At 38.1% G+C, this 72,089-nt stretch overlaps 1 protein-coding gene across 4 annotated transcripts; it reads left to right on the plus strand.

Moving 5' to 3' along the window:
* Positions 1–10,206: 10,206 nt before the first annotated feature.
* On the plus strand, positions 10,207–51,102 carry LOC124115026 (protocadherin beta-17-like). Of its 4 annotated transcripts, XM_046475823.2 has the most exons (5): positions 10,208–10,528; positions 39,024–39,166; positions 46,813–49,586; positions 49,746–49,944; positions 50,085–51,102. In XM_046475823.2, the coding sequence occupies exons 3-5, from the start codon at positions 46,887–46,889 to the stop codon at positions 50,678–50,680; spliced, it is 3,495 nt and encodes a 1,164-aa protein (XP_046331779.1). In that variant the 5' UTR covers positions 10,208–10,528; positions 39,024–39,166; positions 46,813–46,886; the 3' UTR covers positions 50,681–51,102. The 4 variants fall into 4 exon arrangements, with proteins under 4 accessions (XP_046331781.1, XP_046331779.1, XP_046331782.1 ...); XM_046475825.2 differs by lacking the exon at positions 39,024–39,166 and having other exon boundaries at positions 10,207–10,528; XM_046475826.2 differs by lacking the exons at positions 10,208–10,528; positions 39,024–39,166 and adding an exon at positions 39,172–39,289.
* Positions 51,103–72,089: the final 20,987 nt, after the last annotated feature.

The raw sequence follows: 72,089 nt of genomic DNA on the forward strand, positions 1-72,089 counted from the left end.
CTACCAATTTCATCGCATTTACACTACAATGATAATGCCTCACCCCAACCGGTTATTAGTAACACTTATAGACTCCCCTCCCAACTCCACTCCTGCCTTCATTCCATCCACTTACCTTCACACCATCCCGACCCATCCAAATCAGCTTGATCCTTGTTAAATCCAGCCCCACACAAACAGGCCCGCCCATACTGTATCCATACTATCTCCATCTCCAGTCCCGACAAATGTAAAGCCCACATTCCATGAACGGTTATGCAAGCCTGGCGGAAGAACGGGTGGTAACAAATTACGTACGTATAGAATGTTTAAAGATGGGTATGGATGTGAAAGTTATGTAAGTATGTATATGCCTCGTTCTTACCGCTCTGCCTTCTCCAAATTTAGATCAGGTACTGCTCCTCTGAAGTTGGAAACAGGCAGTTATACGAATATGAATGTGAATGAAAGAGTGTGTTTTCAATGTAAGGAAAGTATTGAAGATGAATGTCATGTATTACTTGATTGCCCTGTGTACGATGATTTGCGTGAAAGTTTATACGAAAAGGTGAGTTTTAGCTTTCTTAACTTTCTAGAGTTATGCAATACGGATAAACTTATTGTACTTTTTAAATATTATGTATATTTTACAGCCAAAACCTGCTTTTTAATTCTCCAACGAAGAAAAAATATTTTATATGGCTAGTTACGGGTAGTATATTTTCATACCCCTTTTACACCAATATATTTATGCTGTACATACTGTGATACATTTTAAGTCTCTCGTAACCCTTAACGGGTGGCTCACTTTTATGTCCTTTTATATGTATTTATGTAATTATTTCTGAGGTGAGACTCAAATAAACAATCTGTCTGTCTGTCTTCCATCACCACCGAATATTGCCCCCTCCCCCATCCCTCCCCCATCATTACTTCACCACCCCCCACACATCATCACCCCCCCCCCACACACACACACACACACACACAATACACACCCCTCCACAATCTCGGTCTGTGGTTCCGACTACACACAGTTCAAACAATCCCCAACCACGGTGCCAATCCCTCTACAACTCCTAACCAAGTCCACCATCATCAACTCAAACCCTAACTCCAGTCACTATCTTCCATCCTCCACACCAAACCACCCCAAACACTCTCACAAGACAACTAGTTAATGCTTAATTTAACTTGTCATGTTCGTTTCCAGCGCATTTAATATGCACAAACCCAGTGCTAATCTATTGGTAAACCTTACCATGCTAAACAATCATTTGCCATTAGTATGCATGTGTCTGTCCGCCAACATCCATCGCTTGCGTTAACATGAATTGATGCTTCTTGTGCTCTCATCCGCACCAGTGTGTTTCTCAGATCAAGAAGCTTCTAGCGAAACACTGAGGGATGTTTCTTGTGTTTTCCTAAAGTTGTTTTCATTATTTAATCATATCTGTCTGGCCGTACGGAGGGTTTTATTAATTAAGCTGTCGGTATCGATAATGTCAAGGTATGTGCAATCGACGCAGATGACACTGTGTAAACAATGTCTTGTTAGGTCGATAAACATGCTGGATGGGAGTCCCGTACCTTTTACCTTCTTAAATGCTCGCATTCATTATTAAAGACGTTACTAGAGTCTCGGTAATGTTGACTCGAGATCATGGTGTGCACCAGTGCTGAAACTTGTTTTTGTATGAACGAGTTTCTTCCATTTGTCGAAGCATTCGTGCATATTCGCCAACTCCGATCTAAACTCTGCACATCTGCACATGATTGCCTCAAAGTTTTATCGAGGGGTTATAGCTTTTGTTACGTATGTGTGGGTGTGATGTTTGTCGCTGCAAAACAAGATGCAACGATTGCATAGTTTACATAAAGAGCTCGTGCAGTGAATGCAAGATTTTAATATGCAATATGGAAAAGGGGAGTATATTGTTTGTTTGTGTGTTTATTGATTAACCCCGAAAACAGCTACATGACGTCAGTCTGTAAATAATCGAATCCAGACGAGACAAATCTTCGATTGACATCATGAGCACCGATCTACGCAATTGGGAAACGATGACATGCATCAGAGACCATATATACCGGTATATGGCCTCTGGAAGCATCAACCACGTCAGCGAGCCTGACCACAGGATCCCGTCATTCGCCTATAAAGACAGGTATGGGTTGATGAAAACAGATTCTAACCTACATCTTCACGGGTACAATATATTCTTTACTTCGACGAAGCACAAATGTTGAGATTTGTTTTAAGATTATCGATACTAATCACCAAATATTTACATACAAATGATATGTGATTTGTGTATATATTCAAATAAATAGATGAGATCTTTTGTCGGAATACATTCATATTGCTGGATCCTTTAAAAAATTGAGTCTAAAGACAACCTTTTTCCCATCGATATTTTCTTCTTTTAACATACAAACTTGAGAGTAATAGTTTCATTTCTGATGATTTCTTCATTCTTCAGATAATAAAATATAGCCACAATTTCTTGCACATATTAGGGACTGTGGGGTTGCCTTGTGGTTAAAGCGTTCGCTCCTCACGCCGAAATCCCGGGTTCGATTTCCTACATGGGCACAATGTGTCAAGCCCATTTTTAGTGATCCTCGTCGTGATATTGCTGGAATATTGCTAAAGGCGACGTAAAAAGCATACTCTCGCTGACACATGCGACTCCAGATATGGTCTTTAAATGTCACTGCGATTTATAACCGTCTGGCAGCTGTTGTGATTTGAGGATGAGAACAAGCCCTATTCCTTATCTCAAATTACCTTAAAACGAACGCGTTACCAATTAACCAAGGAATCGCTATTATTATTCCCCATCAAAGATTAAATTAGTCACATCTGTAAGATATTGCATAGTACAGTCAAATATCCTCAACAATGTTCAGTCTTTGTTCTTGTAATGTTACCACAAAATTGTTTAACTCTTCAATCATTTAAACCATTTCTCATAGAAGAACAACTTCTATTACTTCACCAAGGGATGTCACGATGCCCATCTGTGTCTTCACTCATCCGGTCATGCGCATCTAACCGGAAGTCAGGTGACGATCGATGGCAATTTGGGCAGGTTTGTTACGACATCCTCCAGTAACGCTGAACAGACGAATTAAAACTGATATCTCTGATAAAGCTATTTGTATCACTTTAAGCACAAAACAGGTGGTCACGACCGAGAGAGCCCGCGGAAACCAACATGCTAGAATAATTTACAATAGAAGTTTGGGAATCTTTAGACGAGTCTGGTACATAACGATGCAGCGATCATTAAGTGAATTTACTGGTATGACTATTGACGGTAAAGTGGGTTGCATTCACGGGTCGATACTAAACAAAGAGTTGTTATGTGTGAAAAATTGTGAAAAATAAAGTTATATTGATTAAACCAGTGAAACCGATGTTTTAACGAGCAGTTTTGTCATCTCTTTTTAAATATTTATTTTTTATTGGAGGTGTGAAAAGATTTCTTTAAATTTTTTGTTAACCTATGCACAAAATAGGTGTACAGTTATTTTGTTTGCGTGCGATAGCAATTAAGATCGAAGATTGCAGGCAAACATGATTTGGTATTGATGTTGTTCTATGGTGATCTTGAATTTCCATAATTGATTCGTTCCAGTACAGTGGAAACTTTTGATATCAAATAGCCAGCACATCAAATAAACACGTACGGCGCCTTATAATGTCTGTCAGGCAAACAAAAGCAGCGACCAAGCACTATATGCGCTTTTATATCTGCCTGTATTTTTGTTCTTGTGATAAATGCATAATCCATGTGCTTACTTCTACAACTGGCAGAAAAGACCAATTAAAACTTTTTGGTTCTGGCAACGACATTGCATTGGTACATGTATAAGCATTTTTCACTCATATCGACTCCATTTTCATCAAAACGTCTCCGTTAAAAAAACACCATAATACCAGGTCTGCGACATATCGTGTTTCATATATGTGTATGGTATATATATTGTGTTGTTGTTTAACGCCGCAGTAAACAATATTGCCGCTATATGATGGCGGCCTGTAAATAATCGAGTATGGACCAGACAATCCAGTGAGAGCAACGTCTCAGCCGTCGGAGTATCATGACACGCGGTCAACAGACGTGACTAACACTTAGTCAGTGCAAACATTTCTTTAGAATAAGTATGTTTTTTATCTTCGAAGAAACCTTTCCTCTTCTGCTGTGGAATCAATCAAGCTAGAATTGGTTTAGTTTGAACTACACTGGCCTAGGCTTATAGCACACAAAAAAATACCTAAAAAATATAAACTCCACAGTCATGGCGCAGGACTATCAACTGACCAATGAATCAATGTAGTCGCCTCTTACGACGTGCAATGACAATTAGAATCACCACGGGGGTGGGGTAGGGGCTGGGAGTTGCATATCATACTAGGCATTACAATGATAGGAAAGTCGTAGAGTTGGGTTTACTTGTGGACCGCAATCACGTCCCCCATCAGTCTCAAGATGCTGGGTAGGGTGGCCTGTGTTTCTCCCATTTTCATCTTCGTCTCCATCTCTATCAAATCATGATGCGCAGTTCCATTTCGTACCATCTTCTGTCAGATCGAGGCTCACTGGCCCAGCGTATGAAGGGCGCCGCTGTTCGCTATGCAGCTTCTCAAAGATCTGCTGATTGCCAGTTCGAAGCCCAGATTTGCCCTGATTACGACCTTGGTAGTTTGTTTTCCCCGTACTCGTGGAAGTCAACATTGATTAATGTTGACCTGTGTCATCCCTGGACTTTCGTCCCATATTACGCTGACAGTCGTGGTGCATATTCTGTTCAAAGTTGACCTTATGCAAACGCATCATGTAACGTTTTCAGAACCAATATTACAGCTGTCACCACATATGTGTTTCGAAGATCTGTGCCATCATGAGAATGAGATCAACAGCTTCAGTCATACCAGGAAGACAATACGATATATAAGAATCTCTGATCATACTTATACAACGTGTGCGTGACTGTCGGGGACAGCCAAGAGTCTTCGTCGCTTCGTATATACAATTCATATATATGGCAATTCTTGGATACATATTCGTCATATGTTTGCTCTTTGTCCATTAAGAGACGCTGACAGCCAGATTCAGTTGATTTTAGTACGAATGAATATCGTGCGATATTCCAAGTAGCGTTATAATGTAAACTTTAAATTTATATAGTTACCATTACTGGGCATAAACTGTCAGATATTTCTTATTTTTATGTAACTTGTTTGGTGCCAGAAAATTTCATTATTTTAGAATTAAGCCTGGCTTAAATCCCTGGCTATGTCAATTACGTGGTTTGAAGTACGTAAATTAGTACACCCGTATATGTGTCACTAAGTCCTTCTTCAATAGAAGTGTATTGCAGCTAGAACTGTACCGCTTTGGACATCTGAAGATCATCCACGTTTCTTTCAGATGAACAATTTACTTGCCTTTGCATGTGTTCTGACGGATGCCAATGGTTGGGGCAGGATACGCTCACCTTTTCGTGAACACCTGGTACCATCACTGATTGATAATGATTCGGTGGTACTTTGTAAGTCCCGCTGAATCCTGGTCATGTGACCTTGCCTAAGATGTTGTTGGCCTATAGCCCGCGCCTAACTAGTATAAAGTGTAACTGTTGATTCAGTGATAAATTAACGTTTTAGAAATTGAACAGATCAGTTTTAAATCTGATACATATCTGTGATGGAGTTCTATTTTGTACAGTCCTTCGTTGAAGTTTTTTTTAAAAGTATATCACTGTTCTCGTCACTAAATGGTTACACTACTGTCAACGTGACGTAAAACCCACGCGCGCACGCGCGCACCCACGCAGTCTCTCACTTTGATATTCCTATTACAATACATGTACATTAAAAGCCGTTAATGACCCCGGAATGAACCGATCACATAAAATTCAGCCGGATTTACCGATTATCGAGTCAGTAGTAAAGAGTAATGTCCCTATGTGTGTATGTATACACGTCACAAACGGTGCTATAGGCAGGACGGGCGTTGTGTCCAGTATAGAGGGGTCTGGATTCGAGATTCGAAATTCGATGTTCAAATGAAACAAACTTTAAAAACTTGCCTTTATAAACCTTAAGGGAAATGCCAAAATAACAAAATAGTTAAAATGACGTCCTGCATATCTGCCGGAAGGTGCAATTGAACATAAATATCATTTAATTTTGTATTTCGAGTACAAAGGACAAACCGCGTTTAACTTTATTTCAAATAACTGTGTGAGTGCATTATATGCCACTAGCACTGAATTGATGTATCGCATCTATTTCTAGGTGGGGGCGTTTGGGTAGACTGGTGTTTAAAGCGTTAACTCTTTGCGCCAACTAAATCAAAATATATTTTTTTTTAAAACACAAAAAAACCTCTTCGCGCAAAATTCCTCATAGGGGTACAATGCCTGGTGTGCTCTGTCGTGTGTGGCTTGAATATTGCTAAAAGCGGCGTAAAACCACACTCACTTAATATATCTATTGTTTGGTTTCACCAGCGTAAACTCATCGAAATGTTACAGTATACCTCAAGGTTAGTGTAGATTCTAATTGTTCGAAACGTGTATAATAGCCTAACATACAACGTATAAGTATTCGTGTCAGTGAGCACATATATATTTCTACACTCATCACCCGATACAGTAGCCGACCTGTGGGGTTCCTGAAGGTCAAGTACTATTAATTCAAGATTACATTTCCGAGTAAGATTTCGGGCGTGGCTTTAGCCTAGTTATCCCATTTCTGTTGAGAAAAACTGTTCACCTGGATTACGATTATAAGTACAGAAACTTGTCGCGCTAACTTTTCAATACAAACTTTTTATTCGCTGCGATTAAGGGTTCGTATTACGTGATGCTCCCGAGCTTGAATCCGATTCCTCGTGGTAATCCTTTCACGTTTTAGTGCCACTCTGTAGCAGTGCGCCGTAACGGATTATAAAACTTGATAGCTCCTAACATAAACAACATCTGTTTGATTTGAGCTTGGCTAGCTCCAGGTATTGTTAATTACATTTTTTTAAAATTTGATTTATCTCTAGTTTGAATTGAGACATGTATAATGTCAGTTATTGATATTTAATTTTACTAAAACATAGTTTTAATCAGTAACATAAATAAGATACTTTTTAAAGTTAAAATAGCCCCTTAAGAAGCGTGAATATATGGTTACGAAAAGCTTTATCAGTCAGTTGTTTTTATTATTACTTTGATGTACACTTGTTCTACTTTTCTAAGGTAAGTGAGCGGTCTAATAATCTAAAAAATCGAGATTCAGCATTGTGTAATCTGGCCTACAATGTGTGGCATGCGTGGGGTCCGTTCAAGAGCGATCTTTGTGCTGAGGTGATCGTAGCTCCAATGCTGTAACACAGGCCGTAGTAGTCAGTTGGCCAGGGGTGAAAAACAAGATTTTCGTTCCCACATTTTCCTGTATAACTTAAACCTTTTCTTTTGCAAAAGGAGGTACATGTACACAAATTTCAATTTGTAGTAAGTTTGCAAGTGTGTGCGTGAAGTTTCAGGGGGTCAAAATTGCATAAATTGAAGGAAAAATGCATAATTTGACAAAATTGGCTGTAACATTCTTATTAAGTCATTTAACTATCCAAATTATGTCTTTGATTACAGGTAATATATTTGGTTATCTGAAATTGGCAAAAGTAAACCCATAAAGAAAAATGATGTTTCAAGTTTTTCTATGAACATCTATGGTGGCCATGTTGAATTTCAAGATGGTCGCCTTTTTTACCTGTTTCAAAATCAAGATCTAATATAGTGCTTCAACATGGTCATGTAATATATCATATGAAAGCTTTTTACATTGTGTTTTCAGTGATTACGTTATCCACTGACTCCTGTGGTAAAGCGATCCCCAACAATAAAAAAAAAGAAATATTAAAAGCTGATTTCTCTAGCGACACAAACCCACCCCCAAAGCAAGATTTCAATTAAAATGGACATTGTTTCACTCAAAATTGTAGATATACTGCACTTTTGTCTGAGCATTTCTCTTGTTTCTCATTTGAGTGAAGAAAACAACGTGTGAATACTTGTAGTATTATGAAGCATTAAAAATTATATCACAGAGCCAAGGGCTGTGAAATAATGTCACCTCTAGTCACCGTCAGAGGCCATCTTATCTGGAGAGGTAGGTAAGTTGTTTCTGTTTAGGCATGACATACCACAATTGCATCCAAGGGAACACCCCATGATGTTCTTGGCGCAGCTACACCTGGATGAGGAGCATCTGTCTGTTGTGCTTTTACTGGTGACACAGTGCTGGCATTCGTTCTTGGGTCATTGGGATGGGTTCCATGACATCCTCAGTAGACGTCCACCTATACCCTTCTGGTGGGGGAATGTCAGCCTTTCCTTTGTGGGCAGAACACCACGTGATGCAATGGTGCTGACATCTGAGTAGAGGTTGTGTGGTGGGAGTTTCTCGCGGTCTCCAACTCTATGGAACATGTCAGCTGTTAGTGTATTAATGCTAGCTGCAGTCGATGCTGGATTTTACGCTTTGATGACAAATGCTTCTGTCTTTTTCTGTTGGTTGCAACAAATATGGTTGTGCGATAAATATGTTCCAGGTCCACAACCTGTGACTGCATGGAATGATGGTAGAGCTGCTACAACATCTGAGAGAATGAGAGATTGATGTACATCATCAAATGATATGCACCCATCCATATTTGAGCAGAAAACCGATGTTTATGATGTATCAACTGTGCTAACACATCAGTGCCTCTGCTGTGAATGACAATGTGGTCGTATCCATTGCAGGAGACATCTATGACTTTCATCATTGACATTCATCTGACTTTGGAGGTTGGTTGGTTTCGATGGAGAAATTAGCTTTCAATGTATCATTTGTTTTATTGTTAGGGATCAGTTTGTATTGGGTTGGTGTCGCTAGAGAAATTAGCTTTTAATATTTTTATTGTTAGGGATCACTTTACCACAGAAGTCAGTGAATAATGTACATCATTGAAAAAACAATGTAATAAGCTTTTATATGATATATTACATGACCATGCTGAAGAACCATATTAGATCTTGATTTTAAAAACAGGTCAAAATGGCGGCCATCTTGAAATTCAAGATGGCCACCATTGATGTTCATAGAAAAACCTGAAACATCATTATTCTTTTTGAGTTTACTTTTATAGTGTTTTAAAGCATTGTTGCAATTACCCCACTCATCCACTGCATCAACATAATCTATGAATCTGAAAATTCACGCACGCACTTGCAAGCTTACTACCAATTGGAAATCGTGTGCAGATACGTCCTTCATGCAATAGAAATAGTTTTAGACATACAGAAAAAAGTTGGAACGAAAATCTTAACTAAGCCTCTTTCCCTCTGGTGGCCAACTGACTATAGCACTAAGATCGCGTTGTCAATCAGGGCACTGGCTGCTACCGCGTCAACTATGTCGGCCTGGCAACGCGAGAGTGAGTGAGTGAGTGAGTGAGCGAACGAGCGAGCGCGGGCGGGCGTGCGGGCGGGCGGATGGATGATGGATGGATGGATGGAAGGATGGGTGGTTTTTAGTCAATATATGCGTTTCTGTCGAATGACATGAATTTATAAAATCTGACTGTCTCTCCAATTAAGACAACAAAATGCATAACAACTTCCCCCAAGTGTTGGATATGTTGCACAGCAGTTTCCATATAAATGTGCACGAAGTCACGGGACTGTCATTGCGCGGTTGTAATTAACATCATTATTTTTATAAGTATGAAAGCTGATTGTAAATGACTTAACAATCTAAACGGGAAATGATGACGCGACGTTCTATTGTTGTCACTATCATAAGACCAGGAATTTCCACGTGATTGACATAAATCTCCCCAACAGAGCAGAATATTAACAAATAACATTGTTACAATCGACTTCAAAATGAGAACAAGTTTCCGCTTTGCTGCGCAATATACACACGAGTTACAAGGAAATATTTATTAGGAAAATCATCATGACAAAACTGAACCTATATTTGTTAATTAAATCACAATCCCTCAACTGGTAAGAGTGGGATACAAACGTAACATATAACTGACAAATCGATATCATTTTTAGTCCACGGAATCTATTTCTGTGCAGTACTGTACATCGGGCACAGCGCTCTACCGCAAACTCATAAAGCTTGTATCGGAAAGCTGGAAGGTGGTTGGCTGAGGGGCGGAGCTACGATGGTTGATTGACGTCTCGATGAGATAGGCGTGTGGTGGTATTATCCCCAAACAGTCGGAAGCCGCGAGGACTGACTCTGCGTCAAATCCGATCAGCGTGGTAAGGATACAGAATCAAACGTAGTTTAGTAAGATATTGTGCTGTCTCTCGTATAGGATTAGACAACATCGAGGCTGGACGCTACGGAGTGACAATATCAGTGGAATACATTGCATAGTGTCAGTGACAGTTGCACGTGTGGACGGTGTCGTCAACTTGTACATTTCAGCACGTGGAGTACCTGCATGATACGCCCGTGACAGTTTGGGCGAGAGTGTGAACGGTAAGTTGATATTGGCGACAAATTAGGATTAAATCCTTGCGCGCTAATTGATGTGCGGTGGTAGCTTTTTGACACTTGATCGCTAATCAGGTTTTTGTTTTTATACTTAATTAACTAGATGAGCGGATTAATTAACTGATATTGTTATCATACAGCAAACTATACTCAGTTCTGATATGAGACCGTATCCGTAGTTATTTGTCCAACCACTTATCAAGACACCATCAACAAACATCATTTTATTCATCGTCAATGAATATAATAAGGGTTAGAAATAAAACAAACTGGTTTGATAAAATGGTTTCACATATAATATAAAATGTACAATTTGTTGCGAGGACTGAATGACCAACCATTAAACCGTCACTGCAGGGTGAGAGCTATGATATAATGTACTTGTTGTTTTATCCTGTGCAACACAACCGCTATATGTAACAACGGTTAATTGTTGATTCCAATCAAAAATCGTGGTTGTCGTTTTTCCCACTAGTTTACTTTATAAGATATGATCTGAACTCCGTGCTAAAGAAAGCTCTATTCCTGCTTCGGTAACCAAACTCTGAATGGATCCTTTGACGGACGTCTTATCAGCGGTAACTTTCTGCACAGGACCGCAATTTACGCAAAAACACGCTGTATATGAAATATGACACTTTGATATGTCAGGTCTGATACCCATGAAAAATATTTAGAAATATAAACAGTGATGTTACTGTACGATTACTGGTAAAACAAATAACCCTAAATGCTAGGCCTGTGTTGGGGGCAAATGCTAGTCTCTCCAAATAGGCTTGTGTGAAAGAGTTGATAAGTGGATGTGAAAGGTATTCAATGAGAGTATTATATAGTTTATTCTTGAGTTTAAGAATAAAAACATCTGATGTAAATTGAGAGTTTGACTTTTGGACTTTTGGATTGGATTTTTGTTCATGTAGAGGTCAGGGTTTGGGCGTGGGGTGGGGGTCTTTAGATTTTGACATTTTGAAGGGGAAAAGACAATTGTAAGGGGAATAGGGGTTGGGGGGGTGGGGGGAGAAGAGAAGGGGCTGGGTGAAGTTTTGTCACATGAAAGAAGGAAGTGGGGGGTTGGGGGGGGGGGGGGGGGTGGCAGTATCAAAGCTCAACCTACAGAGAATATGGTGGGGAAAGATTTCAGAAGGGTTGTATGGGGAAATGAACTGTTGAGAGAAAGTGCTGAGCAAGGATTATCTTTGTAAAGTATTATTTGTGTGGGAGGGACAGTTGTGGAGAAAGTCTTTGGGAAATAAAATACAGACAATAGTTAACAAGTGTTTAGAAGGGATTTGGAAACTGGATTAGGAAAAGTGAATTGAGAAAGAATACATAGTGTATCACTGTATATATTGGCAGTGAAAGTGCACAGGGAGGGAGGGTGTGACAAAGGTTGTATAGTAGGGAAGTGTTACAGAAAGACTTCAGACTTTGATGGTCAAGGCATTGGGTAAGGAGTGGGAAAATGGTTGTGTGGGGGAGTGATAGAGAAAGACTCTCAAATATGATGCAAGTATTGTGAAGGCATTTTGAAAATGATTGTGGAAAAGTGGTAGAAAAGTATTGGGAAAGTGTTAATAGCTTAGGGAATAGGAAAGGAATACTGGTATTTGAAAGTAGTGGTTGGGACAGGGATGGTTGAGGGGGACAGGGGATGGTTATGGGGAGGGAAGGGGATGGTAGAGAGGGGGAGGGGAAATAATAGAGTGAGTGAGTGAATATGGTTTTACGCCGCTTTTAGCAATATTCCAGCAATATCACGGCGGGGGACACCAGAAATGGGCTTCACACATTGTACCCAGAAATAATAGAGGAGGACAGGGAATTGTAGAGGGGGGGGGAGGGAATTGTACAGGGGGTCATGGAACTGTACAGGGGGAGGGGGGCAGGGAATTGTAGAGGGGGGGGGGGGGAATTGAAGAGGGGGGCAGGGGATGGTAGATGGGGGGAATTGTGGAGGGAGGCAGGGAATTGTAGAGGGGGGGCATGGAATTGTAGAGGGGGTAGGGGATGGTAGAGGGGACGGGGGATGGTAGAGGGGAGCAAGCACAAACTGAGGCAGTAGGGAGTACTGCAAGTAGGGTGGTAAACTAGCAAAGGGAAAGAATGTACCAGTGCAAGAAGTGGTGGTCAAAACAGGCGGTTGAAGGGGATGTGGAAATTTTATGAAGAAGGCCTTGGGGAAAGAAGAAACAAAAGTGTTTTACTGAGTACTAAATAAGGAAGTAAATCAGAAAGTGGTGTAGGGAAAGCAAATGAACATTTATTTACCTCACAGTCAGCAATGTTCTGGTTGTGTCACAGCTGTATGGGTAAGGTGAGTGAATGAATATTGTTTTACTCTAAGTACAGCAATATTTTATAATGGTATAGGAAGAGATTAAGGTGACAAAGGATTTTGAATAATTGCTTCTAAGCTTGTTACGAGTTCGTCTGGGGTTTGGTTTAATAATGTCCTCTGGGTAATGAGCTGATACTGAAGCAAATCATGAATGTACAGCAATAGATATAACTCAGTATAACTCGATCTCACTTTAATCCATATCATATGCTTACCGGGTATCTACAGTGAGTTAACATTAATCATGTTACAGGAATATGGTATTGTGTCATCAAGTTGTGTTACTTAACATGTATTTGATCCGACATGGGCACAGTATGGAAGATATTTTTGAATGTTTAGTTTTTTTCTACACATGTTAGACACAACTATATATACAAACAATCTATTAAATAATGGACATATCATTGATGTATCATCATAGCACATGCTTGCCTGGGGTAGTGGGGCAGCCTCGTGGTTGAAACGTTCGCTTGTCACGCCGAAGGCTCCGGGTCGATTCCCGATATGGGTACAATGTGTGAAGCCAATTTCTGGTGCTCCCCACCATGATATTGCTGAAATATTGCTAAAAGCGGCATAAAACCGTACTCACTCACTCACTCATGATTGCATGAGCTAACAACCTATATCATTAAACATTTTATTTGCTGATCAACAGCATGACACAAACTTGCACAATTTGTTAAATGCAATTACAATATGCAAACTAGTGTCACTAAAATGTTTAGTTCAGAACTTTTGAAAGTATGCCATGACACACCATCAGACTATCTAAAATGTATATTAGACCCTTTTGTTAACCATATCAGTATTGTGGGAAACTTTCCCATTTCCAACACTTCAAACCTCATCCATGAATTATTCCCATGTTTGTTCCTTTCTTTCAAATCTTCCAAGTCATTCTGTGACAATAAACACTTCAGAGCAAACACATTTCAAGGCCATTCGTTGCCTCAGCAAAGTCACATATTGATTTCCAATCCTCACAGAACAATGAATTTTACTTTAATGTCTTCATATACGTATATTTCACAAGAAAGTCAATGTTCCTATTGCATGAACGAGACAAGCCAGAGGAAGGAAAGTATACTTAGTCATGCCATGTCGCAGTGTCGTGCATCACTGACAGTATGTGTGGGAAGTGAAATGTACACTCGGACACGTGGTGTTAACGTGGTGTTATTGGTTTCGCTGCTCTTCTGACTGATATGTTTTGAATCACTGAAATAACTTCCATGTTTGTTTTTCTAGAAAAAGAGTGTAGCGTTTGAAATATGTTTCAGCAGATATGCTACATCTATTTTTTTTCAGAAAAGTAAAGATTCTGTAAATCTGGACTTAATTCCTTGACATTTTCTTTGCATGAGTGAAATGAACATCAATTCGGGAGACTGGAAACGTGAAATAACTTGCATAAAAAAATTGTTTTCAAACCATCAAGATAATGCAACACATGAGCTTACATTTGAATAACAAAAATGTCAAATAATTTGAAATTTTAAGTTTATATGTTCTATAAAAGACTCAAGTTCCTGCAGATAAATCAGAAGAATGAATGAATGTGTAATACATGCCAAAGTGTATGTAGTTTAATTACAAATGTCAGAACTGTGAAAGCTATGTACAAATATATAGCATGTATACATTACACACGGTGGCAGCACAGGAACATAGTTTGTAGTACTGGGAAAAGCCATTTCAGGTGTTTGTATGGAGGATCAACATATGTTTCAGCTTACCCTGAACTGTTTTGATGAAGCCTAACATCAATAACAGATGTTTTTTTCCTTCATCGCAAGTTTTCTTATTTTCAAAAGCCATTAAGAAATGTCTTTACCTTTATTTAAATTGAACATGTCAAGTAAACATGATTTAGTGTAATATTAATATGTGTAATGCATGTATGATTGAAAAAGATTTTTTTAAATGTTTTTTTACAGTAATTCATACATTCTGTGAGTTTAAGTTAATTAAAAAAAATACTTTGTATCTAATTCGAACTTTCATTCAGAAGTTCTTTCATAGCATAAATAACTCTTTCATTAATCAGTGGTAATGATGAAAATAACAATAAATCATTGACCTATAAAAATATCCAAGGCTTAAAAAAATTGATGATTTAAGTCTCCGTGTATGAAGCCTTAAACCAGTTTGAAAATCAGCTTTAATTTCATTTGCTGCAATCCTCAAAAACTAATTTTTAAACTGATTCAATTTGATGTGTAATTCTTCCATGTGGCTTGCAGCAAATTCTAACAAATTTGTCTGTAATATCCCATGTGGAACAATTATCTCTTAATAAGCCTAAAAAATTCAGATCTCCATTTGAACATAACAATCCACTTTTTGCATCTCTGCTCAAAGATCCCATTAAGAACACCAAGAAAATGGATTCGAGCCCAACCAGGAGGAAGGTATTAATTATTGATAATTATGTGTAATGTTACTTTGAGGATCAGTGAGGCAAACATTTTTGTTCTGGCAGAAACCCAGGAAATTCCAAAGCACACAAGATTCAAGGATACCGGACAAGTCAGGATAAAACTTTGGCGAATTGATTTGGTAGACTTAGGGCATTTCACTCACAGACAAAGGAATTTAGGAATATTTGTTCAGGAATTTATTGAGGAGTTCTGGCAACAGGTGAAGGAAATTGTTACAATATTGTTGCTATAACATGTATTCTGTCATTTGTATTTTTGCTTAATATTACAAAACTGAGCTAAATGATTATTCATTATCAGAATAAGTTTTCTGGTAGAGATAACCTTAGTTCATTTTAACTTCAATTGGATTGGAGGCAGGCAATTACATCTTTTTACTAGATCAAGATTGTGTTCGCTTAAATGTAGTTTTATGTAATTAAATTTAGTTTCTATTTATTTTTTAAAGTGAATCGGACAGCTAATGTACAGTTATGATGGAATAATGATTAATTCTATTCCCATATGGTGGAGGGTTTCTGGTTTAAATTATATCACAAAGACTCCAAGAGCACTACCATTAACAACCAAGCAAATGTCTTCGTTTACAGCAAATGTGAGTTTGATGGATATTTGATGGGTAGAGCTGTCTTGCAACATGGCGTTGCTCCAAATACCATCAGTTTGTTAGGAATTACACATAGTTACTAGTCAGTTATTGGTCAGTAAAAATCTTCACATTCGGAAAGTCATAAACTTCAGAGGTCAACCAGTTCTATCACCTCTCCCCTAGCCATCAGCCCTGTTTGTGACTACTGGTCATTCATTCATTGTAAACCTGTAATTGACAAGCACCTGTGTGGCGGAAATCAACGAACATGTCAAATTGTAACAAAACTTATTATAATGGTGTTTTGTGTTGGGCACGTGAGAGGCAGCCATGTGTAAAAATGTCTTCAGGTCAAGATCAGTCTCCTGGAAAACGTTGTCTCTTTCAAGAATCAAAACATCGAAATTGTTTCTTTTCTTGCTTTGACATGTCATAATTTGATATGCACACAATTGTCGTCTGAACTGCTGATGAAATATATTGCAGTTCTGTAAATGACAGCTAGAGACATATGTATATCCACAGGTGACAGGTGACCTTTTCACCTGTCATTTTCTTGTCACTGTTTGAAATGGACAAGATGGTTGTAGCAGTGTTTAATCAGCTTTTGTACCCCCAAGGACATCGGTCATTAGTCTTGAAATTCTTTCAATTAAATTAAACAAAGAATTTTATGTCAGTGAGGCTGGACCAATTTACTATGACTTGAGGGAAATCTTGCAACTTTGATGATTATTAGTCTGTTTTAAATTTTAATCATGGAATATTGAAAGATATGCAACTAATTTGGAATAAAAGCGACAAAACCATTTCCATAATCATAAGAAACAGGTAGCCTGCTAAAAGCAGAGTTGATTGTAATTCTGACTATGTCACAAGTATGTGCTTTTGAATCGCTATCAAATAGTGATGATATCAGGTGTTTGCGAAAAGGCAAGCATATCCTGCCCCACCATTGGCACCCATCACAAACACATGCAAAGGCAAGTCAATTGTTTACCTGGAAAAAAAAACATGCAAAAATATCAAAATAGAGAATTGCATCAGAAGCCATTTTGTTACCAACAGGTCAAATCTGAAAATGTCCCCCACAAACCCACCACAAAACCCCCTGAAAGCTTCTAAAAGCCCCATCCAGGCCCCCTAATGCTGCAACCTCAACAAAACAATATTTCCTGTGCAGAAATGGATAAGTATTTCCTCCAGCAGATCCTGATTTGACTAAGGGAAGCAACTCTGCACTGTAAGTTAATTTTAGTAGTAACAAGTTACAAATATGTTTTTTTCAATACAGAAAATACAAACAATCAACATACAGTCTCATAATATAAGCTAGATTGAGTAAAAAATAACTTTCCCCAGCAAAATAGTACGAAACACTATTAATCATGCAATTTACAGCACCAGGCTACGCAAACTGCTTTAGTCATGGCTGCTTCTAAATATGCAGAACTGAGGACATAGGTAAGACTAACACAAACTCTGTGAAATCTTGTATTACAGTCATTAATTTCTCTTGTGTTAGAACATGTAATAAGAAACCTTATGCTGATTTCCTAATTGTTGAATATTGCTAGCCAGACATGCCGGACTGGCTGACCGATTTAGTTTGTTTCAGATTTCCCCCAGTCCTGGTAGGGGACTTGCTGCTAACAGACAGAGAGAACACTAAAATAAGCTCTTAAGATTCCTTCTGGTCAGCTGAAATATGATCCCCAAGGAAGCCATAGCTCCATCTCAAATCTCCTTTCACTCCCTCAAACAAGTCTTCAGGCTCTTTATGCCCTCGACATCCAAGCATCTTACAAATTGGTCAAGTTACAAGTCTACATCCTACTTGAATCCACTTGGAAAAACTTAAAACAGCAAATGCTTCCTCAGAATATTATTCTAGAGTGGCAGCAACAAAACAATCATTATCTTAAACCTGCTTATACACTAATGTTAATTAACCGTGCAATACAATCAAAGTCCAACACAACTTAGCAGGAATGGTTGGGAAAGGCAGACTTTGGCGCCAAGACAGGAATGTTTGTTTTGCAATATGTATTTTGGGAAGGCTATATCCTCTAAGAACATCTTGGGATAAATGGATAGAGTGTTGGCTTTGAAGTCTTTTCAAATACGCCATGTGCCTGAGTTCACCATGTTCTTATAGCTCTGTAACGCCTACAATCATAATAAGCATGTTTTGGCACAAATGTAAACAGAAAATTCTGAAATGCCATTTGGAATATATTTTGGATGTAATCAAAGAATTGGTATCTAAATATTTTTGTTGGATTTTGAAATGAATACATGTCTGTATTGAGCATATTTCAAAGGGATATATAGTTTTGTGTTTTTGTCGATCTTTGTGTTTGTTTATCATTGTTGAAGTGGGGAGACCGCCCCAAGTAGACTCATCTGTTCAATGTTTAGGGTCTCATGCCATGTTGTTCACAACACAGTTTGTGATTCACAGATTCTGTTGGGGCTCTCAACACAGGACTGAGTGAGTGAGTGAGTTTGTTGATTAACACCGCACTCCAATATTCCAGCTTTAAGACACCGGTCTGTAAATAATCGAGTCTGGCCCAGACAACCCAGTGATTTACATCATGAGTTATGATTTACGCAATTGGGATACGATGACATGCATCAATCAAGTCAGCGAGATGGTTATTTTCTCACTTGGCAGCAAGGACTGTTATGGATAATTCTGAAAAGAAATATCTCTTTCCCTGCCATGGGACACATTACATTTTTTTTGTTCATAAAGTTGTGAATATAAACTATAAAAAAAGAGTCCTATAAAGCCTTAAGAGACAGGCACTAGAGACGCTTTAAATTATGTCATCAGAAAATGCAGAAAATGCATAAAATGCGAAATTAATAAAAAATAAAAGGGCCCTTCTCTGGAAAAAATAATTTATGGCACCAATTCTCGAACTAATTCTTGATAAGTATCTCTTTGATAAACTAACGACAGTAGTTTCTGATAAAACAGATAAAAACTCGTCCCCCATTTCATGCAGTGTGCTCTCAGTTGAAAAGCACAGAACAAGAACCATAACTCTGTAAAATGAATTTAAGACACCAAGTTTCATACTCAATAAAGATCATGATCATTAATGTCAATGTGTAAAATTTAATTTCTCTAACTTAAATAGTTCTTGAGAAACTGTCCCCTTTGAGAAGCGGACGGATGGAGGAAGACGGAAGGACGGACGAACTCTGTTCTAATATCCCCCACCCCACTGGTGGTGAAAATAATCCTCTTGTAAGGTCGTTAGATTACCTATGTCAAGTGATTGTTGTGGGTTGGTTTGTTTTCACGCAGCTTTGATAGATTTCTGTTAACGAAGTTAACCACAAACTCAAGACACTTTAAAATTTAATAAAAACATTGCAAGTAAGAAAATTCAGTTTTAGTCCTCATTTACGATCTTTTCATCCTCATCTTGATGGGGATGCGATGAACATGACTCATTATACACATGGGAATCTAGATCTTCAACACAGCACGTGAACACTTCCAGAACTTTGCTACTTCGGGGTGATATGATACAGCAAGATGATGATATGATATGTATCATGATACACATGTTTACACCATATCGTGTAGAAACATCTTGACTATAAATATTTCAGAGCAGGTTCAAAGGAACCGCTAGCTGTAAACACATGTTCGTAGCGGAGGGTTTTTAGTAGTGTACCTGAAACACTAATCACAACACATTTTGCAATATTATACGACAAGGAGGTAATGAAATGGTTTTGGTTTGGTTTGGTTTGTTGTTTAACGTCACACGCAGTAATATTCCAGCTATATGACGGTGGTCTGTAAATAATCAAGTCTGGACCAGACAATCCAGTGATTTATATCATGAGCATAGATCCACGCAATTGGGATCAATGACATGCATCAACCAAGTCAGCCAGTCTGACCACCCGATCCCGTTCGTCGCCTTTTACGTCAAGCATAGTCGCCTCTTACGTCAAGCATAGTCACCTTTTATGGCAAGCATGGGCTGCTGAAGATCTATTCTACCCCGGATCTTCACAGATCGGTAATTAAATGAGTAGTAAGTACTTTGTTTCAGCAAGTGTATCGTCTTGTATCGATACAGAAAAATCGATCGTGTACCGTATCATCACATGAAAACTCATGATGCACCGACGCGCCGATGTATCGTTTCACTGCTGATCCATATCCCCCAAACACCCCTAAAACTCATCTCAGGTGAGCTATTACCTTAAGGAGCAGTATCATGTTGTAATTAAGTAGCTGTTCCAGTTAAAGCGTCCAAAAGGATGGGAAAGTGTATAAAATGTTTTTGACTCAGATCAATAATGTCTGCCTTGTAAAAGCCCAAATTCAAATCTTTTCCATTGTCTCTGGTGTCAAGTTACAGTATCACCAGTAAATTTCTTGCCAGCAATCTGCCAATTCAAAGCAAGGAAGAATAAACAAGGAGGAAACTGGAATAATATTTCCATGTTTTGTGATTATAATAATAAATAGCTGAAACCCCAACTGGTGTGGTGCAAAGTTAATCACACTGGAGAAAAACAGAATTTGATATGAGAATTTAATTTAATTATTTTTTTTAAAGTTTATCTCCAGTAAAACAGCTTGTATATGAAATCGGATCCTCTTCACCTCGGTACCTTCCTTCATGTTCAACATGGTCCGTTATATCCTTTAAGTACAAAAATCTTGAAATTGATCCTGTTAAGTCATGTCTGAAATAGACACCACATGGTTAGGATATTTTTAAGTGTAACTGCTTTTTTGATGAGAAATTTATCATACCTGATGTTCATACCCACTTTGAGTACATTAAGAACCCTAGGGGCAGTTCTGCCAATGATTTCTCCCAAATTACCTCTTGTCCATTTCAAGTCAGTTTTTCATGGCCACCATTGATCAATCATAACAGTGGAAGACATTTCATAGCTGTCGGTCAAATCAAAACCTCCTTTTCAGTTTTATATATAGCAGACTTTCTGAACCATAAACTTTGCCTAGTGTGAGGCAGTACTTATCATAAAAAACCTGCTGTGAATATTCTCAGCATAATAGCTCATTTTCATTCCATCAATTCACGGTTCAATCTCTCTATAGGTGAAATTGACGATGGTTCATATCACGTCTATAGCATGTGTCACGGAGTAAGGGTGACAGGGTCTGATTTCACCTGTTGTAAAGCTTTTTGAATTTGATGTAGACATCACAAGATGTAGGCTCATCATTGGGCTTATCCACAGGGCTGGATAATGTGATACATGATGATAGAAGATGTTTACAATATACATCAATACTTTTTTGCTTAAAGTAATGTGAGGTATGGATTATCATATGATCGACATATTATTGTTATCTTTAACCATGCTTTGAATATCTTTTGAAATTGAAATCATGTCATCATATTCTGTAAAGAATATTCATGACACCAGCATTTCAGAAAAGGAACCTAATATTTTTTCAGGTCACAGCAATTGGGTACCAAACCAAGTCATACACTGTCTCATACACAGCTGAGAATAATTGTTGAGTGCACACTGATCCATTGACTGTGGTAATAATGTTTATTATTATTATTATTATTATTATTATTTTTATTATTATTATTATTGTTGTTGTTGTTGTTGTTGTTATTCAACTGTAAAGTTAAATCGATCACACCAGGTGGTCGGAGTAAGTGGAACTATACATGAAACCCAGTTAAAAAACTGTCACCTTTGACCTTCTGAGAGAGGAGTGAGAGGTCTGGAATCTTTTATCATTTATCATTCTGTCAGGTCCTCATTTTGCCCATATTGGGATACCAGAAAAAATAATAATTAGATTGTATTTCTATATACCGTTATAGATGTGATAAAACATTTCAGGTGCATGTAAGATGATTGGGTACCAGAAACACAAATAAATCTGTTGGTTCTCCTAGAGCAGAACTCAAGACTAAACTTCCATGTGCAGCCAACATCCGGTTGCTGGGTAGAAGTGGTATTGACAGGTTTAATTCAAGTTCAGTTAGAGTGATGTAGTTCAGTTCAATAATCCATCATGTGGTATACTGATACCGGTATGTGAAAAGTGCTTGACCCCTTTGCTTGAATAGCCAGACCCTAGGTACATAAAAGCCATCATCCATGTTATTTTGACTCTGCTTGCCATAAACAGACCGTTATGAGACTGTAATACATGGCTTCAAAAGCTTCAATGAACCCGTTTCAGCATGCTCAGCCATTATAAGCCACACTGAAACTGTGCCAATGACAACACGGTTGATGCTTTAAGTTATACCTACATTGCTGCCTACAATGGTGCTACAAGACAAATATTTTGGAACTGTGTCATGACATTATTATTCATACCCTCCACAACACCTGGCTGTTTTAATTTAACCAGTTTTATGACTGGAATAATATTTGTTGAAGTTTATGGCCATCCTAAATTACTCACAAACTTCCAGAAAGGGGACAAACCGGTGAGACCACCATGCAGGCCTATCCTTGTCCAAACCATCAGCCCCCCTCTTGAAGGTGTGGAAATTCACTGTGCATAGTTGCATCCCTTAGTCATGCCAGGATCCACTGTTCATCAGAATTTGAATCCTATATTTGAACTTAGTCAGCACCGAATGCTTGCTTGCCAATTAAAATAGAAACCCTAGAGAACAAACTCAATTGTTCAAAAAAAGTTATCTCGAGCTCTGATATGGAAAAGGTTTTGTCCCATTTATTTGAATTGTGCATTAGTGGGAATCAAATGCAATCTTTCTGCATGATGATAAATCCATTAACTAAGCCACTGTAGGTGTAGGTTGAAAGCTCATGATGAATGTAACATGCACCGAACCTACAAAATATATCTTCTTATAATCACACTTTGCATTAAGTTCATAGGTGCTGGGTTAAAACAAAATTGGGAATCTAAATTCCATTTTATCTGAAAATACAATCCAAAAGTTTGAGTCATTATTGCTATGAGTTAACATAAAACTATTTTTAGACTTTTCATCAGAGCATCATGTTAAGGAGAACAAGGTTCTTTCAAAACATTTTGTGAGATATTTTTTGTGAGATATACCTGTGAGGGGACACAGTGCGAGTTCCGCTTCTGTTAACAGTTATGATGGGAGGAGAATGTGACACATAGTGCACCAACTGGGTTTGCGCCATATGTGAACAAGTCTACTCAACCATATACCCTCACCCTTTCACATGAGCAGTTCAACAGGGGGATATGACCATTATTACCTCAGAAATGAGGTCTTCCTGTTTAAGATTAATAGTTAGTATATATCTTCATGTGAGCTTATTCAAACAGTGCTTGACCTCCACCCTGGACATCCAATATTTAGCCATATTGCATATGGGAATAGGAGGTCAACAAGGAAGACGTCTAGGTTCTATTCTATTCCTTATGATGCTCCTTTTATTCTGTGTTGAGCATCAGTGGACTGTATCTCTTAATGTTTGGTCTGTTGTATTGTGAAGTATTTAATGGACATGAGTAGTGCTTGTATTAAGCATCTGTTTGGCTCACAGTGTGTCGTCAATTTCGACAAAGGAGGTTTTTTGACAGTTTCCGTGTGTCATTGTTACACTGACACACCACATGTTGTGCAACATTTCCTTCAAACTGTGGAGGTATTTAGTAAAAATCTTCTCGCACGGGGTACCTGCACTAGAAGCGTGCTTTTCATGTTCTTGAAGTGTGACGCTCACGCTTTACACCTGTCGTGGCAGTACTTATCTACCTGTCATAGTGTACGTATATTTCAATGTAAAGTCGAATCTGCTCTTTTATGTTCCTCAAACATCTTGAATATTCAGTGTTGATTGAACTACAGTAAATGTGAAAATACTGATTCATGATTTATAATATTTAACAAAGTGGGCTGAAAAACTTGACTATGAGTTTTGAGTTTTGATATGATTATAACTGAATTAAAGAAATAATATTTTAACACAATCTCTAACCTCTGTAGATCTATATAGCTTTCTTAAAGATTGATATTAACATTCTCATCAATACCCACCTGTATAATATTCCATGAAGGTTCTCTCAACAAAGCTGTTTTTTATCAACATGCATAAAATTCACTCATTTGTTTCTTCAAATTTTAAAATTTTAACCCAGTAATTCACCCATGTCAGGGCGTGAAAGTTATTACAATCATTGTTCATTGGTCAATATTTACAATGCTCTGTAAACAAGTGTTTTATATGATGGAGCATGCATGTATAAGGGCAACGGATACTCTGACTCAACAATGTGGACAAATCTACACCTCACTGTTTTTACTTATTGTACGGATCCACTGACTGTAAATTTTGTTGAAATGGAAACAAAAATTCTGAATATGGTCCTTTTTTATCCTGCCAATAAGATGATAGCATGTTGCACCAAAAAACATTTCTCAACAAGAACTCACTATAAAAAATTTGTTTCGTGTAGCAATGTAAAAAACACTCTATTTGTCTGCCAGCCTACTTGTAGTGGTTGAGGGAACTATAAAAGATATCTGAATTGGTTTATTTTTTTTATTACATTTTCACCTAGTGACAGGTGTATTCCTGTAAAAAAAAAATTGGTAAAGGAAGGAAAAACAGGTGTGGCCTCAGGTTAACAATATATGAATTGATTTATTTTCATCTCATTGGTATAACATTTACTGGAGCCATTCCTGATATTATAAGTAACATTCATCTATATCATTTTCAACCAGCCATCACTCAGTCGTGACAAATAAGAACTTACATACGCAACACTGCCCTGATATGTTAGCTCCTTATGTACCCTTGTTGCTCTCAGATTTAAATAGACATTATACCAAGAATGTACAGAATAATTCTGAAAGTCAGTAATCCTGAACAAATTAGGATAAGGGAAGCTGAGGTGTACATTGAAATATGTTGAAGGTTACCAAGTCATAACAGATTGGAAATGAACACGATATCAACCCCTTACAAACAACATGTGTTTATGTTTCATCCCTGCCACCGCCTTGACTGACAGCTATGAACATCGACAAAGATGGGAACATGGTATTATTGTTGGCTCTCAACTCTCCTTTATTGGTTGATGGCATTCCGGTTTGCTCTGTTGGTCAGAGCCTTTGAATACCGATATCTTTCATCTCTGGACCCGCAATATAAAAATTATATCAAGGAGGAATTGATATTTCGATATCATCCACTTAGTATTTTTCACATCCTTGTCATAACATGTGTTGTATGTCCATGAAGTGGAGAGTTATTATCATAGAAGTCAGCCACCTTTTTATGATGATTATTAAGATGCTATTATTTTACTTTGCCACCTTTAGTTTTGGCTTTATAGCAAGTTGCAATTGTAAAACTGAAATACCTTTAAGCATACAAACATGCATTGGTTGCTGTGTATCAGGGGTGGTAGGGTAGCCTTGTGCTACAAGTGTTTGTCCTCAGTCTGAAGACCCGTGTTCAATTCCCCACATGGGTACAATGTGTGAAGCCCATTTCTGGTGTCCCCCGCCATGATATTGCTGGAATATTGCTAAAAGTGGTGTAAAAGCATACTCACTCACTCACTCACTCACTCACTCACTCACTCACTCACTCACTCACTCACTCACTCCTGAGTATTGCCTTATTCCTTGGTTCCCAAGAGTTCTTGACATTCTTTAATGGCATGACCAAAATTCTTTAACATTCATTTATCTTTTGATTTAAAATTCCTAGTTAGCAAAAGATATTTCTGAAATTTTCTCCTTTATGTTTCTCTGAACAATCATTCACACAGGTTAAACAAAGTTTTCTTGTTGGGGAATCCAAGTTTCATTTTGTCCAGAAACCTATGATTGTCACAAACATCCACCAAAGTGGATTGGGTGGTATGGCTCTGTTACATTACTAGATGTGGGGATTGTTGCTCATGTTTTCAGTCACTGGTTTGACTGGTAAGGATTTGGTTATTTACAAACTCTATGATGTACCTAGAATATAGTTGACTGGTGCCAAAGGGCAATGCAATTTTTCAGGGCCTTATTCCACGGCGGCTGTGGTCTATTTGTAATGGTTCTGTAAGAAGACTGTGGACACATGGAGTTTATGGTAATTGTATCGGAAATTCATGCGTTTCTAATTTTGTCTATAATTGTCTGTGACAGTTCAGTTTTGGTATATGAGTTTAAAATTCCTGTTATGTTGTTAGTTGTTCTGTTTTATCTTTAACTAAAAAACCTAAATTCATATAATGTGTTGGAATATTTGTCAGAAGAAAGGCAGACCCTGAATAGTCTACCGCTCGTATTCTGTGGGTTCAACAGTGTTTATGAACTTGGTATGGGAGATAACTGCATATGAGGCAAAACAAAACATATAAAAGTTGAACTAGTGAACGAATATTGATTTTGAACAAGCATTATTTTCCTTCTAAATTTGTCTGTTGAAATAACATTTTTTTCTATTTGTAATAGTTTTCTGAAAAGTCTTTAGGACTTATGAGTCATTGAAATATGGCCCTATGGGTTAATTGAGTAGAAAGTACATGCGTTTGTATTTTTTAAACAATTGTTTATGACGCCACATTTCATCGTAAAATTCTTGATTTTTTGTTTGTTGTTCAGTTTTAATTTTATTTAAACCCCGAAATAATGATGGGGAGACAATGACAAGCGGAATGAGGCTACTGCGTATTTACTGTGTTAATAAATTGTTTTTGAAATTCAGTATCTAAGGGAGGTGATCGCATCGTCATCAAAAAACATGTTCAAGATGTAAAACAGGGAATGAATTGAAACCAATATGGTTTGCATTGTTTTAAACATGCCTGTGTTAATTAAATATTTGGGGGAAATTATTATATTGTAAATATTATTTGATGAACATAGAGTTTGCTGGTGTGTTGATGCATCACATCAAAAGTTTCTTGTCATATTTACAGAAGTGTGAGGTCTGCCATTAACTGACGGACAAAGGAGTGCAGTTGAACAGACGGAGCTCACCTTAAAATGCAACATGTTAACTCCCACATACTGTTTGTTTGTTTGTTTGTTTGTTTAACGCTGCACTCAGCAATATTCCAGCTATATGACATACTGAATGAAACTGTCAGGTATCCTCCATTTTCAAAGGATCATGGCTACATTGCAATGATTCATTAATCCAAAAACTTGTGTATTTCAAGAATTTCACTTGAAATGGTACAGGGTATTCCACTTTTAATGACACAGAACCTGGAACAACATCTTGAACAACATAGAATCTCTCTTTGTTTTAAAATAACATCACTATTCCTGAAATTTACCTGTAAATTGTTTTTTTGAATGGCTTATCTGATACCCAGGGCGTTTTCCTTTGGGAGAAACAAGCAAGCTTTCACTCCCGATTTAATTGGGAAAACCTATCCTGCTAATCATTCCACAGACTAAGTGCAATGTACAAGCTGTAGATATCAGTGTTTATACAACAGGCAGGTTAGGAACATATTTCATGATGGGAACCGTGACAGGGTTATGATTGGCAATTACAAGAATGACAGGTCAGAGACATTGATTGATGATGTTATTTATGAGGTATCCCGCTACCAGTGATATAGGTAGGGTGGGGATGAAACATACGTGGGGTGAAATTGACAATGGTTGATATAGAGTGATATACACTGATGGCTGGTGTCTTGTTGATTTCACTTGGGTGGTGTAGGGTATAGACAAATATTTTCTTTTGAGAACAAGCATCCATCTTTTTATATTCTCAGGCATGAAACAATATTATTTTTTGCAGAATGATTTATGAGTGCTACCTTTTGAACTCTTAATGACTAAAACTTATTCGAAATGGAAAATAGAATTATCAGCTGAGAATTGAAAAAATATCTCAATTTGTTTTACACTTCTCTTTTCAAAACATTGCAATGGCCTGTTTGAACTATTTTCACCACATGTTTTGTTAATAGACATACACTATTGCAATTAATGTGATATTGACATCATCTGCATCATTAAAACAGCAGAGGAGTTTAAAGTTTAATCAAACAGACTTTCAAAGGGGAAATGTGTGCTTTAAAAACATTCACATGGGTGCCAAATGTATTAAGTTACAAGCCAAACCTAATCCAATTTGCAAGGAAAACTGAACCTTGCAAAGATACATTAACTAAATATTATCCTTTCTAAAACACACAAGTCTTGCAAAGAAATTTAAAACATTTTTTCAATTTGTGTAAATAACTAAAACTTTTCCCTTCTTGTGTAATAAAATGACATACCTCTTTCGCTTATCATTAACATCTTTTCCAGGGAAGCTGAAAAAACAATCCATCTTTTTAAATTACATTTCACCATTCGAAATTGAAAATTTGCTCAAGCAAAGCAAGATGTTTAGCTAAGAAAGTGAGTTAAGCATCGCCACTTGAACTCAGCCGGCTCCATTACCAGTCTAAAAAGCATATTTAGTTAATACAAGCTGAACATATGTTATGGGTGCTATTTTGACCCCTCGGCTGGTATGATATTTAGTGCTTGTGAAAGTCATTCAAGCGGAACTGTCTCTTCCACGTCACTTTCAACTGTAAGAGATAAATTACTGCGTACAAACAAGAGTGGATGGATGTTGGAAGTTCACAAACGTGAAATGAGGATAAGTTCTGCAGGGATTTTGTAAAGGGATCGGATTGCAAAGAAAATGGCAAGTGCACACGAGATGTTGGAGATTGTAGTTTGTTCGTTACTGTTGTGTTGTCCGTCTGTTTGAATTTCGTTTAAGTCAACCGGGAGTGTTTTTTGCCATTAAAATAATCCTTCAAGTGTCGAGGGAGATGTGAAAAAAAGTTCTCGGACCACCTGGTTGATGTAGCTTGACAAGAGAGAGTAATGATCCAGTTAACTTTATGGGAAAGGGGGCATATTTGAAATTGTTTTAGGTGTTGTGTTTCTGTGTAGCACTATGAGACATGCCGGTAGCTGTGGTCAGTGGCACGAAGTTGGTGGATGATTGCATTGATAGTGTTTTAAATGTGAACATTTCTTAGTTACTTCATCTGCAGCTGAAGAGAGTGATGGTGGTGGTGTGAAAGAATTGTGACTGTAAATTGATGATGATGATGATGATGACCATGATGATGATGATTGAGGACTGGATACGATAATGTGATGAGATGATGAAAAATGAATTGATTATGTTAAGATATCCTTTTTGTTTAAAGAAAATGAGAACAATCATCCAACTATACTGTTTTCAGACGGGAACAATATTTTCTTTTTTTGAAAATTGAATTATGAGTGTTACCAATGTAATTAACCGATAATACAAATATTTGCAGAAAGTTTCATGCATGGCATACTTTCTTAAGTCAATATGTGTGTGCCATTGTAAGCTAGTACATAACACATGAATACTACTGAGGTCAAGTCAGTACTAACTCAAGCACCACTGCATACTAACTCAAGCACCACTGCATACTAACTCAAGCACCACTGTATACTAACTCAAGCACCACTGCTTACTAACTCAAGCACCACTGCATACTAACTCAAGCACCACTGCATACTAACCCAAGCACTACAGTATACTAACTTAAGAACCACTGCTTACTAACTCAAGCACCACTCCATACTAAATCAAGCACCACTGCATACTAACTCAAGCACCACTGTATACAAACTCAAGCACCACTGCATACTAACTCAAGCACCACTGTATACTCACTCAAGCACCACTGCATACTAACTCAAGCAACACTGCATATTAACTCATGCTTTGTTTAACGCCGCACTCAGCAATATTCCAACTATATGACGGCAGTCTGTAAATAATCAAGTCTGGACCAGACAATCCAGTGATAGACATCATGAGCATCGATCCGTGTGATTGGGATACGATGACATGCATCAACCAAGTCAGCGAGCCTGACCACCCGATCCCATCAGTCGCCTCTTACAACAAGCATAGTCACCTTTTACGGCAAGCATAGTCGCCTTTTACGGCAAGCATGGGCTGCTGAAGACCTATTCTACCCAGGATCTTCATGGGTAACTCAAGCACGAACAGCCTAGTACTGCTGGACTATCGACCCGTCAAATGATTCAATGGATCTCTCCAAATGACAGTACTAGGTATTATACTGTATTACCTGTGAACTTGTTAACAAGACTGTGACCTCTCTGCATGATTAGATTTCACTGTTATGATCACAATTATAACTTGATATACTTACAGTTCACATGTTACCGTGGTTACAGTCAATATGAACTGAATAACATTATATAAATCTACAAGGAATAATTACTTGTCCATGAAAGTGTTTTTTCCTGTTATGTTACATTCAGAATGAAGGTTTTTACAGAATTCAGGAAGAATGGAAAAATATTATTACACTGACATTACAGACTGTCAATATTTTTGACACAGCTCATTCAGCTCTTCCTCCTTTGGGATGATTATAATTGGCAAAAAATCATTGATTGAGCGACTCATTCGAGGCGGGGAATGAAGGTAGTTTGGTTGCCAAATCGAATTAGTGTCCTTAATAATATTATCAAAAATAAGGAAAAAAATCAGAAATACTTACAGCAATATGAGCAGATTGATAAAAAACCTGCTCTGACATACTCCAACTGAAAGTGAAAAAACACTGGGGTCTGTGTTAGGGCAGGGAAGAGTCCAAATTTACTAATCGGGTACTCTCCACCCTATTACCCGACCCTACCCGGGTACCCGTTGTAGATATTTAGAGATATGTACAAACTGTCCGATTTGGAAAAGTTTGACCGTAGCCCTGGCAAAATGTATTTAAATATGTGTGTAAAACGATCTGGTCATGCATACACTGAAGTTTACTGCATGGAGTTTTATTTTTATTCAAACATATAAAAGTCAGAAGGAATGGGTGCATTATCAGAAGGAAATGGGAACATTAGTGACTTGTAGTGTAACCATAGAGTTTGAGATAATTTTTGTCATTATACAATATGTCACGTGACTAACCACGGGTCCGGGTAGTCCTGTGGGTACCCGAGGCCCGACTCTGGACCCACCGGACCCGAGTACCCGAGTTACCCGTCCCAGCCCTGTGTTGTATTTAAGGTGTGGTACTGACGGTTTGGTCATAGCTCATATACTGAGGACACACACTGGTCTGTGTGAAAACTATTTAACTTTTTATTGAGCAGGCGCTGACACAATCTTGACAGTAGCAAAGGAGGAGATGGGATTTTCAAAAGCATCCATTTGTCCATCTTCTCGTGGCAAGGAAGTTAACTGACAATAAAGTCCAGTTTCCACCCTTGCCGAACTAGGCTGGTATTATGGAGTTACATTTTGGCTGGACTAACGAGTCTATGCATAGTCCAATCAAAATCGTGCAATGAAATCAAAATCCGGTTCGTAAACTGTCGTGCAGATTTCAGTCGATTGCAGGATTTGCAAAGCAATTGCACTGCCAACTCGTCAACAGATATTTTCCAAACCTTTTCATCTTTTTAATCAAGGTGCTCGCATGATTTGATGTACTTAGCGATGTAAGACCCGTTTTATGACAATATAGATCTTGATGATCGATCAGATCGTCTTGACTGGGCGCCACCATTTAGTTTGAAACAAATGCAAGTGATGGGATCAGATTGGTCCATAGGAGAGGTAATAACTGGTAATAGCCACTGGTGGCGCTACGATCGAGCCCAGGAATTCCAGCATAGTTTGGCGAGGGTGGAAACTGGACTTTTAAAGTCAGTTAACTCTCTCCCTCAAGACGATGCCATTTGTCATATTTAGAAATTTCACATGCCAGGGTATACAATGTATATATATACAGTCATGGTTCTCAAAAACTGGATGTTCTTCTCACAAAAAAGACTGCATTCATGACTATTTGATTTTTTTACTCTTTTTTGACTGCACTGTAATAAGGGATTGACTGACTCACACCACCATCAGCAGGACCCCATTGAGCTATATAACACATGCACCAGTGCAACCTATTATCTAAAATCCAAATTATAATTATGTCTACATGCTCCAAGTGCTTGTAAACAAATGTCAGATGTCTGACTAACCCTTGCTTGTCCACACATCAACGATCCTTCAACACATTCAATACATCAAAGATTTATGAACCATACTACACCATTGATCCCTGTGTTCTGTGTAATTTGTCATACTTTCTTGGGCTTGATGTCATCAAACTGTGGGTACTTCAAGATTATGTACACATGTTCCTATCACATCATTAATTTGTGTAAAAGCATGAAACAGTCATCCGCGGTCTGAGCTTCATACATTGTACCCACCATGTTGGGATTCAAACCTGGGTCTTCGGCGTGATGAGCGAATGCTAACCAACAGGGCTACCTGACTGCCCTATATAAGAATAACCTCTGAATGTTTTTTGTTTCTTGTCTGAATAGGGTTTATACTGCTTTGAACACTATTTCTGTTATATGTCCACATGCCAGCTTGATGTGGGAGAAAAGCTGAAAATGACGTTGCAGACTCTATACATTTGGGTGACCTCATGGGCAGGGATATGGCGCTGACAGACCTAGTACCATAATTTGGCCATGTCTGGGTTTTTAACCCATGATCAATGAATCATGCTTTACTAAGGGATGCAACTCTGCATTGCAAATTGCAACCCATTATACACCAAAAAACAGGCTATCATTATATTCGTAATATAAACAAAATTAAACTGCCAGCCAAAAGAATATACACACCTGATTTGATATTTGCTAAAAATGAAACAATGAAGAAATTGTTAATCGGTGTAGATATGCAAATGTATTTGATACGGGTATCATAGTTGTGTTTTGGACCTAAGTTTGCAGACTGTTTTCAGACAGTAATGTTAGATAATATTTGTAAAAGAGATTTCAAATTCAAATTTCAAGTGTATCCTTATTTTGCCAGCAGTTTATGAATTTGTGTAACAATGTAATAATTTACATATGTAATATATTCAATGATATAATAATATATATATTTATATCAATATGGTATGAGCTAGGGTATAAAACAGTTAAACAAAAAATGTCAGTTGCTAGCAGACCATGGCTTGTATGGACATTGAATCAGCAATAAAGGTAGGGATTTGTCAGAAGCCTTTAGTTGTGATAATGTTTAGCATGGGAGTGGGGCATGAGACTTGCTGAAGATCCATGTAAGCCCTACAGTTTCTGGTGTCTCCTGTTGGGACTGATTTATAGCTGTGTGAGCAGGCCTGCACATCAGTCAGCTGTTTATGAAATGTGATCAGTCTAGTGTCAATTTCACATGAATGCACTGTTCATCTAATCATCACAGACTGAATTTACCCATGTAGATTATTTATGATCTATATCATTTGGTTAAATATAGTTTAATACCATCGCATGATCCCTAGCTGTAGCATGGATCAGTGTGTGTACCCCTCCTTGTAACATGAGACATGAAATTGACAAGTGTTATGAGTGACGACTTCGAAATCAACGACATTTTTAGTACCGGGTGGTTTGATTTTCTGAAGCAGGAACAATGTCTTAATCTACAGCGGATTCTTTTTGGGAGGATATAATTCTATGGAATTTTAGGATTTATGAATATAATCCATATAGAGTTGAGATATGATTATGATGCAAATAATTTGGGTTGTTATATTCCATGGAGACGGTTGCTTAGTTTCACAGGTGCCAGTTTGTCAGAGAGGTTGAGTCAGTCACATGTCATTTAATATACAGCCAAAGATTGGACCTAGATAGGGCAATATGTGAGCTGTCTTGTAGGTGGCTACAGTTTCAACCCACCTGGTATCTTATTCAGGTTATGCATGGCACACTTCTTTGTTTGTTTGTTGTTTAATGCCCCACTCAGCATCATTCCAGCTATATGACAGCGTTCTGTAAATAATCGAGTCGGGACCAGACAATCCAGTGATTGACATCATGAGCATCGATCCAAGTAATTGGGATACGATTACATGCATCAACCAAGTCAGCAAGCCTGACCACACGATCCTGTTAGTCGCCTTGTACGACAAGCATAGTCTCTTAGGTTGCTGAAGACCTATTCTACCCTGAAATTTCATGGGTCGCATGGCACACTTGATTAGAATTGATTACATTCAATTATCATGTCTCATTGCATCAATATTATTTTAAATCCAAGATATATCAGAATCTGAGAGAATAATTCTATTTTCACAATGACATATTAGGAAGGGGGAGGGGGTACAAAGTCTTTGAGAGTGGCTTTGGTCCATGGTAATTTATCCCTATATCAGGCCCAAGGGGGACTTATAATGCCTAGATGTTAGCATCTCATGTGGAGTGGACACATTGTTGTTTTTTTTAATGGTTAGATAGATAATCATCATGATGTATTCAGTAGCAGACAGATAAGGTAGTGTTGGAACAACTTGAATAAATTTGGCTGGGACTAGACAGTTTCCCTTTGCCTTAGTTTGAATTCATAACTAGTGGATCCTGGCATAGTAAAGGGAGGCAACAGTTGATTGTTGTGCCTTGGATCATTGAATTTTTGAAAAATGTACTTTTGTATACGAAAAAAGCATTTAGATCAGTATAGCAACTCTACAATGTACTTGATCTGATGAGTCAGCAATTTGCTGAGCAACCAGTAAAGTATGTTGATACCTCTTCATCACAGTGACAGATCAAGGATGTTGGACACATTTTTGTAGGGGGTCTCAAAACCCAAAGTGTCATTAAACCATATCTGTATCAACATTATAATAATGAAGCACTGGAGGTCGTCAGTAACGGAGGGCGGCTATGCACATTATTGTAGGTCTCCACAATAAGAGCATGTCCCACGGAGTCAGCAGTGCAGAATGAAATTAACATTTAATGACCCATTAAACATCATCTGACATTGTCATGTCTATATCATTTGAAGATGAGTGTGCTATTTGTCAAGGCTGATGAAAATGTGTATGGCATTAGTCCTGGGATAGTAGACCTTGAATAGTGTCGTGAGAAATTGATCTCAAAGTTAAGTGTAAAATGTCCGAGGTCAGCTGTAACAAGAGAAGGATTGCTGTGGCATAAAAGTTTAACACAGTTATATAGCTGGTTTATGGAGTTAGTAACGACTGTGGTTTTCTATGTGCTTGTGTGGACTTTTTCTTACTCCAAGCTGTTTGAGCTTCATATTGATGAATAGGGTCTATATGTCGGCAAATTATATGTTTGCTTGTTGTGATTGTACACTGGGAGCTGGGCATCAACCTATCTTATTCTTTTGTCAGTTCCTCTGATATATGATAGAGAAGCACCAACTGTGTGACAGGTACAGACATACATAGAGTCTATCACCACTCTTCTCTCATAGTTCTCATGATGTTTCACCAGTAGGACAATACAAATATGAGAAGCTGTTATATCATGATGATAGGGATGGTGGTGTTAATGAATGAGGATGCTGATGACGATGATGATGATGATGATGATGATACCGACGACAATAACAATGATGATGACGACGACGACGATGACGACGACGACGATGATGATGATGATATTATATAATCAGTTAGCCCGGCCCTTATGTCATATGTACAAAGAATTCCCTAGGGTTAAAAAAAATTGTCTTGATGATGATGAAATAAATAACCAAAGATCAAAACATCCTCAGTAGCATTAACCACTATGATTAGGCTGATGATACATCATCGGAGGTCATGGTGTACTATTACAACAAGACAACAGATCAGTTTGCATTCATACTGCATTCTCAGCTCTCTGATGAATATACATCTTCCCCTTGATCGAATCAGTGAACTAGATAATGCTCTCCTCACAAAACAAACTCAAATTGAAAGAAACCTTCTTTTCAGAAATTTCCAAGAAATTAATTCCTTTCATCTCACAATGACTATATCATATAAAACCATTATCCATAAATTTTCCCATATCCTCTTTGATCATTTCTATTTGAAAATATGTGTAGCTTGAAAAAGAGATATTATCTGCATAGCCACTGAAGAAAGAATTCAGTTGCAGTTACTGACTCGGAAAACAACATCATCCGATAATTATAAAACTTGCCTGGAGTCACTAGGGACTCCCTGACTGGTACCTCATACACATTCAAACTGGGGCTTATTCATCCTTTTGTAAAACAGTACAAATATTAACATACTAAGTAGCCAAAGCAAATCCAATAATTAGTTCCTGTTTCTTCTTGTAGAAACTGATGCATTCTGGGTTTATTATTGTAATGTTGAGATCAAGGGAAATATAATTCTGGTCATTGGGGTGTGACAATATCTAGGTATTGTTAGCAGACAGGATACTATAATTGGCCTGGCTATTGTGTGGTGTTGACAGATGGGCTCAATGAAACACAGCATAAAGAGATAAATGCACAGGGAGGGCATCTCTGTACAAAGGGTTTACCTGGATTAATTAATACAGGTGTGCATGATTAATTTACACCTGAGGATATTTACATTAGGATGCGCAGGCTTTGGGCATGTCTGCAGGTTTCCTGTATAAGAGAAGATATATGTTTTAGTGGAATTAATAATTTGAGTTTATTTATTTTTGTATATATTTTTGTTAATTTGGAGAGATGCTTTTGAAGTTAAGATTATTGTCAGGTTTGCTTGTGAATTGTGATGCAAATGTTGATATGACTTTTGAAAGCCTAGAAACTATCAGGTATTAATTGAAATGGAGACTTCACATTTTTTATTATAATGGAGAAATAATATTCACAAACCTAAATATTTAGTTTGAATCATTATGGTATGTTTGACTACTTTATCAAATGTTAAGTGCAGACTAGATTTGTTCAAACAATTTATTATTTTTGAAATACATATATTCATATCCCTCCCTGGTTGTGCTGTCTCAGGCTGCTGTCGAGCCACAACTTGCTTCTTTCTGCCTGTTACTCTTGGTTGTAAAAGGTTAACATATTCTGTATGGTTCCATGTGTCTTATCTAACAGACATATCTCCATCACTTTGCTCTGTGTTACAGAGCTAGATCTTAATCTGAGAGGTGCACTTGTGATATTGTCCCTGCTACACCCATTTCCCATTCCACAACGTGTTCCATGTGTGTAGCTGCCACTGTGTGTCTCCCCACATCATAACCATGTCCTGTGTGCCAGTCACAGACGGGATCAGATTTCCCTCCTCCTGTGCACTGATCCACCCTCAGACCCTCCCCCCCCCCCCCCCCCCCCCCCCCCCCAACACACACACAAACACACACACAAACTCCACACACAAACTCCAAACACAGACACACCCACTTACATACACCTCAATGTCTTCATTTTCAAAGCCCTTCTTCACCCTCCTTAGACCCCTGCCCCACCTTAATATCTCCACCCTCAGACCAGCCCCACCTTCATGTCTCCACCCGTAGAACCTCACCCCATCTTCATGTCACTGATGTTAGAACCTCACCTTACCTTCGTATCTCCACCCTCACAACCTCACCCAACCTGAGAAAATTCTGGGTTTAAATTGGTCTTCAGCAATCCATGCTTGCTGTAAGTGGTGACTGAATGGGATCGGGTGGTCAGGCTCGCTGACTTGGTTGATGCATGTAATCGTATCCCAATTTGGTGGGCCGGTGCTCATGATGTCAATCACTGGATGGTCTGGTCCAGACTCGATTATTTACAGACTGCCGTCATATAGCTGGACACAACATCACCCAACCTTCATATAGCAACCCTCACAACCCCACCTTTAATCTTATCGCCATCCTCACAACCCTACCCCAGTGGCTTTGTCTAAATGTACATCTGGTTGCAGCTTCCCCTGAACTCTCTCCCTGCATCCTTTCTCTACACCCTTTTTTTTGTTGAAACCTCAAGACTTCACATTCATTTTTTTCCATTCAAAAACATTCCCACCCAGTCCAGGCTCCCTCTTGTCCCCACCCCAGCTATTTCTTTTCATTCAATACCCTTACCCTACCCACCGCCCATGTACCAACTACCCCACCCACATAACCCTCTTCCATCAACACCCCACACCACCCAATTCTCCTCCATCAATACCCACTCTCCACCCATCTCTCTTCCACAAACACCAGCCCCACCCCCAATTATCCCCACCCCCCAGATTCCACCCCCTGCCATTGTCCCTTGATTAAACAAGTCAGATTACAAGGATCAAGAGGATTAAGGGAGCAATTATTCCCAACATGTTTACATACAATGACTGCTCCCTCTGAAGCATCCCTCTTGTTTTTCTTGAGCCAGACTTTAATTGCATCGCTGAGTAATAACAATAGACCCGAGCCCAAATTTCACCCCGGGTAAATGTAAAACGAGACGAGCGACTGACCAGTGTCCGAAGGTGAAACTCAGCTCAAGGCTCTATGTGATGATATCGATGGCCTGAGGCTTCCGGTCATCTTGTCAAAGAAAAGGGGATTAAGTTGTTTGATCTGAGTGAAAGACAATGGATTAATACCTGGGTTGTGTTTTTGATGCTACAGGTGTTAGGAAGGATGTACCATTCATTGTCGTTGTAGAATGTCTTCCCATATAAATTTAACCAGCGATCATTTGACCAGTTGTCACTCAAGGATCAGCTCGCACTCAGGATATTCCTATTAGGACTCTGTATTAGAATTGTGAAAAAGTATATCAAATGGTGGGTTATCTATTTTTTTCATTTCTGTCAGTTTTATATATTTCAATTTTAATTATTATGTTCTTATTGATTTCGATCAAGTGATTTTTAAAATTATACAAATTGCTAATCAATATAATTTTTATTAAACAGACTCACACAACTAAGAGTATTTGACATTTGGGAGTGATAAAACTACGTAATATGAGCAGCTGACATATTAAAAGGTTCAATATATCTTTAAGAAATAAATAAACATCACGTAAAATATGTTGTACTTCTGTTTCCGATCATAAGTATTTAAATTTAATCTCCTCTTGAAATTACAAGCATTTTTATTTTTATTTCTTATACCAGATACTTAAATTCTTTTTGGAATATAAATTTATCTATACTCGACTCATGAAATATACATTTGGATTGACAAGATTGACATGATGAAATCAATTTCGTAAACACAGTAATCAATTTCATACCTTGACAGGCTTGGACAAGAAGTAGTATTTTTGTACTTATTCAGTTTTCTTCTCTCCCAGGCCTTAGTGAGCAATGCCTGACCACTGAGTGGCCGGTGTCCAAGCAGAGTTGACCTCATCACAGACAGCATCAAATGCTGACACCTGCCTTAACGAGTAAATGTTACCTGGAGTATTACTATTCCCCGACAGTTACTGCTGAGGTAAGATAGAATTTACCTATATAGCTGTGCAGGGTTGAATGTTTAACAGTCACTGTATGTGAGAACTGGTCAGGATTTGACCTAAACATGGATGAGGAATTTTAGCCTGTTTGGAATAAGAAGGTAGGAATTTTCTATAGTGTTCTTATTCTGCTTTGAAATACTTGGAATTGATGCAATACTCCATGCATATGTGCTTCTTAACTCAGTGGGATAGTTTTCAGATAATTCAATTTGTGAAGATTTTTCCTTCATTAAATTGCATTTCAGAAGCATTGTCATATTATATGTCATTTGTCTGATGCATTTAGCAGTGAGATGGGTGTACGTTTATGGAGACAGAAGTATTGAAATTGAATCAGACAAGTTAAGAATGGCAGGCATATTTTATCAGTCACCCCATAACAAATTAGACTGAATTAAATGACATTATTCACAAGATTTGCGTCTGTAAAATACAGAATCTATAAATTTAAGTCAGCTCTATTTGAAAATTGATATGGAAAGTAGCTCAAATATTAGATTTATCGAAATCTGATAAAGACCATTCATATGTATGTATCTGATTTTCATGCCAGTCTGGGTCTGCAAAGCATCAGTTATATGAGACTCAAATTATATGCAAACCACTCTCCTCCCTTTGGTGTAAAAGTTGAATTTAATTCATTTAATTTTTTGAGGACTTTAAGTGTTTTAATGCAATATACAAACACTCCTTAATCTGTTCTCATTTCTACCTACTGCTCAGCATGGGATCTCATGAATGTTAATATTCCCACTACAACATGGAGCCTCTGAAAATAACACATCAATGAAATCTTTAGTATTTTTTTTGTCCAAGTCAAATGTTCCAGACATCTACCCCTTGGGGTACAGGCACCCCTCCCAGGCGTCAACAGATTTTCTCCCTGTGCATTGTTTCTACCTGTAAATCTACCCAGATTTTCATACCTATTTATCACACGCTCCTTCTTTCACAATGCATGTTCAGGGCCCCTTACTAAGTTCATAGGCTCCTTCACATGGATAATACATGCACTTGATTCTGTAATCTGTAGTAAAAACATGTTCCGTGATCAAATGAGTATAAATTACTTACCTGGAACAACCCCACGTGTCTTGATTGGCTATTTGAAAAGATCAAAGGGATGACAAGGCTGTTACCTTTGAGGTTGTGTTTTACACAGGATGGTCTTGTTAGATGATTTCGGAGACAAAGACTGATTGATTGAGTTCTTTGGGGATTGACTGTTTTCTAAAGAGTTAACAGATATATTTACTTTGTAGATTTACATTACTACTAGACTAGGTTATCTGTTTCATTAGGTGGTGGAGGCTTGTGAAAATAGTACTTAAATTAAAGAAAATGTATTTGTAAGGATATGTAAATATTTTTTATCCAAAGACCAAATACATCTGTAGTTCAAAGCTTAACTCAAAGACAGACAAGATCAATGTTTATTTTGTTTACCTTTTATCTTTAAGAGGTTTTGTACCTAAACTAATTACCATTACTGTAAAATGCTTGTCTGTTTAAGTAGTGATAAACTGTTGGGCAAAAGAAAGTATCACCTATGTTTGTTGATGGCTAAAATAAAACAAACAAAAAATGCTTATGCGATGTATTTGATACGGGTTCCATAGTTATGTTTTGGACCTAATATTTGCACATTGCCCAGTAATGATTGGAGAGCATTTGTAATATTTTGTTCAAATCCTGTTTTTAAGTGGCTACTTTCTTTTGCCCGGCAGTGTACTCTGTACTTTTCAGATTAATTCACATGAATCAACAATTCCCAACAAAATAATACACAGAATACAAAGCGTGTGCAGAACAAGGGATCAAATATCGACATAAAAGAAACTTCACTTTTAATTTGTCAATAACAATTTCAAAGACTACGGTCTAGTTTCTCTCAAGAGATGATGTGTTATCGAATGTAATAAGTTCACGCAATCATACAAGACATGAAAGAGGTTGACGTTAAAAACGTTGTCTTCTGATCTGGCATGTCATTGATTTTCTGTTGTCTAGAGCTGAATGTGAAATATCAATTAGTTGATAACGTACTTAATCATACATTACAACCAACGTCAAAATCTATTAGACAACGTCAATCGATAAACCTAAGGAATCCAAACAATTGATCTGTCATTGTTGGAAACACATTTCAGGTAAAATGTCAACTTCAGCTTGAGTCTATTATGTAAATACTTGTCAATAACCTATTCAAGACAAACATTACTGTGAGATATTAACATCAATGTTTCAAATGATAGCATCAGATCCCCCTTGCTTTTGATAAGATATTGATTTTGTTACATGCATACAATAAATTTCAATGCTGTCTGTTTAAAGTGAAACATCGCATGAAACTTAAGTAGTTTATAACTCCTACTTTATATATCCCTTTATATAATAAACATACAACATTCCTATGTAGTGTTATCTATCTTGGCAACAGTGGCAACTGTTGTCAATTTCAGTTTGAAGGATGTCGATTTCAGATATGTCTGTGTAAAGTGCTTGTCTTTTTTGGGTGGGTTGTTTCAGCTTGAGGAGGATATAAGCAACTTGTCACACAGCATTAACCCCTGTGGGTGTTGAGTGTTGTCAATAGCATGAATTAACGTGTAATCCTGACGGATAACTACAACTAAAGGTGTGTTTCTCAGCTACCTGAAATTGACGTGTTACCTGACTCAAGAGGTCTGAAAACAGTTGAAGTGTTCTGTGACTCTGTTTTGAGGATTTGTGCTGTAAATAGAAATAGTGTTATCTCAGTGTCAAGTATAGATCATTTGAAAATTCCTTCCAAAAATTTATTCTTTCCTAAAAAGCTAAGATATCATTACATTAATTTTTGTTGTTGAAAATCAAATTGTGTTATTTATTTTTCAACTGTTAACTCTGCAAAAGATGTTTTGGACGTAAAAAAAATGTTCATCTTTTTCTTCAATCCTCAAATCTTGATAAACAAACAACCATTTTTCAATCTTCAGCTGTCAATCATGGGCTGTTTATGCAATATATGCATGTATATTTCAGACAGACTAGCTAATGACATGTTTAGAAGGTCAAAGACACCGTTGATAGCACTGTCAGAATCTTACACCAAACAAAACACCATGGATAAGAGTCAAGTAATCTAATAACACCCCCAACATGATTAGATAAAAATTACAAGATGCTGATATAAATGAAATTGACACTTAGATTAACATGCCGATAGCGGCCTTGTTAGTAACAAGGTAAAGATAAAGACTGACTTTTCAGTTCTCAGTGTACCATTATGACGGATTATGATAAACATGTTTAAGTAATGTTGACTCATTTCGATGATGATTAATTTTCATGGGGATTAGGCATTGGTGAAGTCTGGCATATGGTTTGGATACAGGTAATCCCTTGGTATCCATGAAATGTACATGACACCCACAGCCAACTCAGTGAAATTGATTTGAATGGATTGCATTAAGTAAGACGGGATGTGTGAATTTTGTTGATGGTGGCTTCAGAGGAAATAGTAATAAACTGTTATACATGTAAACAAACCTTATGTTTTGCACCTTGCCATATGTTGGTTAGATATATAACTTTGAAGCAGAATGTAGAGATTATCTTTAATGTTCTAGCCTTCATGGCTTGAAAATATCATTTTGAACAACCATGTTACAAAACATTTATCAGTCGAGAATGAAATTGGCTTGTTTTGGTGGAATGTGTTTTTAAAAAAAAAAATCCATTCAGCCATGTGTATGATTTATTTCATTGTAAATTTAATTAAGAATCAACATTAATGAAAATCGATGGGAGGACATGCTTAAAGAATTCGTCTAAATTGAAATGAAACTAACTTTATTCCATCCTTGAAGTTGTCCTAATTAACCCTGACATGATAAATCAGTGGTCATCCTCGCCATGTGTGGCTATGAGGGTGATCAACAGTGAAATACATCCCACTTAGACAATGACACTCTTCATTTCATCATGTCAGTGAGGTGATTAAAAACTCCTTACAGTTGCACACAGTGATTCAACAGTGTGGCAGGGCAGGACAGGTCTATCACACCACATTTGCTCCACCTGACATGAAATATATCACATATCACAGCCATGTTGTACACATGTGTGTCACATGCCATGTACATTACAGACTGCAATGGATCACAGTGGCAATGAAATGTATGACATTTAATATAACTGTTTGAAATGAGCAGGTTGAATAGTGCTTTTTAATTTAAAAGTGTGTCATTGTCTGAGTGCAATGTATTTCACTGTTGCATTGATTTAATTTTGGGGGGGAACCAATTTGTCTAGGGATATTTAGAAAAAATTAAAATTGAAATAATATATATATACTAAATGTTGTTTTTTAAAATCAAATCAATGAAATAAACAAATTTGTAATAACCCTCTGACTCTTGCATTAATTATATGGCGCAAGATTATTTGTTAATGTGTTTTTGAAGTTTCTTTGTTACACCTCTTCACTGTGATAAAGCTGATCCACTCTAATTACTTTAATCAAGAAATGATAAGATACTGATGCCATTATGTAATTTATTTTGCATTGTGGGGATTGAACATTTCCAAGTTAATAAAAATGTCATGTATGCAAATTTAGTCTCATTAAGTAAGATATGCAGCTGAATATTTAACTCAGTATAACAAACAGAATGTGCGATCATGAATGTGACCAAACTTGTTGTATGTAATTTGTACAAATCAAACTTGGTTGTAATGGCTTGCAAATATGGGGTCTCTTTTCACTTACACGAAATGTACATGATGTTATGAAATGGAATGTGTCAGGGTGTATTGTGGCAGGCCATTGTTAGGGTTTATTGCTGTTTCTAAGTACAGGGTAGACTGGTGTGGGTGAAGGTAGGCCAATTGTGGGGTGCCAGGGCCAGGGTGGAAGCAGTGTGTCGTTGACTTGTAACTGTCTTTTAATGGCTTTCTTGGTGACCGAGATTGGTCAACAATGTTACATTAACAGAGGGCTGTATGGGTAATGAGGCCATTGGTACGAGGGGTGGGGAGGGAGGGGGTATATGGAGGATGTAGGGGTGGGGAAAATGCTCTTTAAAGATGAAAAGGTTACTGAAGGATCTATTTCGGAAATAGTGTTTTTGTTACAGTGCTTTTATCAAATACTACAGTTTACACTTTTAGGTTAATTTAAGTGTTATTAGAATATTCAAATGTTAATTACATATATATATATACTTCATTGACTGTGTGGGGAATTATGATTTTAGAAGATGTTTAATACATGTTGTGAAGTCTTCATATAAGTTCAATATGTGCAATCATTGTTTTTTCTTTCACAACATTCTAAAGAAAATATATACAGCTCAAAAGAAGTTAAGAACACCCAATTCTTTCATATAGCTGGTTTGAGATGCTTAACTAGAAATATGAAAGATAGGATGTTCTTTAACTTGGGAAGAGAGGATTCTTTCATATAACTATAGTTAATCTGTCCTGCCTTGTAATGAGAAAGAATTTGATGTTCTTTAATTTCTTTTAAGTAGTATATAATAGTTACAAGAATTGGGCAGAAACAGGAAAATGTTTATAAAAATAACAGTGTTGAATTAAAGTCGGTTGAGTGTAAACGATTCGTTTGTAATGCTGAATTTTGAAATAAGAAAAAAAAGGAAATTAAAATCTGACAGGTGGTCACTCCCCAGTACCCTTGTCCCACCCCTCAGTGGCCCCTGTCCTGTGATTGGCTGAAGGTACACAAACAAGTTAATGATCCCAGGTGATTGGTTACCTAATGGTCACTTAATGTCCACTCAGGCTATTCATAGTGGTCAGTGCTGATAGGCTCAGGCATTCTCAGTGGGAGGTCAGGGGTCACGCAACTGTGATGCAAGACTAATTGCCGGTTAGCTTAGCACTGTGCAGCCGCTTGCCAATAGCAGGGTGATCTTTAGCTGTCAATCAAATGCTACTGAAAGGCAGGCATGACAGAGGCTGCAATTAACATGTGATATCCTAGTCAGCGTGCTGGCTGATACGAGAAGGGGTCAAGCCTGTCAGTATTACTCCCGGTGTCAGGGAGTGGGGACATGCTTGTAGAGAGCTGAGACATGAGGAAGGTGTTTGAAATTGACAACAGTGTGTGGATACCTTCTTGAGAGGATATACTGGATTATACTGATATTGACGTGTGTGGATTTCATTGATATAGGAATATATTGGACATATTCACATTTGGTTATTGGAGGTAAGCAAATCTTTTTGATGTTAAATGATTTTATAAGATACACCTTTCACCGACTTAGTGATTGTTTTATATCCAGAATACTTTTTTGAGATTTTAATATGTTGATATTTTTTTAAAATAGTGAACTGATGCTTAGTGTTGTAATTCATTATTAATATCTAATAAAATCAGTTTGTTGGGAGTTGTCTGTAAACAAATCTCCAAATTTATGTCATTTATTTGGTAATCTTAATTTAATCAATCTCAGTTGATAACTATTTGAAATTGACCATGTTGCTAATTTTATTGATGTTGGTAAAATTATGTCTCAAAATTTCCTCATCAATCTAAAAATGTGTAATCATTCAGTGATACTGTGTGAAATCAATCCACCAATTATATCAGGCAAGTGTTAAAATCCTAAATTTACCACTAGTAGCTTAGAATCACATCACAACATCTGCTTAGTAGCAAGTCTCATTGTCTAAACACTTTACATCCTTCCACCCAATCATTGTACATTACACATATCATAGGTAGCTTAATGCAATGGGACAATAGGTCCTCGGGTGTTACCTACATACCTGCAGATTTAATCCATCGTCAACTCCTAATCCTCGTTAATCCACTGTAACTAATCCCCAGCACAGGTGTAGATTTTGCAGGCCATGTGGGACTCCTATTCCCAGACAGCCTGTGGATGGTCAGTCAGTAGCTGACCAGTGAGCCATCTAGTTAGTCGGTCAGCCAGTTAGTTAGCCAGTCAGTCACCTGATCAGAGAGCTATGGGAATGAAACTGTTTTAACATAGGTAGACACAAGTTTATTTGGATAGGATTTGTCTGATTTTGTATTTTAAATTTCTTAATGTTTTGCCTTTAGATGTTAGGATTTATAGATCTTGTGTGTATTTCTTAAACACTTCAAAGGATTGGGATAATTGCAGGATTTAAACTTATTTGGATAAACAGTGTGTGTATATATATGGCCCATCCATTTACATGGACATCATTCAAGTGTTCTTCTTGTGCTCATGTTGCTTGCTACATCAGGTAAAAGGAACACTTCGTGGTTCCTCTCTTGTCATCCATGGTGTATAATGCTCTCCTGTCTTACTACCTGTTGAAAATATGCTGTTCTCAATGTGGTCTTTGGATATGCCAATCTATTCTGTATATTAAGAGATCCTATTTCTTTTCCAAATCCTTTTTTAGAAAATTGCCATTAACATGATTATTTTTTATTATTATGTAAACTAAAGTACTTTGTATGATACTGGTGCTTATGATATGGACATGACTGTACAATTTCTTATGATTATGTTAAAGGTTTTGCTGGATGTTTTTATACATAAGTCCATTTCAACTACTTTGATGGTAAAGATGCCAGTGGATATATTGCTAATGTTTCTTTCTTTCATTTCAGAATTCTCTTTGAAAGATCTCTGTACATGAAGCTATAACGATAACAACACGACAAGTTCTGACCATCCATCGAAGATGTCGAACAGTATCATCCGAGGCGTTCTTCTGCTGACCAGCTTTCAGTTGACACTTGCCATTACCCTCACATACAGCATAGATGAACAAAAACCTGCAGGAAGCATCCTGGGGAACATTGGCAACGATGCCAACCTCCGAGACTATGTTAGCGAGGAGGAGTTTCATCGACTTCGATACAGTTTCCTGACCCAAGGCAATCCCCACACCTCCAACTTCTCCATCGACAGCACAACCGGAAACTTTACCACAGCTCGAGAACTTGATAGAGAGACTTTGTGTAATTTCCTCAACACTTGCAAACTTACCTTTGAAGCTGTTGCACAATCAAATCTTGGTTCCTTCTTCAAGAAGATCCAGCTGGAGGTTAACGTGAATGACATTAATGACAATTCTCCTGAGTTCATGACATCAACTTATGTTCTGCAGATTTCTGAAGGAGCCAACACTGGCTCTAACTTCCCACTGATCAGCGCGGTGGACAGAGACACTGGTGTTAATAATTCTGTGAAGAGCTATGATCTTCAACCAAAGGACAGTCCGTTTGTACTCATCACTACTGCTGGAGTAACAGGCATCATGTCTATCTCACTGGAGCTTGTGCAGAAACTTGACAGGGAAACAACAGGCTTTTACCAACTCTTTGTCCATGCACGCGATGGTGGATCACCCCAGAGAACTGGAACCCTCACCCTCCACATCAGTGTCTCGGACATCAATGACAACCCCCCTGTGTTTGACAGTACCCTATACACCTTGAACATTTCCGAGACGACTGCTGCTAACAGTGTCATCCTTCGTCTGTCAGCAACCGACACTGATGCTGGCAACAATGCTAACATCAGTTACCACTTCATGCCCCGACAACCTGAAAGTGTCCTCAACCTTTTCAACCTTGGCCACAACACAGGAGAACTCAGAACAGCTGGATCCTTGGAGTATGAAGCTGGGAAGACGCATCAAGTCATTGTGGAAGCTCGTGACCATGGAGTTCCTTCAAAGACTGCACAAACTGTAGTAGTTGTCACCATTATTGACACTCACAACGACGCACCAGAGCTGTACATCAATGTGTTTCATGACAGTGGCATTGCAGAGATATCTGAATTTTCAGAAGTTGGTCGTGTTGTTGCTCATATTGCTGTGGAAGATCCAGACTCAGGTTCGAATGGAAATGTTCAGTGCTCTATGCCAAACTCCTCCTTTGAGCTCCGTGGCCTTGACAAGAATGAGTTCAAGGTCATCCTTGTGAATGCTCTTGATCGTGAAACGGTTCCCTTTCACAATGTGTCTGTTGTCTGCCATGATGGGGGCTCTCCTTCGCTCTCGGTCCAGGAAAACTTCTTAGTTAGAGTAATCGATGAAAATGACCATGCACCTAAATTTCCAGAAGATGTTTATTATGCAAATATCGTTGAGAACAGGAACATTGGAACTTCTGTCATGACACTCACTGCTACAGATGCAGACAATGGCACCAATGCTCAACTCATTTACAAAGTTCAGGACGATCATGGTAACAGGTTCAGCATCTTCAACAATGGAACTCTGGTGACAGCAATGGAATTTGACCGAGAAGAATACCCTGAAGTGATAGCTAAGATCCTTGCTGTTGACCAAGGTAACCCTGCGATGACTGCTACTACCACAGTCATCATCACTGTTGATGATGTCAATGATCAAGCCCCTGTCTTCGACATGAGTAAATTCCAACTCTTCGTTCCTGAAGAATCACCCAGCTATACCAGTGTTGGGCAGATCACTGCATCCGATGCAGATTTAGATGAAAATGCAATCATCATGTACCAGCTCCATGGGTCTACAAGAAGTGACTTCCCCTTTATTGTGTATGCTGATGGTGTAATCAAGACGAACCGCATCCTGGACAGAGAGACCAAAGATCATTATGAATTTGTTGTAGTTGCAACTGATCTTGGACAACCCCCAATGAGCAGCACAGCTAGAGTTGTGGTAACCTTGGAAGACATCAATGACCACACACCTGTCATCATCTTCCCAACCCAGGCTAACAACACAGTGACGATGCCACACACCCAGAGAATTGAATCCCCTGTCATTGAAATCACTGCTGTTGATATGGACGTAGAACGTAATGCTGAAGTTTCCTACTTCATTGAAGGTGGCAATGGGAGTGCTGTGTTCATCATCGACCACAAGACTGGTATAGTACGCCTTAGGAAACAGCTTGAGTCCAAACACATCACCACTGTCTACAGCCTCATGGTTGTTGCTCAAGATCATGGTTCACCCCAGAGAGCTACCCAGTCAGAGCTCTTTATTGAAGTCATATTAGGAAATGCTACATTATCCATCTCCAACCAAGGATCCATCAACATCATCACTGCCATGGTTCTGGTTGGTGTCACCATCCTTCTTGCTGTCATCGTCGTGGCAACCATTTGCCTTCTCAGAAGTTCAGATAAGAAGAAGAGGCTGTACCGAGCTAAGGCAGAGGAGGAGAAGGTCATGTCAAGCATGAGGAGGCAGGGAAGCAGCATCTCCTCCTCATCAAAAAACTCCACAACTCCTCTAGCTGAGAAGGATGGAGAGAAGAAGGAGAAGGAGGTCAGTTTCTCATTGGATGAGGAAAACAATGTCTCCCTGTCATCTGGATCTGTTGGGTTCAACGCTCGCAACAACGAATGTCTCTTCACTATCCCAGAAGACACAGAGAATGATGTAAGTGTGAAAATTGTTTTTGATCGAATAGTGTTTTTTTATGATGCCAATGCAGAATTTGGTTTAAAAATGTAATTGTACTGTTTTAATAATTAGTCATTGAAATACTGTTTTTGGATAATATTTCCACATTAATAACTGTATTGTTCACTGTTACAGAACAAGAAACAACACAAGTCGAAGCAGCAGAAGTTTTCTACTTTCAAAGATGATAACGAGAAGAACCACACCCACATCCGTTTCCATGATGACAGTGGCAGCGATCTGTCGGGTGACGTCAGCATCAGTGACAGTGGCAGAGGTGGCAGTGACATTGAATTACAGAGTCATGGGGGATCCTCCAATGTTTTGGAATCAGGTATGAAAAAAGTCATAACAAGAATTGAAATTTGTAATTATATGAATTTGTATGATATTTTAAGTACCTCCTTTTTAATAATTATTAACTTTGATCTATTATTGTAAGTATTGTAATGTTTTCACTCTTTACAATTACAGATATGTCCTTCTCTGGTCATCCTCGTCATCCAAAGACTCTTGTTGATCACCAATCAGCTTCTCCAGCAGCAAGTTTCTCTACATTCTATGGAAGCGATGCCCATGGAACAAGCTATGACAATTCCTCACTGTCCGGTTCTGTTCAGTCCAAACAGATTCCTGATAATCATCTTCATAATGGTGCTGTTCCCTACCGGGCAAGGGCAAATAACTCTGCACCTGCCACACAAAGACTCTCGATACCTCCGAGAATGAAAAACAATCCGCATCCAAATCATGGATTACCTCCACGAGGTACCTATAGTGCTTCTTATGGACAGTTATCTCAGAATGGGGGTAGACACAGAGGACCAAAAGACGCAGGGACATATGTGCATTTAAAACATCCCACGATTGAAGGAGAGTACATGGACATGAATGGACATAAGATGTCACGCATGCATCATATTGATGACACTGCGAGTGAAATGAACACTTCCGCATGGGATAATGACACGACAACATCCGGCAGCTATACTGTCGATCCCGAAGAACTCTGTGATGAAATTGATAGATTGTTTTTCAAGGAAAATATCAATAAGGATATTATTGTGTAGAACATGGGAGCAGTATTTTCAACATGCAGCGTGAGAAATGTGTCTTGGCTAAGAGAGATATGTTCTTTTTCAATTATTTGAAATACTTTTTCTCAACCATGTGAGAAAATGTCTCACGCTTGACGTTTTCGTGGCATATCAGTATTCGGACATCCTTTCCAGTATTGAGAATCTGTGTTACCATGTGAGGAGGTGTTTGCCATTCAAATGTGTGATAGAGACATACATGTTCGGGACATGTCACAGCTTCATGTCAGTGTTAAAGACTTGTTATTGTTGTTATTATGTTGAAGTGTTAAATGAACTGATTTCAAAGACATGAGCTATCTCTAACATTTCATGGAACAGAGAGATCAAATCTCACTAAGACTTCGTAGAGAATTTGCCATGTTTTATGATTAAATCAACGCAAAATTATGTAAAATTATGCAAAAATGGTGCTACTTGTGTGTGATGTCTGTGTGTCAATCAAAATTTCCAGACATTGATTTTATGTCAATTAACAAATATTTTAGGCTGACAAGAGAAATAACTTTCAGTTCTGAGTGAAGACCTTTATCAACATTTGACCAAACTTGAACATTTTAAGTGTGTAAAGTATGTTTTTTTAATGCTTTTGTTAAAAAAAGAACTAAAATGTCTTCAAAAGGAATATTTTATTTTTGTGCTTGAGAACTAAGATTTTTTGTAGCCTAAAATATTTGTGTTTCATATCAAGTTCAATGTTTTGTGTTAAATTCATTCCAAAACATCAAAACAAAAAAATACAAATTCATTATCAACATCTAGTCATAATCAAAGCTTTACTGTAAAAAATTCCGAGAATCAATATCAATTTCATTCCAGTTTCTTATGAAACTTGTCCATCATAATTTAAAATTAAGCAAAACTAACGAAAATGTAAAGAAATGTGTTCCAAATAAGACATGTTTTATCATTCTCATCATGTGAATCATATCCCTGTTTATTTGCCAGTCCCATATCCATGTTTCATTGCTGTCATATTTTTGTCAGTGTCACTCAGTGTCTGGTGTTCTTTTCACGTTATTGTTCTGACCCAGGAAAAGTCATTCTTTGATAGATGTATTAGTCTTTGTGTCATATACATGATGGAGTCATAATTAAGTGCCTCAGGTTAATAGTTAGAAGACTAAGAGTTGGCAGTCTCAAAACAAATGAAAATGTAGTTATTTAACATGTTTAATATGAATTGTCAAGTAAAATATATGCTTTGGTATATGTTTTTCATTACAAGTGTCTGAATCTGACACGAAGAGTGTTATCAAAAGATATGACTTGAAAAGAAAATCTCTAGTTAATTCATATGAATTGTTTTTCTATTTCTGTTTGTAAAACATATACTTCAGATTCAGCTTATTATTAGGCTTACACAGAATTTGCTGTTTATATTCTTTTTATATGTCATATAATTTTTAAAAAAATGTAATTTTTCTACAATGACCAGAATGTTTTCTTTAAAATGACACATCTAGATTTGACTTGAAAAAAATGTTGACTTCTTTGACTTTACGGCCATGCCACAGTGTTAGTTGCTATATGTGTTATTGTGTTTGATTACATTGTGAAAAATGTATGTTTTGTACATTGTGTAAATATATATTTTTTACTATTTTCAAAATAAATGCTAAATTATTATAAACAAATTTGAGAATTGGTTTTCCTTTCATGTGGAATCTTTTGGTGCATCATTATACTTTGAATATAAACTGAAGTTTCCCTTTCTCAGTCAACACAAAAGCATTGAACAACATTGGTGGGTGTAAGGAGGGGGGAGTGGCTGGGGGTGATATGTGGGTCACTGCAACATCCTGACATTGTTAATTACGACAATATAAAAGTCCTCCTGTAAAGACACAACTCCACACCCAATATATGCTTGAAACGCTGCATTATCATCCCCCTTACATAGATCAGCGTGCACTCGTTTTTCATTCTCAGCTCCCTGGGGAGTAGACATAGGACGTACATTTGGATGATGAAGTAGTCAATGGACACATTTAGATCAGATCAGATGTTTTTCATCCTCGATTATCCAGGGTGTTATATGACAATCGTATTTGTATACCCTGGGCACATTGGGTGCCATAGCTTTGCTTAGACGTCATTGTTTACTTTTATCATTAACATCACTAAGATCTTTTCTCATTCAAGAGCGTACATGTATTTTGTTTGGGCAGCTGCTTCTATTTATTCTGAATCCAACTCAAAATGAAGCTCGGGTGGAAAAAGAGTCCATGATGTTTTTTTGTTTGTTTGTTTAATACCTGACAGTAGTCTGTAAATAATCATGTCTGGACCATACAATCCAGTGATTGACATCATGAGCATCAGTCCAATTGGGATACAATGACATGCATCAACCAAGTCAGCAAGCCTGACCACCTGATCCCTCTTAAGCTTGGCTTGCTGAAGATCAATTCATGTTTTTGGGGCTCAACTGATTGCCATGGCCAAATGTAGAAGACAAATATATGGTCTGGTGTTATTTTGGAGATCTATCTCAAACAAAACATTAAGCAAAGTTTATAATCTCACAAATCCAAATATTTACTGAAAAAGCCAGTTGTTACACTCATTAGCTAATTGTTTAGTTAACTAACGAGAAGGTGATATTGACAATTAAAAAACAAGATGCAGTTGAAATAAACATATTTTATAGCATCACAGAGCAGGTGATCAATGTCAATGGTGATAGGGATTTTAGAGTTCCCATGGTGTCGATATCTTCAGTACTACTGAACTGGGGAAGGTAGACTAAAATCTAGTCTCTGAAATGTTGTTCAGTTATCTTAATAAAAATATAATAAAATGGAGCCCAGTGACTCTCTTCATTTTCAGATAGACTGCAGTGATCTAGACTTGCCAAACATTATAGACTTGCATGGGCTGTATTTGATATATATTTGTATCAGGGTCTGTAAGACAGACTATGGGGAAGGCAGCAATTAAACAGAAAACTGCCATGTGCAATGTTAATGAATATTTATAAAAGACATTGGGAGAAACACCACAATGGCACCGTCCAACCAGACAATGTAGTGGAATTCCCCTTTGTCTAAACAATGATGCCGCTGATACGGCAAAGGCATGTAACATCCATGCTGCTTTGTTCTAAAATGGAACCAGCTTTTGCCTGGAATTGAAATCAGACTTGGAAATCATTTCCCAGATGTACGTTGCCCGACATACATCCGTATTGAGACATGGTCCTCCTATCATAAACATACTATAGCGTACACTGGACGTGTTCTCCCAGGGGCTGGTTAATAAAGACTTTCATAATTGATGTATTAAGGAAATAGGCTTGTGTCCTTGGCTTGTCTATCCTAACGGATGCGGTAACCTAGATAGTACAGAAAAGGTTATAAAATTGATTTCCGTTTTGTTCATTTTCCGAATAAATTGTTAATGCAGTAGTTTCCAGGTAAATAAAAAAAACAACTTGGAAAATCGGCATTTCTGTTTGAAGCTGTTATGATTTCGTGTATTTTTATAGAAATAGTGGATATCCTATTTATTATTCTAAATGTTATCATATATTAGTTATAAATATGCAGCTTGACGATTGCCTGCTAGCGTGCCTTCCGACACACACAAGTTATTACTCAAATTATACCACCGTCGGTGACACGTGAGTGCCAATAGAATATTCCAGTATGTAACATATACTGCAAGATGACACAAAACAGATGAAAAGCGTCCATTACACGATGACTTGGCAATTTGTCTCACGCAAACCGCAGTGAAAGAATCCGGATTCGAGAGATTTGACTTGATGATAAATGAACATGGTTAATTTGGGACCGTCCATAACGTCCGGGATTGACAGAGATCCGGATTAGTCAGAATCCTATTTAGTGATATTCCACTGAATATATCCCTCGTGATACGGTACATGTGTACACGATACTTGTGAAAATGTTACAGTTAATTGATATGTAGACACTATGTACAGATACATGTATTTAGAATCTGTGATAGATGACTTTTTCATTCTTATTTTGGAGATTGAGTAATATGGTTTTACGCCGCTTTTAGCAATATTCCTGCAATATCACGGCAGGGGAAACCAGACATGGGCCTCACACATTGTACCCATGTGGGAATCGAACTCGGGTCTTCGGGGTGACCCATTTATTTTAGAAATATGTACAACAGTTAGACGAATGTTCACAGGCCAAACCAACAGTTTACGTTAACTTTAAACTTCTGTGCTTTGTCAGTTTGTCATTTATAAAGACATTATGAAACTTATAACCATGAAATAATGTCATAAAATCTCATAGGCTCGACATTAAAGTCATCACCATGTAAATTATAATATCTGTTTAATAGAGAGTCAATGAAAGTTCATAACTGTAGCAAATACCCTTATCATAGCACATCAAGGCAAATGGCGATTTCTTGATTGTAATTGTGTTTTACAACTCCCTTGATGGCGATATGTACATGACAGACCCACGTGGTGGACAGTGATGTATGTTTCCTTGTCAATAACACCACCTTCGTTGTGATAACCTTTCAAACGGATGCCTGTCACGCAATTGATCTATGATGTCATTAGCATGACGTCACTGAAGGATGACATAATTCCCATGGCGTATCAACGCTTATCAACCTAATTCCTTTGTGTTTATCAACTTTGGCCATTACGGAGGAGGGAGAGAGTGACCAGTGTAAGTTCCACATCCTCATTTGTCAATTTCATTGTGGGAAATGCCCAGCGATGCTAGTAAACCAAGATAGCGGCAATTAGAGGGAATGGGCTAACGCGTAAACATTGTACCGGCTGGTATAGGTGTTTGGTCGTTACCTTTCAGAAATCGACAAACATCTGCAGATTGAATTCAAATTCCTTTGCCTCAAAGGTTTGAGGGGCAGATAGCAGATTTAATGGAGGGAAATATTGCCTATTGCTATCAACCGGTACAAATATTTGATAAAGGCTATTGCCTTTGTCTCATGAGGAGTACTTGAACGGGGTTTCATCGCTCCATGTTATCAATACTCCCTTGAAAAGTACAGCCACAATATGGTTCGCAAATACTTGACATCGGGACACGATCAAAAGAGGGTCTTATTAAATCACATTTTAAAATGGATTGCAGCTGTAAAGCTTACAGGAATGACCATTATCAGTCGTAGAATGTCTGGAAAGTGTTGTTTATGAGAGAGACCTTGACTTGAGATGCTCAATTGGTTTGGAGTGCACATGTACACTGATTGTCCCAATGAACGATATGTGTGGATATTGCGACAACGTTTGCAGATTGGTGTCAGTTTCAACAGAAGTTTAGAGATTCTTAAATCGCTCGGCGCGCACCTGAAATTATAAACCTCCAATTCCTATTAAAGGGGCATTTATTCGCGTATATAAGAAAATATGGAGTACATTTTTCTTAAACTAAGATTTAGTAAACAATAATTAAATATAGAACTCAACAGAAATACAAAACCATTCACCCTATTACATAAGAGACTATGCACTACATCTTCAGCTATTGATGATGAGAAAACACAACCGACGTCACTGTACCAAACAGTCAAGAAAGAAATATGTTTTTAAAAAATAATTTAGTGGGTGAGTGCGTGCGTGCTTGTGCTTGTGTGTGCGTGCGTATATGCCTTTATTTATGTATGCAGGCATGTTTTTGTCATATAAATATTGCATCGGTTCCGCAATGGAACGAAAAACGCTGACATTGAAGTGGCGATATATATTCCTCCTAAACCTATCCTTTTGCAGGTACATTCGGAGTGTGTGGTAAATTTGAAGGTTGATTAAATTTATTGTCGAGTCTGCCATTACATAAATGTGTGAAGTGCAATAATAGTAAGACAGAACTATTAGGCTGTGTTTTAGTGAATTCACAGTAAATTACTTTTCTTTATAAGTGCTTATTTATAAGCGGAACGTTCAAATGTTAAGCGTTATTTCAATAACTTTTGGTGAAAAGTGCAATGTATCAAAATAAAGATAGGGTATCGAAGCATACGAAGTATACTTTCCTACAACGGTACAATGTGTCAAACCTAAATAGTATATTGTCATATGTGTTAATCCTCACGGCCATACAACCACCATAAAACACTTCTATGAAACAAGATGGTTGTTGATTTCTTGAAATGTTTGAAAAAGGTAATCCACCTAAGCTACACGGATAAAGTTTGTCAACTTAAGAGAAATACCTGCACCTGTGATACTTTGCACAAGATTAGCCAAATTTTGTGTACGCGTAGTGATATATAAGCTGTGCATACTTAGACTCAAGCTCTGAACGCAAGATTAAAAATCACCCGCAACACATTCATCGTCAATTTCATGAAATGAACACGCGTCGCTGTGAAATTGACACACAAAGGAGTTCATTACCGTTCCACGTGCGCACGGGGTTTAAACAGTTTGATTTAAATCGAGAGTTGTGGGTTTTAAGATTCTCTACAATAGGTCATTTGTGTCATGTCCGTGTCACACTATTTACAGCCCGATCGGGGTAATGCTTCAACATGTCTTTACCGTGGTTCTTGGTATTTTATTAGCCGCTATCGCGATTTATGCCGAGATCATAAGGTTATATCAGATTCAAATACAGTAAAGTTTGACACTAATCCCGATATGTAGAAGTATAGCACCTGAGCGTATTACAAATGTCGAGACGAGTTCCCTTGTTCTATTTGAAATATATTTATTGCAGCTGTTCATCGGAGGTTTAGAAAGATTAAGAGTGTGGAGTTCAGAAAATCAAGAGTATATATCTTGTCCTCCCTGGCATGTGTGATTGAAGTGTTCTGTTAATAAAAATATTGGTCCAGTTTATATGATAACGACGTTGACGGGATGCACTCTTCTGATTGTGATGTAAAATAAATATGTTGGTTAATTTAATATGATTATGCGACGATGTCATAGTCCATGTATTCGTATCCTGCACATGTAAGGCCACATTTCTTCATGTTCTATTTTCTTACAGATGTAATAGTATGTACCCTTTGTAACTAACCAGCCATTGCTGACCAATTCCGTTAGTTAGTCCGCTCTTTTATACCTCCCCCCCCAAAAAAAAACAACAACAAAAAAAACAAACCCAAAAAACCCAACAACTAATATTGTCAAAAGATATCTAAACTGGTCCATTATAACAAATCTGAATATATAGTCCATTCATTATTCAAATCGTACGGAATTAAATTAACTGAGTTTACAACACAAATTCGCATAAAGCTTAGTAAATAAATATAAAAAAATGTCTATCCCGTCGTCTTGAATCACATTGTATATGTTATTGACTGTATCCGTACGCTTGTCTGTGCTGGAGGAATCATGAGAATCTATTGATCCCGAATTGATCCCGAATCAAGAGATCTGAGTGACTTACACCATGTTAGGGTTGATGTATATTTTCCCTACAATTTTACACAATGACTTATAGTTGCATCAGTTTTATTTATTCGTAATGCACGTTCAGGCCAGCGAATTCTTGGCTCTGAGTCAACTGAAGAACAATGGCGTGACTTCATCATACTTGTTTATTATTCGAGAAATAGATAGCATGAATCTGAAGAGAGTTTTTATTCCGTTCGTGTGGTGTATATTTTAGTGTGGCAAGTCTGACAGATGCTGGTACCATTGTTATCACAACAAACAAACATAGATTCCATAGTTAGCAAATCAAAAATACCTACAGTCCCAGTGTATTTTTTAACGATTTTTTAAGGACGACAACAGTGTTACAAACCCCGGCGTCAGTGACGACGTGCACTGCACTGCTTGTTACGCCGTATGTTTATGTCATAACAGGCTCCAGTGGGTTGTTTTGTTTCGTCCCTGTGTACATTGCATATGCTTATCTGTGCCTGGATAAGAAAATCTTCTGCTCAAAGAAAATCTCCGCCTGACTCTGAAAGATGAAAAGATAGCGGTTCCCCTTCCTTAACTGTCTTTCGTTGTGACTCGTGACTGTGTGAGAGCTCCGGAAAGTTTATCGTTATTAACAGACATACGTAATGAAGCAATGTATTATACTTATTATTACTAGTTCAACTAATTTAGCTTGACAGTGTGGGAATATAGTCATGTACTGATAAGGTAAATTAAGTATGTTATACATTTCAGTGGAACGGGAATCATTTTGTCTGGATTTAAGGGCGAAAACCGAACCCTGTTTCATGATGTCAATCTGACCACGATCAATGTCGCCCGTGAGTCACGTGGGTGAAATACACACCGGAAATACGTCATCGTGTTGTGCATGTACTATCAGTGTAAATATCCGATTTATCCGGAAAAGAAGTCAAAATCAGGGATCATATTTGATTTACGGAGAAGAAAAGTCAAAAGTGACTCTTCCAACAATTTCTAAGTGATTTCAGTTTCAACGTTCGTTAAATCTATGTTTATCAATTTTAAAGTTCATTTAATTTTAGAGAGACGGATCCCGAATTTCCGCTTTTGCACGTCAAATGATTGATTGTCCGTCAGCTAATGAAACGCGTTCTTGAAATGAACATTTAAAATCAACACTATCACTTTACTTCAACTGGAACCTATTGAATTCATATTAACCCATTAACCCTTTAATGTACACATGTGCATCGCTGTGATGATTAGTCAAAGATGTGGCACAGTTGATGACTTTAGCGTGGTCGAGATGTACAAATTGAAAATGACCATCTCAGTTATGAGAATGGACATTTGGTCGTAGCGTCACCACGCCCCATTAACAACACAACAGTCCACGTTTGATGTAACCAAAGCACACAAGGCTAATTTGTAGTTTCACATACGTTCACACATACCTAGCCTTGAGGCTAGACAAGCTAGACCTGCAATGGCACATGCACTGTGGACATTATACCACATTGACCCCTCACAGAGCGATTGGATTACACCGAAGTTTTCACAGAAGTGCGTCGGCTGACATGAAAGAGAAAAGGAGAATAGTTATCTTTTGTTAATACACACAAACCTATCAAGGATTACGATCAATTTTACGGATTATCGATGTTAAGTGATGTTATTTTCTTCCGTACAATAGATTGGCGTGAAAATAAACAAAGCGGGCGTGCAATAAAGGTCCATCAGTTTCATGGCATTGTCTATGTCCAGTGTATTTTGGTTTGGGTTTGAGAACGATTGGTGCTTTTAAACTGGGATACGTGTTAACGGACGAGGCGTTAGATTGTTCGGTAAGTTTTATTTGTATTTCTGATGGGGTGTTTGGTAAGTATATACTTTCAAAGAAACCGACGACTTTCGTTGACAGATAATGGTTATTTTTCTATCAGATTATGACCCCATGAAATTGCGAGCATGTAAACTGCCCATTGCCGGCAGTGTATCCTGAACATCTGTTGAACATTGCCCCAGAGGCAGAATCGGGAAACTTAAGTGCCTATGAATACCTATTGCTGTAAACATTTGAAAGGCTAAAAGAAAAAGAGTCAAACATAGTATTGACACAAATGACACGTGTTTCCTGTTATATAAAACCAAGTTTATCAAAGAAAGTTGTTTAACCTAAAATCCAATAAATGGGTATAGAAGTAATTAAGTATGCGAGGGAAATACACTTTGTATTTTACGCTATATAGATGTCCCGCGACGCCATGCTTGTCCAATGGTTGAAATGAACGTACAACTGTGTCGACTAAGTGTGGTATCAGTGGCATGTTTCTTGTATGTATAAGTATTAAGTTATCTATTTTGTCCGGTTCAAAGCATAGTTGTTTTTTGTTGTTTTACACGGCATTCAGAAACATTCCTTCTTTATCATGACGCCCAGTCAAAAATAGCGACTACGGGTCAGTGTTTGATATGGTGTAATATTTTTTTAATGAACCGTGTGTCGTTTTATTTGTTGTAGTTTCAGACACTTTTTATGTACTGTTTTCATGCAACATTAATAATACTAGCTTCTTCTTCTTCTATTATGAGTGAGTATGGTTTTACGCCGTTTTAGCACCAATGGACACATATACTGTGTTGAATGCGTCTGTGTGTTTACTGTAACGCGCCCAAACCCGCTCTTCTACTGTGTATTTTAATGCTCTTATCTTATCGCCTAATCTAGAAAAATTCTACCAAATCCCTACTTATCCCACACATAAAAAAAATGGCATATTCCAATTGATATAAAACAAATCAGATTTTTGTCATTTTTGTTCACCACTTGAAATTATGTTTTTGCGTCAAGATATCGCTGAGACATTACAATCCACGGTTCAGACCCGTGGTAGAGCCAAATGGCTTATTACCTGTGCTCGTCGACCAAGGAGATTGAAACCTTTGGTCATCGCTTGACCATCGCCATGACCAAACGGATGACTCAAGATCATGATCAGTTTGTCACGGACACCTTTCCTTGACCACCGTTGTTATACCAAAGTAAACACTCATGTCCACTTGTTTATCCCGTGGCTGACCAACAACACACCATCAAGACATTGCTTCAACATTTACACAGAGGCTTTTCAATGCCGTCCCCTTCGCAAAAATCCGATAGCAAAGGTAACGGCTTGTGGCCCCGTCGTCTCGCCGTCTTATCTAAGCCAATCAGAAGCCGATTAAATCCTTTGATCTTAAGTTTTAAACTCTGGGCTAATCTGTTTAAATTTAAACTATCCTGATTTCTATTGTTTCAGTGTCGATTGCAAGCATCCGTTATTGTTACAATTGTGTCGTAGTGCTACAGGTTGCTGAAGATACACGACTGCTTGTTGACGCACGGAATACCATGGTGAAGAATGTCGGTTCAGTGGCGATCGATAACAAGGGCTTGTTGGGATAATGTAACTTTGGTCAAACGTTATAACAACATATTTTCGGAATTTATTAAAGTGTCTGTTTATATTTGTCGGAAGCATGGTGCGGACATGAATAAAATTCGTGATATGAATATAAATGTCGGTAAATCTTGAGTGAGTGAGTATGGTTTTACGCCGCTTTTAGCAATATTCCAGCAATATCATGGCGGGGGACACCAGAAATGGGCTTCACACATTGTACCCATGTCGGGAATCGAACCCGGGTCTTCGGCGTGTCGCGCGAACGCTTTAACCCCTAGGCTACCCGACCGCCCCCGGTAAATCTTGAACAAGAAAATATAAAACGTCCACATCAGAGAATACCCGGTGTCGATTACCCATGAAACATATTCCATTGAGTGTAAATGGCAAAACAGCAGGTTAAAATACATGAATGGACCACTGCAAACAATTGCTGACACCAGGTGTTCGCGAACACTGTCGGGTGAGTAAGTGAGTGAGTTAGGTTTAACGCCGCTTTTAACAGTATTCCAGTTACATCGCGGCGTGTCAGCTTAATGTGGGAGGAAAGCCCGAAGTGATGCAGGTCTCAGACGTTTACCACTTCGGTGAAACCCACGAGCACGGGTATGGTGCTGACAAACCTAGAAACATAATCGGGGCAAACCGGGATTCGAACCCACAATCATAGGTTTCTGGCGTGTCCAAGGGATGCAACTCTGCATAGCGAATCGCGGTGCCTTAGACGACTGAGCCACCCGTGCCCGTGATAGTGATATGGCGAGGTAAAGAAAAAGCCAGATGAAGTATTACTTTTTTTAATTCCATTTCAAACCTCCCTTGATCGAATTTTAATGTGGATTGAATTATGAAAAATGCATGTGTGTATCCTGACGCATTAACATGCAATGCAAAAAACGACAAGGTTTCACGAGACTGGGCGTCTCCTACTGTCTTTGTAATTATGTTTTGAAGAATTCCTATGCAGTGCATGATTTCCCCATAGAACGGTTAAATGAATTTTCCCAAGAGTTACTGTTCGTACACACAAATCAAACAGGAAAAGGTTACATTTTAAGCGTTAAATAACAACTCACGGGAGTTGGTTCGTCTCCTTCTTATTTGATCCAACATTATTGAACTAGGCAGATAGATTATTCATGTATAATCTGGCAGAGTTAATTTTACTTTAAGTGAATGATTTGCATAATGCAGCATCTACCTTCTTTGAAGTGTTCCGTTGTGGATTCAGCGGCTACAGTAACATTCTTGATGATCGGGTGGTCGCTATGACTTAATTGTTGTGTCCAGTACTTGATATTGGTTGTGGACATAGTCCTCCTTTAAAGCAATTACACAAATGTCATGGCGACTTGAGACATACAATGACTGTCTTTGTTAAGGCGAAGTTGTATGTGAGGTGAAATGGGGTTTAACGTCGCGTCCAAGATTATTGCACAACAACGTGCATGTGTGTGTGTGTGTGTCGACGTGTGTGTGTTTGTGTCGATGTGTGTATGTATGTATGTATGTATGTATGTATGTATGTATGTATGTATGTATGTATGTATGTATGTATGTATGTATGTATGTATGTATGTATGTCTGGATGGATGTCTGGATGGATGGATTGATGTGTGTGTGTGTGTGTGTCAGAGAGAGAGAGAGAGAGAGAGAGAGAGAGAGAGAGAGAGAGAGAGGATGTGAGTATCCCGTATGTAAGTGGGAATTGGGGGGGGGGGGGGGGGGGGGGTAATGTCGCATTATGATATTAAAGTATAATACAGCTCCTCAAAGTCCACTTCAAGCTGCTTCTCACATAAAGGAATGCTATGCAAATCATTAGAACATCATGTTAGATAATTCTGTGAATTTACTAGATATACCACCCTGACATTTATATTCCAGCAACTCTCACTGGTAAGTCACGTGTTTTGCCAATGAAGCCGCCTTTATCTGCTTAAGAAGAAAACCCATTTACTCTTATCAGCAAACAAGCAGAGTTCTGGCACTCAGAGAGTAAAATGCTTCTTCTTTATCTCAATCAATAGCATTCACTTTCCATGTCGCTTAGCTACCTGTCAGAATTCCTACTGACAACGAGCTCCGCTACCTGTAGTAAACATCGGCCTTTGTTCTCTCTCCACCGCTCAGCGTCGTGCTTCTCAAACAGCGCTGCGCTCTCCAACGATACAGAGATCGTTTCTGCAACATGAACTTCTTCTTGTTATCGCATGAATATTATACTTACAAACGACATTTTGTATTACAAAGTGTTTCCTGCATGCTAATATCTAAAATCGTATTATTTATGTTGGATAAAACAATCACTGAAATAATAAATAGAACTGATAAACAACTTTCTATATGCAGACAATATCTCTGCCAAAAAATGGCTGGAAAGCAATCATGTACCTGCATATATTAGAATTATTCTTTAAAGGGTTCTTTTAGGAATGTTTTTTGAAAAAACAAACATATATGAGTGTTTGGTTCTCTTAAAGCCATTCGAACTCCTTAAATTATGGAGGCTTATGATAGGGTATGAATACAATAAAATGAAAACTCTAATAATTCGGTACTTTTTGACGACCACCATGGCTACTGAGAACGCACCAACCGCAAATAAAATATCAAAGTTTCATATTGGGGTGTTTCTGAAGTGTTTGATGAAATGGATGACCACCCAATGGAAGAGGTGATGAGAGACGACTGAAAGTAAACAGAAAACCTCATTAAAAATGAAAATTATTTATTTAAACAATTTCTAATTTGCATATAGAATATTTATAAATGGATTTTTGAATTCTGATCTCTCAATACTCTCTCTCTCTCGTTAGTAGGGGTTCCAGATTCAAAGGGATCTGGACTAACGAGGTTACGCTGTAATTCCATTACACATCCTTCAGACGTCTTCAGCAACTTCATGAAGCAACAGTCATACGTACCATCGTAAACAATGTTTAAAACCTGTCACGGAATCTAGGTCATATTGATACTGACACCCCTCTGTAACTTACATGCCATACATAACGACTTAACATCTATTGTATACTAATGTTTATCGCCCATCTTGTAAAGACCTATTTTTCTGTGCCACTTAGCTAATGACATTGACACTGATGTATACTGAGATAAACACATCAGACAGCTGATCGGTCCGTTGAAATACCTCACTCATCCTGCTATCTATCACTGAACGAATGCTCCAGATTACAATCATGTATATATCATTACGCCACGGGGCAATTAACACGTCTAGGTAGGAGTCGTCTCGCACTTATACGCATCTTAGAGGGGAAGTGCGAGACTATGACGTCATATCTTGTGTTACATTACGTCACTTCCGGAAATGGCGGTGATAAAATTTGATTATTGTGATACAAACAGGTTACAAACAGACTAAGGCGAGATTCGATTTCACCGTTTGGAATACCAGACGGTCAAGGTGTCTAGCGAGTTCTAATTTAATTTCCAGACGAGATTGAAATGAACAAGATCGCTGTGGTATTGACAAGTACAGATAAAGACATGTTTCGTCAAGTCAGCATGGTATGTATACTACCTCGTGTGTTGCTAGACCGGAATCTACCGGTACATAAAGCATGGCGACAGCTCTGCTGTATGTTCTGGTCTGAATATGCAGCACATTCTCTTATGCCGTAAACCTGTCACTACGAGCTTCGGCAAGTCTGCAATTTTGATTGCAAAACCATTTGTGATGAAAAAATTTCAAAGCACTGAAACCACATTGATCCTTTCATGACCTTGACCTTGTTACAGGCATGCGTGACATTTAGTCCCAGATTTAAAGTGATCTTATTTAAAAAAATATATATCTGCACAATTTGAAAAAATAGACTCCAAAGGGAGCCGAGAACACTACTTAAATTCAGAGAGGCAATCTGGTCCTGCCCAATCATTCTTGATTTGCGTTAGACTCATTTTTTAATGTTTTCTCTTGGGTCTGGCAATAGACTACTGCAAGTACTGCGACTCCTGTTGTAGTTGCTCATTCAACTACAGTTAGATGTTTTACACACTGAACAGAAAGAACCTTGTACTATTGTGGGCGGGTTGGAGAAAGGGAGGGGAGGGATTTGGTCAAAGTTGGGGGTGGGGGCTGGTGGCGGGGGGTCGGGGACGGGAGAATGTATAGGTTTTGAACACACTTTTGAAAATAACCATGTCTGACTGTCGAATGTCAAGTATATATGTTCATGTGTTAGGTCTTCAGTTACTGTATGTACGTTTCTACTGTTGACAAACCGTGTGGTTTTACGGTTAACGCACCACTGTCACCCTCTTCTGGGTTAGAATATGTCTTTAGCAACCCATGCTTGCCGTAAAAGGCGACTACATGCTTGTCGTAAGAGGCGACTAACGGGATCGGGTGGTCAGGCTCGCTGACTTGGTTGACGCATGTCATCGATCCCAATTACGTGGCTCGATGCTCGTGGTATTAATCACTGGATTGTCTGGTCCAGACTTGATTATTTACAGACCGCCGTCATATAGTTGGAATATTGCTGAGCGCGGCGTTAAACAACCAACCAACTTTTCTGTTCCACATAACCAGTTGGTATTGGGCTCTTCTTGAACTGAGACTTTCATGCACACAGCAGGAATGGAAGGAATGCAAACGATGGGGCCACTTTGAAAGTTTCATTACATCATTAACTTCTCCTTCACTGGTCACTCTCCCGCAAGGATGCGTTCTACAATACAGAAACGAACAAGTCCATTGTAAAATATAAGACGTAAAAAGTACCAAATGGCTGACAAAGCGAAATATGAAAAAACGCGTCGGAATGGCAAGATAACGGGTGTGTATGAATGTATATTCACCACACCACAATAACATTACTATTTGCTGAAACACTGACGGAGAAACTAAAAGTTATTTATCATATTCATTCTGAGACGAGTTGTTTACAACGGTGATAAATAAACGGAGCAAGCAATTGATCACTTTTGGCTCTTTGATGGGTTGTAAATCATCTGTATCAGCGTCATGTTTTGAAGCGATATGTCACTGACAAGTGTAAAAGTCCGTTTCTGCACATGTACTTGTCCGAAAAGCCGTTAATGCGTGTGTGTTTTTGCTTGTTCTTTTCCACAGAGATGCTATCTACATTTGTACATTTCCTTCAACGCGTTGTACATTTCGCGCGAACCCAGATAGACGTCCGGCAAAAACATTCAGCGTCGACAGGCAATCTGCTAACGGAAGAAAACTCATTTCAGAAATAATTTACATCCCTTGTCAGTGAAATACAAAACTCACAGCACGACTGGTACAGGTGAAACGGTATCCATGTTCAGGGCTCAAGACGGTTAACGTTGTTTGTTTAATGTGTATGTTTCATTTGCATCTCATGCATTGCCATGTTGACTGATGGGTCGAGGTTCTGAAACGTTTAATTTCCCAATCTTTCAATACCTGGTCGTTTTAGTTGTGCACGTTTTGTGAAAGGGGTCCACATTCCTTTGTTAAAGACTTCTTTAAACATTTGCATTCATAGTTTTTTTCTATATTTACGCATATGTGTATTATGTGAAAATATTTTTTGATACCCATATTGGAATGTGTAAGCATGTTCCTTGTCAAAGTTCCTGTAATTCTATACAGGAAAACAACACATCTGAACAATGCTGATCCGTTTATCATATTGTCCCTTATACATGCAGCTCTAGACTAACACTTAGTCTCTGAAAGTATATAATTTTGATAGAAACAAACAGCTTCATTTAAATTGAAAAGGATGACCATTGTAAACCTGTGGAAAATATGTATTATGTTCATTTAGGGCTACAGCAGGGCTGGGCGAAAGGGACAATAGTACTACAGTAACTAATAAGGCTCGATCAAGTTGTCCTCGCAGATGTGAAGCATATTTAGGTGAGGTGACGTCGCGTCCAAGATTTTTGCACTTATATAGCGACTTATATGCATGCATGCATGCGTGTGTGTGTGTGTGTGTGTGTGTGTGTGTGTGTGTGTGTGGATGCATGGATGGATGGATTGATGTGTGTGTGTGTGGATGAGTGAGTGGATGAATGGATGACTGCTTGCACTAGTCGTAGTGCTAGCCCACTGAGATACCATGCCGCAGTTTAACATGAATATCCAACTCAGACACAGTATACTGACTCCGAGCCGACCAGTCCTTGTTTTAGCCCCTTAATGCCGAGCGCAAGACAGGGTGAAAACAAGTGCCATCTTTTAACGTCGTGGAGGCGGTCGAAGCATATCTACATCTGTATATGGAGTCCACGGGGCGTGAGTGCCAGCGGTCCAGATCGTCGCATTTCGCTCTGTAGACTTGAGTCCCTCACACTCTCCTAAAATATCCCTTAAATGTTTTGTCATATGGTATTGTGCTCCTTGGTTATTTTATATGATTATATGCAGTCCCCGTGAATATCCGGGTTAAAATTGATCTTCAGCAACCCACCTGGTCGTAGGAGACGACTTGTGCAGGTCATCGTAACCCGATTGCGTAGATCGTAACTCATTGTGTCAATCACTGGATTTTCTGGCCCAGGCGTGATTATGTACTGATCGTCGTCATATGGCTGTATTGCGGGAAGCGAGTTTAAACAAACAAAGAAACAAACAAACAAACAAACAAACAAAACACCACTGTTCTCTGCTTGTTACCTCTCACGCACAGGATGTCAGTCTCCCGCCAGTCATTGCCACACTCACAAGTTCAAGATAATATATCTAACACAAATTTCAATTTCAAGAACACAATATTTAAAACGTTTGACGTTTCTTTGGCTATGTGTATGTGCATGATAAAATTTTAAATTGAAATAAACCCAGACGCAAAAGAAAAGTATAGATCGGGTTTAAAATATGGACGTTTCTAGAGAACCAATTTACTGTCCATTAAATATTAAATTGTTTTTAAAAAAGGATTAATAAAAACCTGTACTTTTTTTGCCTCCTAGTTTAGTGAAAATAATAAATTATTCTGTTTCTGCTGAATTTCAATTTTGAAAATAACAAACTTCTTGAACATCCCTTCCGGTTATGTACTGTCCAGTGTTCTCCGGAAAAGGAAAATATTCGATATTTCATTTTAATGACATTGTATATATATTTGAAAAGTCCCGTGAGTTGTATTTGCCAAAATATTCACTACTGTACTTCTTCGTGTGTGTGCTAATTTTATTTACCGCTCACGGGGTTATTAACCTTGTAGGTGTTGGATGCTTTAGATATCACGTCAAGGTTTTAAAGGTAACAATCGAGCGTTCATCTCCATCTTCCCGAGGCAAGAGAGTTAACTGACTTTAAAAGTCCAGTTTCCACCCTTGCCGAACTAGCCTGGTACATGTATTATGGAATTACATTTTGGCTGGACTAACGAGTCTATGCATAGTCCAATCAAAATCGCGCAAGGAAATCGAAATCCGGTTCGTAAACTGTCATGCAGATTTCAGTCGATTGCAGGATTTGCAAAGCATGTGCACTGCCAACTCGTTGTCAACAGATATTTTCCAAATCTTTTCCTGTTTTTAATTAAGTAGCTCACGTGGTTTGATGCATTTCGCGATGTTATACCCGTTTTATCACAATATAGACCTTAATTATCGATTAGATCGTCTTGACTGGGAGCAACTGTTTTGCTTGAAGCAAATGCAAGTGATAGAGAGGTGATCTGATTGGTTCATAAGGAGAGGCTTAGAAGGGACATAACTCTTAACAGCCACTGGTGGCGCCACGATCGAGCACAGGAATTCCAGGAGCCCAGGTGGCCTGTAAGTGATCGAATCTGGGCCAGACAGACCCTAGTGATTGATATTATGAGCAACATCCTACGCCGTCGGAGTACGACGACACTCGATCGGTCACCGAGCCTCTCCAACCAGAGCAATGTAGTCGCTTTGTACGATCATCATACATGTTTGTTTGTTGTTTAACGCCGCACGCAGCAATATTCCAGCTATATGAAGGGGGTCTGTCAATAATCGAGTCTGGATCAGAAAATCCAGTGATTGACATCATGAACATAGATCTACGCAATCTGGGATACGATGACATGCATTAACCATTTTAGCAATCCTGACCATCCAATCCTGTGTCGCCTCTTACGACAAGCATAGTCACCTTTTACGGCAAGCATGGGTTGCTGAAGACCTTTTCTACCCCGGATCTTCACGGGTATAATGTAGGTTGTCGGGGATTTATTCTAACCCCGAATCCCAAAGGGTAAGACATTAGAACATTATGTTTGTGATGCATATACATTGAACGTTCAGACAAAAAAAACAAATAATTTAATTTGTAGTAAAGAAATCGATTTGAACATTGTTCCGATACGAAGCTGGACTTTTAATGCAAACATTCACTGATTCTTTAAACCAAACCTGGTTCCGGCTTTCACAAAACAATCCATCCCGGTTTTACTAAAAATGTACAAAAAGTTGACATTTCATTGGAGATGTAGACTGTTTTTTTAATTTAAAAACGAAGCGTTTCATGACGCTGCTCCAAGTCTTTAAACAGACATCAGATTAATTAACTTTTCAACGCCTTTCAATGCGCGTTTGCCCAAATGTGCATGAACCTATAACACGTTCACCCTGAGGCTAATCCAACGCTTGTTACCCAGATAACTTGCCGAGATAAACTGGTTATAAATGATTTGATGAAAGCTGTGTTTGCTTTTCTTTCAAACGTTTTTCACCCTGAGACGAAGTTACTGCGTTTAGCTTCTGTATTCCTCGAGCCCTATCGTATATGTCATCGCCACACCAAGATTAAATCTACGATGTGTATTGCATTATATCATTCAACTCACGGGTGCTTATTGTTTCTCCAGCAGTGACAGTAAAACCTTTAACCATTAGAAAATATTTGTCGCTTCAAAGGCAACTTGTCTCTGAAAATCTACAACTCATTTGTCATTCTTATAAAAAACGAAACGTTCTTATAATCTTTTGGGTATTCATATATAAGAAAGATCTGACAGAAAGACACCGAAGTCAGTAAGGAAGTTTCTAAAAAGAAATATGGCAAGGTCAAGGTCGGGTGAATATTACGCGAAACGTCTTCTACCTCCTAAAAAAATGGATACTGTGCATTATCTGAAAATATGACGAAGTGAAGTTAAAAATGAATTAAAATGACACCTTTAAATTTAATTACTGCCATAAAATCTTTAATGATAAATAACTCTTTTTGTTACAACATGTGTTATTTAACGCTATACCAATTTGAACAAGCTCAACGTGCACTCTCGACTTTCGAACATTCGTTCAAAGGGTTGAAATGTTATCAGGCAAGAAGTTCTTATTTTCAGAATCGTATTACAGTGTTGTCAAGATAGAGTGCTTTGTGTGTCAACGAAAGACCTGATCATTTATCATGTTGTGTTATATGACTACCGACATGTACGTAAATTGAGAAACAGGGCTACTCCTGAGTACTCGCCCCGAGATGCGACCGAATATGTGATACCTAAACACTGATCTAGCCATATGGGTTAAACAATGCTATATTATTATAGTATTGCCAACATGTCCGCTTCGCTAATAGAAACAAACCCGGGCACAAATAATCAAATTGACCACGATGTGCATTCGTCGCTATCGACACACGGGCTCATTTTGAAAAGAAACGAATTAAAAACTAATATCTTCTCTTATTGTATAATGTAAATATTCAATAATTTTATAAATCAAGAGATTATGTCGAGGCTTTTATTGGCTTGTGTACAAATCTAACCACTTATTATTATTATTATTATTATTATTATTATTATTAACTGTCCTCTTACTCAATTCTATCGGAAAACCGTTGGGACATTGTTGTGTCATGAGGAAATATGTTTACACCAAGCTGTCAATCACGTTCAACAGAGTGTTGTCTGTTTCAGCGAGACAAAGGTCACGCTTACAAGACCGGGAAGGAAACACATTGCGACCGTCTCAGTGAATCACTGCTCGTTGTCATCGCATACATCATTTGTCATAAACTGACAGCAGTATGATCACCGACGTCACTGCTCATGATAAGGATGTACGAAAAACACGTGCTCAATAATATGTCTCGTCTATTACCCTGACAGGTGTTACAGTTGTATATTTCGGCCAGATTGACACTGTTGGTATTACGTTGCTAATCGCCCGACAGAACAAATCAGAAACGGCGCTCATTTAAAAAGTAGGTCAAATAACTAGCATTGATATATTATTGAAACATCAGTTATTTTGCAGCTTTTTTGGAGCAGTGATTATGGCTAATTCTTTTCTGATGTAATACTTACCGTGGAATTTGAAAATTGAGAAAAAAAAAGTATATACATCTTGATTACGGAAATACATCTCCCACATTTCATTGTCAATTAGTTTAATCCCAGGCAACATAAAGCAGGATATACGTTCTTATCAACACAGTACATCTACATCACCATCAGAGCTGTCACAGCGGGCAATGAAGAACTGCTTGCAGGCCGCGTTACGCCTGATGCGCACGTTTGGTGCTGACGGTTGAATATTGACTGTGGGGTATACGGTTTTGGGGTACTGACAATAGGGTAGTGACGAGTGGATATTGACGGTGGGGTACTGGACTGCGGGGCCTGGACTGCGGGTATTGAATGTAGGC

This window comes from Haliotis rufescens, unplaced genomic scaffold (assembly GCF_023055435.1).
Source record: "Haliotis rufescens isolate VD_foot unplaced genomic scaffold, xgHalRufe1.0.p SCAF_7, whole genome shotgun sequence".
Lineage (NCBI taxonomy): Eukaryota > Metazoa > Mollusca > Gastropoda > Lepetellida > Haliotidae > Haliotis > Haliotis rufescens.

What these genes read in the sequence shown, in the direction of transcription:
- LOC124115026 (XM_046475825.2), top strand. Translation starts at nt 46,887, where the DNA reads ATGTCGAACAGTATCATCCGAGGCGTTCTTCTGCTGACCAGCTTTCAG. An exon ending in CAGAAGACACAGAGAATGAT is followed by an intron (nt 49,587 to 49,745) that starts GTAAGTGTGAAA and finishes TCACTGTTACAG; the next exon opens with AACAAGAAACAACACAAGTC. An exon ending in CTCCAATGTTTTGGAATCAG is followed by an intron (nt 49,945 to 50,084) that starts GTATGAAAAAAG and finishes TTACAATTACAG; the next exon opens with ATATGTCCTTCTCTGGTCAT.